The sequence below is a fragment of the Sus scrofa genome, chromosome 13 (genome assembly GCF_054392235.1).
Source record: "Sus scrofa isolate SSC_HxYL_T2T_F1_AM1 chromosome 13, Sscrofa_HxYL_maternal_Yorkshire_Landrace_v2.0, whole genome shotgun sequence".
NCBI lineage: Eukaryota > Metazoa > Chordata > Mammalia > Artiodactyla > Suidae > Sus > Sus scrofa.
The window spans coordinates 45594131-45652025 of record NC_139395.1 but is presented as its reverse complement, the minus strand read 5'-3'; the positions used below and the strand labels follow the sequence as shown (position 1 = coordinate 45652025).

General features: G+C 45.4%; 1 protein-coding gene across 13 annotated transcripts; it reads left to right on the top strand.

The window, feature by feature from the left end:
- Nucleotides 1-8541: 8541 nt before the first annotated feature.
- Nucleotides 8542-50420, top strand: CDC25A (cell division cycle 25A). Of its 13 annotated transcripts, none has more exons than XR_014823106.1 (16): nucleotides 8542-9177; nucleotides 10159-10232; nucleotides 12000-12042; nucleotides 12646-12682; nucleotides 13166-13264; nucleotides 16409-16528; nucleotides 22176-22310; nucleotides 22818-22892; nucleotides 25261-25434; nucleotides 30690-30788; nucleotides 32725-32787; nucleotides 32883-32981; nucleotides 34017-34147; nucleotides 36810-36921; nucleotides 37149-38193; nucleotides 49149-50420. XR_014823106.1 is itself a non-coding variant. In XM_021081937.2 (15 exons), exons 1-15 carry the CDS (start codon nucleotides 9008-9010, stop codon nucleotides 37287-37289), a joined length of 1572 nt encoding a protein of 523 aa, XP_020937596.1. In that variant the 5' UTR covers nucleotides 8542-9007; the 3' UTR covers nucleotides 37290-39074. The 13 variants fall into 13 exon arrangements, 5 of the variants coding, with proteins under 5 accessions (XP_020937596.1, XP_020937595.1, XP_020937597.1 ...); XR_014823104.1 differs by having other exon boundaries at nucleotides 13163-13264; XR_014823105.1 differs by lacking the exon at nucleotides 49149-50420 and adding an exon at nucleotides 38956-39074.
- The last annotated feature ends 7475 nt before the right edge of the window (nucleotides 50421-57895 follow it).

Here is a 57895-nt window from a genome sequence, read left to right as displayed (position 1 = left end):
CAATGAGGTTTCAGGTTCAATCCCTGGCATTGCGCAGCAGGTTAAGGATCCAGCATTGCCGGAAGCTGTGGTGTAGGTTGCAGATGTGGCTCGGATCTGGCATTGCTACAGCTGTGGCATAGGCTGTAGCTCCAATTAGACCCCCCCTAGCCGGGGAACCTCCGTCAGCTGAGAGTGCAGCCAAAAAAGAAAAAAACAAAAAACTGAGCTCATTGAATTCCTAGAACAGGGTCTCCTATTGTTGAAAAGGCTACCCCCACCCAGGTGCTTAGGTCATTACCTAGGAATCATTCTAAGACTCCTCCCTTCTCTCCTTCAACTCTGTTATCAAAACCAAGAGTTTTTCTTCACCTTCTCCCAAAGTCACTCACTCCTTTACTCCCATTGCTGAGCCCCCCCAACCCCCTTCCTTCCTGGGTTTAGGATCTCGCAATTCCTCACCGGACTATGTGGAAAGCCTCCTCCTTTCTCCTCAGGTTCCTCACTCTCCCCCACAGACGCACCCAGCAGCAATTCTGATCCACCTTCCACACCCTCCACACCCTCCACTGTCCAGAGTGGCCAATCCCTTCAGCAAGTTCTATATCCTTCAAAAATTGTTCCCTTCCTCCCACTTGGGTCCTTATTACCCTTCCCACGTGCCCCTTCTTCCAGAGCAAGCAAAGTAGTTCCCAAAAAGCGCTATTCTAATCTTCTGGCTTCTGAAGGCTCTTTCTTCTCCTTAGAAAACACCCCACATCACCTCATCTCCAATGACCCTTTTCCAACAACCTACACATCCAAGCTTCAGTGGCTTTAACCTATTTTGGGAAATCTACCCCACCTCCATACCATGCCCAAGCCACAACAGCCACAGACAGCATCATTATCATGACAATGCTTTCATCACTGCAGGGATCCCTTTCTGAGAAGGTATTAGGCCCGTGTAAGCCTCCTGAGGGTAGGGATTGGGGCATTTTACTTCTACAAGAGTTTGTCCCAATACCTACTGAATAAACATTTGTTGAGCAAATGCATCCTAGAACAGGAATGTTGAGCCACATGACAAAAAAACTACACAAGGAGTTTCCATCGTGGCTCAGAGGAAACAAATCTGACTAGCAGACATGAGGACACAGGTTCGATACCTGGCCTCACTCAGTGGGTTAAAGATCTGGTGTTCCTGTGAGCTGTGGTGTAGGTCACAAACATGGCTCGGATCCTACATTGCTGTTGCTGTATTGTAGGCAGGCAGCTGTAGTTCTGATTTGACCCCTAGCCTGGGAACCTCCATATGCAGTGGGTGGGGCCCCAAAAAGACAGAAAAAAAAAAAAGCTGCACGAAATAAAATAAGGGGAGAGGAAGAAATTTTTCAGAGATTTAAGGAAAAAAAAATTTGAAATAGTGGACTGGTCAGGGAGTGCCAGTGCTGATCCCAGTGTTGATGTCGGAGTGCCTTCAGGAGGAAAAGGCGGCATAACTTTTTTTTTCTCACAGCTTTTGCGATGAAAGGAGGCCTGACAACATCCTTAGCAGTTTACTGAACTTGCCAGCCACTGCTTTTCAAATTGTATGTCATAGGTCAGCATAACACATTACTTTTAGGGACTCACAGCTAGGATTTTAAAAATTTTTTCATAGGTAAGATTTTTTTCTTTTTGGTCTTTTTAAGGCTGCACCCACAGCATATGGAGGTTCCCAGGCTAGGGGCTGAATTGGAGCTATAGCCGCCAGCCTATGCCACAGCCACAGCAACACCAGCTCAAGGCCACACCGGATCCTTAACCCATTGAGCAAGGCCAGGGATCAAACCTGCGTCCTCATGGATGAGTCAGATTCATTTCCACTGAGGCACAATGGAAATTCCCTTATACCTAAGTGACATAAAATAGAAAAGAAAATAGCTCATTACAAGTAGTATTGAGTAAATGATATACTGAAAATTTTTTGATTTGTGTGTTCCAGGTCACAGATCCAAAATATATGGGACCCCCTGCATTAAGCAATTGGGGGTGGGGTTACAGGAAGTGCTTCAAAAAGAGGGTGAGAGGAGGAGATCAGATTTGCATTTAGAAAGCATTTAGAGGTCAAGAGATTGGGAGTCTGGCCTGATCCAGTCTGCAGTAGCGGGGTGGGGGGGCGGAAAGGACCTGCAGGCAAAGGTGTAGTTTCCTGCCAAGGGCACTAGGAGGTCCAAGAGTTCAGTTAGGAAAGAGAGGAGGTGGACTTGAGGCAATTGAGGCAAGTAGAGTTCGAGTTGCTGGACGGGCCATTCTAGGTGAATTCAGATGAGGGCCTGGAATTCAGGAAGAATACTGCTATCAGTAACAGGGATTTGAGAGTTCTCTGTGATAAGACAGGAGGCTGAAGAAGTACTGGGGGTGTGGGGGGACTGTTCAGGAAGCACCTGTGAAAGAATGGGGGTGGGGGCAGTTCTGCTAGGAAACTGTCATCCCAGAACATTTAGCCATCAGACAGGACTTAGCTTGTGCTCAGAAGACCATCTTACAGAGCTTGTTACCCAGCACAAGCCAATATAAATACAAATAATGCATTAGAATAACATGTGTGGGAATTCCCATGTGGTGCAGTGGGTTTAGGACCCGGCATTGTCACTGCAGCAGCTCAGTCCACTGCTGTGGCTTGGGTTTGATACCTGGCTGGAAATTTCCACATGCTGCAGGCAGGGCCAAAAAAAAAAAAAGAGTTCCTGTCGGGACTCAGTAGTAATGGACTCGACTCACACCCATGAGGGTGCGCCTTACTCAGTGGGTTAAGGATCCCCAGCATTGCCATGAGCTATGGTGTAGGCAGGCATCAACAGCTCTAATTCGACCCCTAGCCTGGGAACTTCCATATGTCACAGGTGTGGCCCTAAAACAACAACAACAATAATAATAATAATGTGTGTGATCTTTAAAATTCAATGACCTTCAAAATCATTCGGTTAAGTGGTTGCCAAACATGGCCGTGCTCCAGAGCACCTCTCATAGCATTTTTCAGATTCCAGGCAGGGTGCCACACTAAGCCTATGAAGTCAAAATATCCAAGGGAGACTAGAAGATCTGTATTTTCAAACAAGTTCCACAAACTGGTAATCATTAAAAAATAAATAAATAAATAAAAAATAAAGAGGTACTTTATTTGCTGATATTGAACGAACTCCAAGGTACATGAGGTGAAAAAAACTAAGATTCAGGACAGTTTTTGTTTATTTTTTTATTTTTAGGGCTGTTCCCATGGCATATGGAGATTCCCAGGCTAGGAGTCAAATCAAAGCTGCAGCTGCCAGCCGAGCTACAGTCACAGCAACCTCAGATCCTAGCCGCATCTGTGATCTATGCCATAGCTCTTGCCAACACTGGATCTTTAAATCCACTGATGGAGGCCAAGGATTGAACCCACGTTCTCATCAATACCAGTCTGGATTCTTAACCCACTGAGCAACAGTGGGAACTCCAGAACAGCGTTTGTAACATGTTATTGCTATCTGAAAAAAAAAGGTATTTGTGGGAGAATATGTACATTCACTTGTTGTCCACAGACACAGACTCTAGGAGATATAAAAAGAACTGGCCACGGTGGTGACCAACAAGGAGGAAAACAGGGTGGCTGGGGACAGGGATGGGAGCAAGATTTACTCTAGGCCTTTTTTGGTATCCTTTGAAGTTACACCATGTAAATGAATTACCAATTCAATAAATACATACATACATACATACATACATACATAAATGTCAAAGCCCTACAGATAATTATAATGTAGCACTAAGGTTTAGGGACCCTTGATCTAGTTAGGTACTCCTCACCCCCACAGCATCTGCGACACAGGTTATACAAGCCTCCTGGCCTGCTCATTCCATCTTAGAAAGCTCCGTTAGTTCTGACTTCCCTTTTTATTTTTATTTTGTTCCTTTATCTTATTTATTTATTTATTGTCTTTTGTCTTTTGTCTTTTTGTTGTTGCTATTTCTTGGGCCGCTCCTGCGGCACATGGAGGTTCCCAGGCTAGGGGTGGAATCGGAGCTGTAGCCACCCGCCTACGCCAGAGCCACAGCAACGCGGGATCCGAGCCATGTCTGCAACCTACACCACAGCTCACGGCAACGCCAGATCGTTAACCCACTGAGCAAGGGCAGGGACCGAACCCGCAACCTCATGGTTCCTGGTCGGATTCGTTAACCACTGCGCCACGACAGGAACTCCTTATTTATTTATTTATCGGTCTTTTTAGGGCCACCCCCGTGGCATATGGAAGTTCCCAGGCTAGGGGTCAAATTGGAGCTGCAGCTGCTGGCCTACACCACAGAAACATCAGATCCAAGCTACATCTGCAACCTACACCGCAGCTCACAGCAAAACCAGATCCTTAACCCACTAAGTGAGGCCAGGGATGGATCCCATGTTCTCATAGATACTAGATGGGTTTGTTACTGCTGAGCCACAACAGGAACTCTTGACTTGCCTTTTTCTTTTTTTTTTTTTTTTTTCCATCGTTTTGCCTTTTCTAGGGCCACTCGTGGCATATGGAGGTTCCCAGGCTAGAGGTCGAATCGGAGCTGTAGCCACCGGCCTACACCAGAGCCACAGCAACATGGGATCCGAGCCGGGTCTGCAACCTACACCACAGCTCACGGCAACGCCGGATCCTTAACCCACTGAGCAAGGCCAGGGACCCAACCCGCAACCTCACGGTTCCTAGTCGAATTCATTAACCACTGAGTCACGATGGGAACTCCTTGACTTCCCATTTTAAACTGAAACCTCGTCACCTTCAGGGAGGCTGATGCTGCCTCAGGTAAATCAAGCAGAATAAATCCAATCTGGCTACCAGCACAGCTGGGTGAAAAGAGAACCAGGCACAAGTAAAACATTAAATCAGCCAGGGTTATCTTTTCCAAATATAAATCTAAACCTTTCAATTATTTCCTATTGCCCTTGAGATAAAGTTGCAGAATGTGGTCTACAAGCCCCTGCAGAGTCTGGGCCCCTCCCAACCTCCCCTCCCAGGTCTTCTCTGCCACACACAGGGAGGGGACTCCTTCCAGCCTCAGAGCCTTTGCTTAGAGTCTGTCCCTCCACCCAGAACATGCTCTCTTCCACCTCCTAAAGACTTACCCTCCCCGACACTTCCTCAGGAATCCCCTAACAAGCCAGGCCACATTGATCCCTTCTTAAACACTCTCAAAACAGTCACACTTTTTCTTCGCAGCATGTATTCAATCTATGAGTACTAAGGGGTTTTCTGAATCAGGCACTGGGATGGTACTATGGCAGGGAAAAGGAAAGGTGGGGATCTCTACTTTTCTGAGTTTGTAATGATTTGGGGGATGGGATGGGGGAGATGCATCCTGATTAAATTATCACAGAAACAAATATAAACTGGTGGTGCCTGCAAGGTGGGTGGCAACAGAGGAATGCATCAGTAAGGGTATCTGAGGATAGAGCATTCCTGAAAGGGTGGGTGTTCGCCAGGTGAAGTGGGTAAAGGGGTGAGAAGGTATTCCAAGCAAATTTCCAAGGAGATATTAACCCTGTCTGTTAGAATCTAGCAAATTTCTTAGTCAAGACTGAATGAATGAGTGAACAAAAATCAACTTGTCCCAAAGCAGAGCTGGATTTGTACTCAGGACTCTCAATTGACAGGAAGGGCTCTTCCCTTCCCCCAGTGCTGCTCCAGGACTTTGGAGAGCATGGCTGAGGCAGAAAAGGTTTGGTTAAATTATTCTTTTCCTTATGCTTTCGTTTCTCAATCCATGGCCCCAAACAAAGAAAAAAAATCATCCTCAACACTTCATCAGTTTTTTGTTTGTTTTTTTGCTTTTCTAAGGCCACTCCTGCAGCATATGGAAGTTCCCAGGCTAGGAGTCCAATTGGAACTACAGCCGTCAGCCTGCACCGAAGCTCATGGCAATGCCGGATCCTTAACCCACTGAGTAAGGCTGGGGATCAACCCCCATCCTCATGGATACTAGTCAGATTCATTTCCACTGCGCCACAATGGGAATTCCGACCACCGTTTCTTTTAAGATGGTAGAATTAAGAATGATTGTTTAAATTATAACTATATTTTCTAAGGATGTAATTATTTTGCATTATTTGCATAATACAAAACTTTGAAAACAAAAGCTTTTTTTTTTTTTTTTTTGGGCAGCACTTGCAGCATATGCAGGTTCCCAGGCTAGGGATGGAATTGGAGCTACAGCCGCTGATCTACACCACAGCCACAGCAACATGGGATCGGAGCCGAATCTGTGACCTCCACCATAGCGCATGGCAACGCCAGTTCCCCAACCCACCAAGTGAGGCCTGGGATCAAACACGCATCCTCATGGATCCTAGTCAGATTTAACCCCTGAGCCATGAAGGAAAGTCCTAAAAGCAAAAGATTTTTAAAGAAACATTTAATGAATTTAATGGTAGCCTCTAAGCAGAGGTAGTGGTCCAAATCTCCACCAGACCCTTAAAATAAATATACAATCTAAATAAGCAGAGTGTTTGCTCTAAACAATCTATCTAAAGATCTCTGGGAAGTTCCCTTGTGGCTCAGCAGGTTAAGGATCTGGTGTTGCTGCAGCTGTGACGCAAGCTGCAATGGAGGTGCAGGTTCAGTCCTTAGTCCAGGAACTTCCACATGCCGCAGGCCCTGCCAAAAAAAATAATAATTAAAAAATAAAATAAGTGTTCTCATTGTGGCTCATAGTGACCATGTTGTTTAATCCCTGGCCTCACTCAGTGGTTAAGGATCCAGCATTGCCACAAGCTGTAGTGTTGTTTGCAGATGTGGCTTAGATCTGGTGTTGTTGTGGCTATGGCACAGGCCTGCAGCTGTGGCTCTGATTCGACCCCTAGCCCAGGAATTTCCATACACCATGGGTACGGCAGTAAAAAGACAAAAGGAAAAAAAGAAAGTAAGAATTAAAAAATAAAATAAAGGTGTTCCCGTCATGGCGCAGTGGTTAACGAACCCAACTAAGAACCACGAGGTTGTGGGTTCGATCCCTGGCCTTGCTCAGTGGGTTAAGGATCCGGCATTGCCATGAGCTGTGGTGTAGGTTGCAGAGGAGGCTCAGATCCTGCATGACCCCTAGCCTGGGAACCTCCAATACGCCGCGGATGCAGCCCTAGAAAAGACAAAAATGAACAAATAAATAAGTAAATAAATAAGACAAGACCTCTTTTTTTTTTTTTTTTTTGTCTTTTTCTAGGACCGAACTCTCGGCATATGGAGGTTCCCAGGTTAGGGGTCTAATTGAAGCTGTAGCTGCAGGCCTATGCTAGAGCCACAGCAATGCTGGATCCAAGCTGCGTCTGTGACTTATAACACAGATAATGGCAAGGCCAGATCCTTAACCCACTGAGCAAGGCCAGGGATCCAACCCGCAAACTCGTGGTTCCTAGTCGGATTCGTGAACCACTGAGTCATGACGAGAACTCTTTTTTTCTAATTTTATTTATTTATTTATTTATTTTTTGGACAAGACCTCTTAAGGACTTATTGCTGTACCTCTGCCTCTCTCATAAAATCATTCATTCTTGGAGTTGCCACTGGTGCAGGGGATATAGCAACAAATATGGTCATCTATGGAGTTTCTGTAGTGGCACAGTGGAAACGAATCCGACTAGGAACCATGAGATTGTGGGTTCCATCCCTGGCCTTGCTCAGTGGATTTAAGGATCTGGCCTTGTGGTGAGCTGCCGTGTAGGTCATAGACATGGCTCCGATCTGGCATTGCTGTGGCTGTGGTGCAGCTGTAGCTCTGATTAGACCCCTAGCCTGGGAACCTCCATATGCCGCGGGTGTGGCTCAAGAAAAGGCAAAAAGACAAAAAACAAAAAAAGCATTAGCTATTATTATATTTATGGTATTGTTATCTAGGAGCTCCTAAAGAAGTAAGAAAGGGTGGGAGAGAAGGAAATGATCCTAACAAAATATTTAAGAGCTAAAATGAAAGTGAGCAAAGAACACCAAGGCCCACAGCCGAAGCAGTCGGGTTAAATCTTGTGGTCAGTGGCTCATGGCCAAGACAGCCAGCTATACCATAGTCTTAGGCTCTGGAATTGGGCCCTGGTTTTCAGGAGGCAGAGCCCAGGCCTTGGATCATTCAGTTCCCTCTTTTCTTATAAAATTTGGGCCTGGCGGCCCGGGGCCGAAAAGAGGCCCGGAAGTCCTTCTCCACTCTCCACCGAGAGCCGATACAGCTTTCGCCTAACGGGTTAAGAGATGACTGGAGGCAGCGCTCCGGGAACTACGCTTCCCAGCATGCAACGGGCCAATAGAGGCCTTCCGGTCTCGTCTGGCCTCCTCGCAGGTTTCGCTGGGAGTTTGTATTGACCTCTACACCCCTCTCATTCGAAGGGGCTCTTGTCCCCTGTAGGCCCCTCCCCTTTCTGAGGAAGGGGGGGGTGACCTCGCAGAGTCCCGCGAGCTGTTCCCTTCTTCCCTTCTCATTGGCTCAGCCTGGCTGCCATTCCTAAGCGAGGAAGAGAAGTTGATTACTGATTGGCGGATTCCGTTTGGCGCCAACTTGGACAGGGGGGCGGGGCGGCAGCAGGCCCCTGTGAGCAGCTATTACCGCGAAAAGCCACCTCGGCAGCGACAGCTTGGGAGATAGGTGAAAGCCAGCTTGGTTCTCTGCGTCCTCGGACTGGGCAAGAGAGTGAGAAAAAAGCGAAGAGCTTGTGAGCCCGGGCCGTTGCCTCGCAGCTCTGGCCGCTCTCCCTCCCCGACCCCCCACCCCGTTCGTTTGGATTTAATCTTCAGGTTGCCGGCGCCCGCCCGCCCTCCCGCCGGCCTCGCGGAGTGAGGGGAAACACCCGTGCCAGAAGCTGGCGCCTGCAGAGTCCGAACACCCGCCCGTCCGCGCAGCTTGCCCGAGACAGTCGCGTCCCTGAAACTCGGGGTCGTGTTTGTGTTTGACCCGCGGGCGCTGACGGCGAGGCGCGCGGCCGAGGCCAGTGCCGGCGGGGCGGGGAGGGCGCGGCGGAGGAAGAGGGAGCGGGATCCCTGGGAGGCCGGGCGCCGCCATGGAACTGGGCCCCGAGCCCCCGCACCGCCGCCGCCTGCTCTTTGCCTGCAGCCCCCCTCCCGTGCCGCAACCTGTCGTGAAGGCGCTGTTCGGTACGCCAGCCGCCGGGGGCCTGTCGCCTGTCACCAACCTGACGGTCACCATGGATCAGCTGCAGGGACTGGGCAGGTGAGAAGGGACCGGCGAGCGGTGCCGCAGGCCGCTGGCCTCCCAGATGGCTCTCGGGAGAACGGACCCGGAGAAGAGCGAGACTTGGTCCCTTAGGGGGCGGCCCCGCCGGCGGGGCCCGCCATGTGCACCCTCCCCCCAGCCCCCAGACCGAATGTTGAGCGGGAGAGTCTGTTCGGACCTCTCCAGGGCCGCCCTCAGCCCCGAGCCAGGCCCGGTAGCGGGTGGGGACTGCTATGGTTTCCCACCTTCGCCATCCCTTTCATTTTCCCTGTCCCCTTCTTCTGTTCCTATCCCAGGAACTTTTTTGAAATCTACCTCCACGGAGGGAAAGCAAGTCCTCCTCACTTCCACCCTATGCTGAACCATCTCTCAGGACCTTAGTTGCCTGTGAGCTTTGTTTCCTTCTCAACAAAGCGACATTTGCTGAGAAGGAAACGTCTCTTTGCCCCGGTTTCTTTCCTGGTGTTTGCAAAATTATCTCAGTCCCTCGCCCCATGCTCATTTCCTATGTGCATCCTATGTTTTCCTACGGCCAGATCTTTTTACTCGATTTTCCACACTCAGAAGCTCCCTGAATTTTCTTAATTGCAAAAAATGCATCGCATCGTTTTTCTGGTGAAGCTGCTTTCTCTTCAATCTTAGATATCCCATTTTCTAAATAAGCACGTCTTCCATCCTCTGAAAAGCAGGAACTTGTCCTACTCATTCCTGCTTCTAGCTGGGTACCTAGAACACATGCTCTCCTTCCGGGAAGTACTCCAGTAATTGATCATAGTCATCCTGTGCCAGGCCATGCCAACCCACTTATTTCTCATTTCCTTTTATGCTTAAGTCCTGAGTGGCCAAGTGTTCTGTGATGTGGCCTAGAAGTAATGATGGTTGGTGGCAGCATGGCTACTTGCTAACCTCATGGCCTTCCTCCTGTTTTAACCTTAATTATGTCCTAGAGCTATAGACAGTTATTTCTCTTGTTTTCAGTGAGTATGAACAAACACTGGAGGTGAGGAACAGCAGTCTGCAGAGAATGGGCTCCTCCGAATCAACTGATTCAGGTATTGGTTTAAGACATTTGTCATGTGTCTGCTGGGTGCGGAGCAATACCTAGAATTTGCTGAAATGTGCTTTCACCTAGAAACTTAGTTTGGTGAGTAGTTGAGATAGTAAACAGAAGCATGACTTTGAGTGACAGATACCCTTAAGATACAAAGGAGGCCCTGTGGTACTTTATGTCAAGTGGTCCCAAGGAAGTGTGTGCTTGGTCTTTTTTTTTTTTTTTTTTGTCTTTTTGCCTTTTCTAGGGCCACTCCTGCGGCATATGGAGGTTCCCAGGCTAGGGGTCTAATCGGAGCTGTAGCTGCAGGCCTATGCCATGGCCACAGCAACTCAGGATCTGAGCTGTGTCTGCGACCTACACCACAGTTCACAGCCACGCCAATTCTTAACCCACTGAGCAAGGCCAGGAATCAAACCCACAACCTCATGGTTCCTAGTCGGGTTCGTTAACCACTGTGCCACAACGTGAACTCGTGTGCTTGGTCCTGAGGGTGAGTAGTAGAGTAAAATTTAAACCACTATGAGTGGCATTCAGAAATTTTACTGGTTAAATGCTGGGTCAAATTATTGGCAGTATAATGAAATTATTTCAGTGACCCTGGAGAAAATGTGCCAGAGCATTTTATTCTAACCCATAAGTTCATGCTTTATTTATTTGCATAGATGCTTTAGGTTAGGGAACTACAAGTGAAAAGTCTTAAGATGTAGGCTCCTTAAGAACCACAGATAACGATTCTTATTTATGTCATTGTGGCAAGGGAGAATGTCAGTCAGGAGTAGCAACAAGTTACTTACTGTGTGGGTATCTAGGCATCATGGAGGAAAGGTTGTGGGCTAGGCAACCTTAAGGAGTCTGGACCATGCTGAGCAATGTTTCCTATTGTGCTACCTTGCACTTGACTTGACTTGGTGTTATTCTGTTGAAGGCAATACTTGCCTTGCTTGTCGGATGACAACTGTATTTCCCAAACCCCTGATAAGATACTTGAAATCAAAACTATTCAGAAAATGGGTACTTAATTCTTTCCATGGTTGGAACTCACAGAAAGTTAGCTTGGGTCATCCCTATCTGAATAACCAAGCAGTCGTGAAGTTTGGCCTAAGAAGTTTTAAATTTTTTTGCCCATGCTTGCAGCATGTGGAAGTTCCCAGGCCACTGTCTGGTGTACAGCAGAGTGATTCAGTTATATGCATATATATTCTTTTTCATATTCTCTTCCCTTATAAGTTATTACAAGATATTGAATATAGCTTCCCATGCTATATAGTAGGACCTTGTTAATATCTATTGTATATGTGTAGTGTGTATATGCTAATCCCAACCTCCTAATTTATGCCTTTCTCCTCCCCCTTTCCCCTTTGGTAACCGTAAATTTGTTCCCTTTTTTTTTTTTTTTTTTTTTTTTTGGTCTTTTTGCCTTTTCTAGGGCCACACCTGCAGCATATGGAGGTTCCCAGGCTAGGGGTCTAATTGGAGCTGTAGCTGCTGGCCTAAACCACAGCCTTAGCAACTCAAGATCTGAGCCTCATCTGCTTGTAAATAAGTCATGGGGTTTGGTTTAATTCACTCTCCTCGAATCCTATTTTCTGTGATAATATTTGCAAGTAGGAAAGGATGAATTGATGTGCAAATTGGGGATTTAATACCCCTATGAATTGGGGATCCTAGAGCCTCAACGTCAATTCTGCCGAAAATCTAAGCCATGAGTCTTTATTGACTGCCTTAAAGAAACAGTACTAGTACTATTATTTTTAACTTCCCACAGGCTTCTGTCTGGATTCTCCTGGGCCCTTGGACAGTAAAGAAAAGTATGTATTCACTGCTTTTAAATGTCTGTGCTTAGAAGAAACCTAATTTTTTTTTTCCTGTCTGCTACATGCAGTGACTTGATGTGGGATTCAGTTCCCAGACCAGGGATAGAACCCAGGCTGCAGTGGTGAAAGTCCTAACCTAGGCCACTAGGAACTTCCAAAACTGAATATTTTTTAATGAAATTCCTCATGCTCTGGACTGGAGCTCTGGATTTAGCTACCCCTAGTAAGATTCCTGTATCCTATAAATAGTCTTGTTATCTTTTGAAAATGAGTAGTTTGTATCAGCAGTTTTCAGAACTTTCCTTCCTTTATTTTGGCTGTAATTTTGGTGTTCTGATCCAGTCTCACCCTAACCTTTGTTCTGCCTTCTGATATCATAGTCTTAAGCATGTGTATTTTTTTTTAAGAAAAGTCCAGTGGTAGGGATGCTTGTGAGAGCAGGACAGCTTCAGAAATCTGTTCTTCCATCTTGCCTAAAATGGGAATATGTTTGACTCTTCCCCTACCCCACCAAACTGTAGGTTAGACACTGTGCATCTGCTAATGTGAATATTTCTTTACTTTATTCTCATTATTTACTTTTTGAACTCATTGCAGCCGTGAAAATCCCATGAGGAGAATAAATTCCCTACCTGTAAGTTCTCTTGTTTATTTTGAGCTGATACTTATTCTCTGCCCCTTAGCTACCAGTGTGACCTTGAAAGCAGACCTTAATTTAGACCCAAAGCCTGCTTTTCCTTACTTAGTCTCACTAGCATTCAAAACACTACCTAAAGCCACTTCAGTATTGGCTACTTCTTGGGCTTTTTCCTCCATTTCTAACTATTCAGCTTTATCAAGCCAAGAAGGCTTATTTTTATGCAAATGGTGTTTGATACCTGAGTCCCTCCTAAAAGGGCTGTAGACCTTGTGAAGTTGGTGTAAAGCCATGTTAGTGAGACCCTCTATCCTGTGTTCTCACAAGGTGGAGCCCTAGCCGCATTTACTGGTTACTTAGTACAGTGTGTGAGGAGCTAAGCCTCCCTATCCCACCACTAGCATTTTTTTTCTTTTAGAATTGAATTTCCATTGAGTTTTCATTTATGTACCCTAATTCCTTTTTCCACTTTGATAGCAGAAGCTCTTGGGGTGTAGTCCAGCTCTGAAGAGGAGCCATTCTGATTCTCTTGACCATGATGTCTTTCAGCTGATTGACCAGGACGAAAACAAGGAAAACGTGAGTGTGGCATTAACGTACTAACCTAGGGCAGAGGTCAAACCCACTTGTGTCCAGTTATGGAGAAGTAGCTGGGCTGCTTCCTGGGAGACGAAACCATCACCGAAGTCATGATAGTCTTTGGAGTCCGAGAAACCGGATTGGAATCCTACTGATTGCTATCTGTGATCTTGACTATTTTTAGGCTTTATTTCTTTGTGAAATAGGAGTAGCAGTTAGTCCCTTGTAGTGCTGTTGTGGGAATTACTAAGATAATGCCGATAAAGCATCTCAAATGGTTCCTGGCAGGTAAGAGTTGAACACTTTGTCTGGAAGGGTCTGGCCAGGTCTTTTTTGTGCTGACCCTAGGATGAGTTGGAAGTTTAGGAAAAGGCCTTTTTTTAAATTTTATGATAAGTTTTTTAAAAATAAATAAAATAAAATTTTATGGCTGCACAATGGATTATGGAAGTTCCTGAGCCATAGCTATAGCCTATGCCACAGCTGTGGCAATGGCAGATCTTTTAACCTGCCAGGTCAGGGATTGAACCCACACCTCCACAGTGACCCAAGTCACTGCAGTCAGATTCTTACCCACTGCACCATAGCAGGAACTCCAGGAAAAGGCTTCTTGAAAGAACAGAACCAATAAGTCCCAGGGAATCTCAGAGTAACTGAAATGGCAGCTTAGAGGGTGCATCCAAAAGTCCAAAAACAATGGAGTTCCCGTCGTGGCACAGTGGTTAACAAATCTGACTAGGAACGATGAGGTTACGGGTTTGATCCCTGGCCTCGTTCATTGGGTTAAGGATCCGGCTTTGCCGTGAGCTGTGGTGTAGGTTGCAGACAAGGCTCAGATCCCGAGTTGCTGTGGCTCTGGCATAGGCCTGTGACTACAGCTCCAATTAGACCCCCAGCCTGGGAACTTCCATATGCCGTGGGTGCAGCCCTAGAAAAGACCAAAAAAAAAAAAAAAAAAAAAAGTCCAAAAACAAGACAAAGACAAATATCATATGATATCACATATATGTGGAATCTAATAAAAATGATACAGAATAACTTATAAAACAAACTCAGATTTCAAAATCAAACTTATGGTAACCATAGAAGAAACTACTGGGAGGGAATATATTAGGAGGATGGGAATAACATATACATACTACTGCATATGAAATAGGTAATTAACAAGGACCTACTGTATAGCATGGGAAGATCTACTCAATAATCTGTTATAACCTATATGGGAAAAAAGAAAGGATGTATATATGTATAACTTACTCATTTTTTGCTATACCCCTGAGGCTAATACCACATTGTAAGTCAACTATATATACTCCAATAAAACAAAATTTTTTAAAAAGTCCAGGAACACCCTGGTGGGGTGCCTTACATAGGGTAGACACCAAGACTTCAGTGAATCAGCTGTTTCCAGTCTTCTTTCTCACTGTATTTCTGTATCTGTTTTCTCTCCTTCCTCATCTGCTGCTAAAATGCCACATTTTATACTCCTTATAAACATCTGAACTTACTACTTCTGGAACCTACGGCCTCCATGAACTCTCCTAATGATTTCTTTAGCAATTTGTAAGATGTCTTGAGAGAGAATACAGAAATGAGTTTGTTCTGCCTTGAATGCTGGGAACACTGTCAGCCTCCTTGTAGGGCTTTTTATGGAACAGGTCAAAGCTATTGTACTGATGTCTGGTTCTCCCTGCAAGCTTGGCTTCTGGACTTGCCTGATTGGAGCTTCATTCATTCTAGAGGGGAAACAGCGTAAGTTAGAGAGCTCTTGCTCTGGAGTTGTCCAGTCTGGCTATGAAGCCAAATCTTTGACACATCACTTAATCTGTAAGGCCTAGTTTTCTCATCTGTAAAATGAAAATAATTGGGTTGTGGTTGATAGGTAAATGAGCTAATGCACGAAAGTACTTAGCACTCTGTTGACATGTAAATACTCTGTGATATTAGCTATGCTTAGCAACAAGTTCTTTTCTTGGTCTTTTTGTCACTTTAGGGCTAGCACCAGTGGCATATGGAGGTTCCCAGGCTAGGGGAATTGGAGCTCAAGCTGCCAGTCTACACCAGAGCCACAGCAATGCGGGATCCTAGCCGTGTCTGTGACCTATACCACAGTTCATGTCAGTGCTGCATCCTTAATCCACTGAACAAGGCCAAGAATCGAACATGCATCCTCATGGATGCTAGTTGGGTTTGCTAACCACTGAGCCTCAGCGGGAACTCCCTAATTTATTTTTAATTGAAATACAGTTGTTGCTTTAGTTTTTGTTTTGTTCTTGTTTTTAATTTTGATTTAGGTGATTTGTTTAGTTTTGTCTTTTGGGGCTGCACCTGTGACATACGGAGGTTCCCAGGCTAGGGGTCTAATTGGAGCTGTTGCTGCTTGCCTACGCCAGAGCCATGGCAACGCCAGATCCTTAACCCACTAAGTGAAGCCAGGGATCAAACCTGGTACCTTATGGTTCCTAGTCAGATTCATTTCCACTGCGCCACAACAAGAATTCCAATTTTGATTTAGTTTTTGACTACTGGTAATTTGTGTACCTAGCAAGATGTCTTGAGGAAGAATACAGAAATGAGTTTCTCCTGCCTTGAGTTCTGAGAACACTGTCAGCCTCCATGTAGGGGCTGACTACAAATATTCATGTGTTTTTAGGAAGTAAAGCGTAAGAGAGAAAAAGTATTGTATTACAAGTTAGCTTTTGAAGTTCCCCTGTGGTGCAGCAGGTTAAGGATCCAGCATTTGTCACTGCAGTGGTTTGGGTGGCTGCTATGGTGTAGGTTTAATCCTGGGTCCAGGAATTTCCACATGCTGCAGGCATGGCACCTCCCAAAATTTGTATTTTTAAATAAATAAATTAGGAGGGCAGAGCTTCCTTGCCTGCCTGCTTGCATCTCTCACAAGTGTCCTATGTTAATAAATCTATTTCTTGCCTATCAAAATAAATAAATAAATTAGAAATTAGCTTTTGATCATCCTTGAAATTCTTAGTTACACAGATCCAGCATTAGAATTAGGTCAGAAGAGGCAGTTATGAAGGTGATTGGTACCCACTCCCTTGTCTGTCTCCCCCTCAAGCTATAGCTGAGATCCCAGAGTTGGTTTTCATAGACAGTGGATGAAGTCTCGACTCTGCTGTCTTGCAGGAAGCTTTTGAGTTTAAGAAGCCAATAAGACCTGCATCTCGTGGCTGCCTGCACACTCATGGACTGGAAGAGGGTAAAGATCTCTTCACACAGAGGCAGAACTCTGCCCCAGCTCGGATGGTATGTGCCATGGCTTTCTTAGGGAGAGGATTAAAGCACTCTCTGGAGTTAAATCTGGAGTTGAGGACACTGTGGCAGCTCTTGCTGTCTTTACCTTGACTTTGTTTTTTGAAATTCGATTCATATTTTTAGTCAAGAGCAGATGGACAAAAGCAGAGTGAGAGGTGGTATGTTTGAAATATTGGACTTGAGCAGGGAATATTTGACCTTGTCAATTTTGGAAAAATAATCTGCATGTCATGACATGCAATGTCATGTATGGTGGCATTTTGTATGTCTTTTACAGTGTATCCTGAGTGCTGAGAAGTACTTCCCAGAGTGATTTTGTTTGGAGTGAGCATGAGTTCTTCCCAAACTTGGTTTATTAAGAAGTATTGGAGTTCCCATTGTGACTCAGAGGTTAATGAATCCAACTAGGAACCATGAGGTTGTGGCTTTGATCCCTGACCTTGCTCAGTGGGTTAAGGATCTGTCCTTGCTGTGAGCTGTGGTGTAGGTTGCAGACACAGCTTGGATCTCGTGTGGCTGTGGCCCTGGTGTAGGCTGGTGGCTACAGCTCCGATTAGACCCCTAGCCTGGAAACCTCCATATGCCGTGGTAGCAGCCCTAGAAATGGCAAAAAGATTAAAAAAAAGAACTATTACAGAATACAATAAACCCATTGCCTATAAGGCTACTTGAAAGTATGTGGAGCCACATGCCCCAGGGTAATTTCTTTGCCAGAGAACGTCACTACCTCCAGAGTTTCCTCCTGGTCATCTGGTAGATAGTTATGCACTAGAGAGGGCCAACTTGAGCAAAATGACTACATTCGGTTTCCAAGTTTTCCTGGGAACTGGTGTCTGAAAAATGCAGCTTTCTGAATTTCCCTAGAGCACAGCAGGTTAAGAATGCATTGTTGTCACTGCAGTGGCTCAGGTCTCTGCCGTGGTGTGGCTTTGATCCCTGGTCCAGGAACCTCCACATGCCATGAGGGAGGTTTTATCCCCAGCCCTAAACAGTATGTTCAAGTATCTGGTGTTGCTGCAGCTGTGGCGTTAAGTTGCAACTGCGGCTCAGATCTCATCTCTGGCCAGGGAACTCCATATGCTGAGGGGTGGCCAAAAATTTTAAAGAGAGAATGAAACACCTTTGCAGTCTGACTTATGGTCTGAGGTTTAGCTTCAGCCAGTATCTCTGTTTGAGATGTACTGTATGAACCAATATATGTTCTGTCTAGCATTCGCACAAAGCACTTTAATGTTTTCTTGTCTTTAATCTTCATGAGCTTATGTAGTAGCTGGAATTACTCCACTTTACAAATTAGGAAAGTGTGTCCAGGGAGATTGAGTGACTTGCCAAAGGGTATGAATATAGAGAAGACCAGAGCTAAACAATCTGATTCAGAAATACATGTATTCTCAAGTACAAGTACATGAGAGCTGTGTATCTAAAACCAAATGCCTCTAGTGTGCACTTGAAGATCACAGCCCCCAGGGTTTCCCGTGATCACTTGGCCATCCATAATTTAGGTGCTGAGGATACAAACTGAAAGAAAGCCAGTGCTAATCTCAGTGGTTTGGCTTTTGATCATGTCAGAGGGTATTTCTTTTGTATCCTTGCTTTTAGTCTCTAGGTACCATCTGTCTTTCCTCTTGATGGCTTCTTGGTGTAGGAATCATGGTAGGTCCTATCCAGAGATTTGTCTGTCATTTTCTTTCTTTCTTTCTTTCTTTTTTTTTTCATCTTTTATCTTTTTAGGGCCACACCGGCAGCATATGGAGGTTCCCAGGCTAGGGGTCTAATCAGAGCTGTAGCCGCCAGCCTACTCCACAGCCACAGCCACTCAGGAGCCAAGCCAGGTCTGCAACCTACACCACAGCTCATGGCAACACCGGATCCTTAACCCACTGAGCGAGGCCAGGGGTCGAACCTGCAACTTCATGGTTCCTAGTTGGATTCATTAATCCCTGAGCCACGACGGGAACTCCTGTCATTTTCTATGGCACATCAGCACCTGGGGATTCCCAGAACCTGGGTTACAAAAATTGGTATCATACTATAATGTGAGCCTTTAGTGGGTGCTACCCTATGATACAAATTACCTGCTCCTAGGCTCTGCTGGCTGAACAACTGCCAATATGCCCATGACTTGCTCAAGTGCACTAGTGGAGGATCAGAGACAGCCCAGAACTTGTTTTATACAGTGTGGCGCAGCTAGTAAGGCCAGAGTAGGTCAGCTGCACAGAGGACCCTAGGTGAGGTATCTTCCTAGAAAGCCAGAGGGCCACTTGAGGATTAATGCATTCATACTTCAGAAATATTGGAACCTTTTTTTAAGTTTTAAAATTTTTATTGAAAAACAATTTACCATGACATTCCTATACCACAAACATAACTCAGGACTCTAAATAACCAACAGAAGTATACAAAGCCTATCCTTAAAATATCTTTGGAGCTCTTAAACATATAGGCCCACGAGGATAGAGTTGAGTAACTTAAAAATGTTAGTCCTTGGTCACACAGACTATATGGTAATTAATAAAGAGGTGCCTTTTAGCATTAGACTGCTAACTGGGAGGGGGAGGTAAAGGTGGGCCAGTGTACTCTTTTCAAAATGAAAAAGAATTTAATTTGAGGATTAAACCCAGGTTTCAAAATCACATAGCTATCTATAATCTTAGGGTCTGGATTTGCTTCATCTCTTTAGGTAACTCCCCTAGTCAGTCCCCCTCCCCAGGGACTTAAAAACACTGGCACAAGACAGTAAATACCAGATTTAAATGAGGTTGTATTTGGGAGGTTAAAAAAGTGTTTAAAATCAAATTTATCTGAAATTTCCAATTACATTTTCTGTATTCAAATGTGGTGGACGGATTCGATTTTTCCCCCTCCCACCCCAATGTGCCAAACCAAAATTTGGCACACATTCATTCATCCACAGACTACTCCAAGCATCAGCCAGGAGCAACATTTCTAACAGTCAAATCATGAACCCCTGAAAATAGGGGGGAAAACCCTGATTCTTAACAATAGAGGCACCAAATAGGCCACTATAATAAGAATTGAGGTAACAGTAAAAGACCTTTTTTGTTTCACAGACTGCTACATGTCACAACTTCTCAAATTGGCATTTTCTCTCAATATTAAATAACCTGACTGGGAGTTCCCGTCGTGGCGCAGTGGTTAACGAATCCGACTAGGAACCATGAGGTTGTGGGTTCGGTCCCTGCCCTTGCTCAGTGGGTTAACGATCCGGCGTTGCCATGAGCTGTGGTGTAGGTTGCAGACGCGGCTCAGATCCCGCGTTGCTGTGGCTCTGGCATAGGCCGGTGGCTACAGCTCCGATTCAACCCCTAGCCTGGGAACCTCCATATGCCGCGGGAACGGCCCAAGAACCAAGAAATAGCAACAACAACAACAAAAAAGACAAAAGACAAAAATAAATAAATAAATAAATACTCTAAAAGAAAAATAAAATAAATAAATAAATAAATAAATAACCTGACTGGCTTAAAAAAAAGAAATAACTCAATAAACACAAGTTAGTGAAACAGATATATCATTAGGGGAATCTTCCATTTGACTCTTGAATTTCAAGTAAAATGACATCGTTGCACAATTATTTACCATAAACATGAAGGATTTCTAAGAAGATGTGCTTATTTTTGGGAATTCATTTTTTCATTAGTCCCCATAAACTACAGTAACCTAAAATTTTGACCTAGACATGAGCTGTTTAATGACTCTTAGCCAGTAGCACGTGCTAGTTGTGTTGATTATTAAGGTAACATTTAAAATGAAGGGGCTGGAGTTCCCGTCGTGGCGCAGTGGTTAACAAATCCGACTAGGAACCATGAGGTTGCGGGTTCGGTCCCTGCCCTTGCTCAGTGGGTTAACGATCCAGTGTTGCCGTGAGCTGTGGTGTAGGTTGCAGACGCATCTCGGATCCCGAGTTGCTGTGGCTCTGGCGTAGGCCGGTGGCTACAGCTCCGATTCAACCCCTAGCCTGGGAATCTCCATATGCCGTGGGAGCGGCCCAAGAAATAGCAACAACAACAACAACAAAAAGACAAAAAATAAATAAATAAATAAAATAAAATGAAGGGGCTGGCTGCAGCAGGTATTTATAGACTTGCTTATGCCATCTTGCATTGCCATCTGTGTACCTTGACTAAAGATATGCCACTAATTGCCAGATTTCCCTAGTTTGGTGTCTATAACATGAATATAATTTTTGCATTGTAAGGTTTTTTTGAGTTTTTTTTTTTTTTTTTTTTTTTTTTTTTTTTGCCTTTTCTAGGGCCGCTCCCGCGAGGCACGGAGGCTCCCAGGCTAGGGGTCTAATTGGAGCTGTAGCCACTGGCCTACGCCAAGGCCACAGCAACTCGGGATCCAAGCCATGTCTGCAACCTGTACCACAGCTCATGGCAACGCCGGATCCTTAACCCACTGAGCAAGGCCAGGGAGCGAACCCACAACCTCATCGTTCCTAGTGAGATTCATTAACCACTGAGCCATGACGGGAACTCCCTGCAATGTCAGTTTTTGTGATACATCTAAATGAAATCATCCTACTTAAGGATTTTGTTTGTGAAACTTACATTGGGACCACCTGTTGCTGTGGGAGAAAAAAAAAATCTTTGAACTTTTTTCCTGCCTTTAGAAAGTAAAAATAGCATTGCCTAATGAGACATATTCTACTTTTACTCTCTAGGGAGAGCATAGTGGGAAGAAAAACTTGGACTTTGTAGTCAAACAAATGAGCTCTGTGATCTTGGAGATCTCTTTTTTTTTTTTTGGCTTTTTAGGTCCGCACCCACAGCATATGGAGGTTCCCAGGCTAGGGGTTGAATCGAAGCTACACCTGCCAGCCACAGCCACAGCAATGCAGCATCGAAGATGTCTCTTCGACCTATACCACAGCTCACAGCAATGCCAAATTCTTAACCCACTGAGCGACGCCAGGAGTCGAACCTGCAACCTCATGGTTCCTAGCCAGATTAGTTTCCTCAGTGCCACAACTGGAACTCCTTTGGTAACCTTTCTTAAGCATGGATTGCCTGATTTGTTAAATAAAAAGGAAAGAATTAACTACCCTTAGTCTGTTGTGAGGCTTAAATTGGATTATACTATAAGGATTATATCATAGTGTGTGGCACGATAATTCCTCAGTAAAAACAGAGCAGCTGTCATTTAAATTCCAGGGCCAAAGAACTAGGATGAACTTTCTAGAACCAAGTCTCCCTTTATCTCCTTCTGTCAGAACTGGTGTTACAGAAGCATTCTCCGGTCCATTTTATTGTCTCCACAGAGTCTTGGTATCATCACCGTTCTTCATTTCAAATTATCACAACCCTCATATTGATCCATGTTCACTAGTTATAATCCTCAGACAAAACCAACCTTGCCCTTCATGAGAGGTAGCCCCAGATTCCACTGTAAGATGAATTGCTTCTGAGAAGAATTTTATGAAGAGGGCTACTTAGCCTAACTGAACTGGGTGGACATCAAATCACTTACAATCTTAGGTTTCTTTCTTTTTTGTTTTAAAGTTGCTAAAACTTACTACAACAAATATAGTATGTTTTCCTCTTAAAAACTAGTGACCTATCCAAGGAAATCAGAGTTGACCATTTATTAACAAGCCATGAATTCTGCTTTGTAGCTTTCCTCAAATGAAAGAGATGGCGGTGAACCAGGGAATTTCATTCCTTTTTTTATGCCCCAGTCACCTGTGACTGCCACTTTGTCTGATGAGGATGATGGCTTCATGGATCTTCTGGATGGAGAGAATCTGAAGGTAATCTGTGTGTGTGTCTTCCTATGCATTTTATTAACTATGTCCTGGAGAGAAGTCATCTGAAAAAGAACAGTGGTTCCCCAGGACTTGAGTTGGCTGATAATTTTGTTCATTTGGTGGGAATTTATTGAGACTTTGCTTCTTGTCTGATTAAATCTTACGGAGGACTTCAAAAGAAGACACCCATGTGATCCTTTTTACCTTGAAGGAGCTGCTAATCATGCAAGAGACATGAAAGAACAGTGGGAGAATAGCTGCCACAGGGTATAAGCTGAGGAGACAGGTTGCCTCCTTACTCCCCTCAGGGGCATGCCTTAGCTCTGTTCAGATATCATCGGAACTGTTAAGTGTTACTCTCTTCTGACCTTAAAATGCTGGGCAGAGGGGAAGAGGGTGAACACTAGATGCTCCCTATCCAGGCTTTAATGGTATTCCTCAGGCAGAATTCTAAAGTAAACTAATGTTGGTCTCTACTGGACCTTTGTGACACAGTTTTTCTTTGTTTAGAATGATGAAGAAACCCCATCCTGCATGGCGAGCCTCTGGACAGCCCCCCTTGTCATGAGAAGAACTACAAACCTGGTAGGTTCTGGTGTGTCATAGGGAGCCATAGGAATCAAAATTGTTTCATTTGAGAGTCTGTCTTTGGGTCTATGGCCTCTCCCTTGACTGGTGTTTTCAGGTGTTAATGCACACTGTTTTTTCAAGGTTTTTGGTGTTCATTGGTACATGTGGAAGTCTGGGTAATGTACATGGATGCAGCTCTTGTTTTTATGATTTCTAGCTCATCCCAGTGATTCTTGGTCAGTTAATGTCTTTTCTATACAACTGTGATGTTTCCATTAACTTCTGGTTAAGATTACCAGGTAATATCTGGGAAATACCTGCCAAATTGAACTTAAGAGGCTCATTTATTCTCTTAAACTCTGTCAGCTGTGTCATTTTAGATCTTAATTGACAGTTTACTAGTGAGCAGTTTGTAGCTAACAAGGAATTTGATCTGAGGCAGCAGAAAGAGACAGACTTTTGTTGCAGGCACTATCCATACCCACTCAGCCCCCGCCACCATGGCCCTGCAGCAGACAGCACCACCCTCCTTAGGAGTATTGACTGCAAAACTCTGGCCCAGAGCAGAAAAGGGCGATGCCAGCCCTGGCCTGTTCTGATTAGGAAGGAGAGAACACTCTGGACTGCCATATTTTTTTACTTTGCACTGCTCAGAGAATGGGGAGTGGCTGGAGCACATTCAGAGAACACTCAGTAGAATGAGGAGACTCAGACTGTGATAGCTATTATGGACAGAAAGGGTTCTTTTGAAGAGGAATTAATTAGTCGTAAATGAAGAAAAAAGAACAACCAGGTTTGGATTAAAGAACTTTAGCAGAGCTATGTGGTGGCCACTGTAGGAGCAGGCTAGGTTCCTGCAGCTGTTCCTTTTTGAGCCAATAAGATACGGCAAGAAAAGAAAGGCTGGGTGGTCTTCCAGTAAGGGAGGTTGTGAAAGTTAAACCAGTTAGGGGTTTGAGATTCCACACAGTGACAGCTATTGAGGGTTCCTGACATTCCCACCTGTGGATGCAGGTATGGATGGCCTGGGGCTGTGGCCCTGAATGAGGCAGAGTTAATAGGCCAGACCTTGGTTAGCGTCAAGACACACCTCCCAGAATTCCCATTGTGGCTAGCAGAAACAAATCAACTAGTATCCATGAGGATGCCGGTTCCATCCCTGGCCTCGCCCAGTGGGTCAGAGATCCAGCGTTGCTAGCCTGGCAACCTCCATATACCACAGGTGCGGCTCTAAAAAGAAAAAAAGAAAAAAAAAGGGAAAATCCTTGGTCTCTGCACAAGCCAATGAGAAAGTGACATACCCACTGGAGACTATCAGGATCCTTTCAAAAAAGAGGCAACATTGAAAATTTAGGGTCAGCTTGAAAAGGGGTCTGAAAGGACATTCTTCCCAAAAGGAAGGGCTGGACCAGTGCACACTGAGTTGTGAATGGACTGAGATGAGTTTAGAGAGCTGAAGTCAGACTGTCTCTTCCACTAGTCAGGTTGGCTGCCCTCACACTCTGAGAAATTAGTCTTTAAAAGGCCAAGTGGGGTTTCCCTGGTGGCCTAGCAGTTAAGGATTCTTTGTTGCCACTGCTGTGGCTTGTGTTCAGTCCCTGGGCCAGAAATTTCCACATGTCGCAGGTGCAGCCAAAACAAAACTAAAAAAAATTACTGTGGTACATCTTGTATTTCCTTTGGCTTTGTAAATCTTTTATTGATTGACTGATTGTTTGATTGTGGGTTTTTTTTTTTTTTAAGGACCGTACCCACGCATGTGGCGATTCCCAGGCTGGGGTCGAATCGGAGCTGTGTCTGCTGGCCTACACCGGAGCCACAACAATGCCAGATCCTTAACCTACTGAGTGAGGCCAGGGATCAAACCCGAAATTTCATGGTTCCTAGTTGGATTCATTTCTGCTGCACCACAATGGGAACTCTGAGAAGGACTTTTGAACACAGTTTTGGAGGCACTCCTGCCCACTGTAAACTTAAGACTTTTTTTGTCACTTTAACTGGCTCTAATTTATAGTATAATCCAGCTACCTCACACCTTTTCTGGATTTAGGTAGAGTGTTAAACTATCAAGCTGCTCTAGCAAGGTGCAAGTAATAAACTAGAGGGGAAGAAGAAGCCAAAAATGTGTTCCTGGCTAAAAGGTAACAGTTGTTTGACTCTTAGGACCTCGTGCAGACATTAAGTCTTTTGAGGGTATGGATAGTCTTTCTCATTTCCATAGGATGTCAGATTTAGAACATGTTCATCGAGCACCAGTGGACAGTGTCTGTTTCCTAATTTGGGATGGATTAATCTAAAGCATCCCTGGAAGCCTTTGGTCTATTTTCTACCATTCAAGAGAGTGGATTTTAATGAAAGATGGGTCTCTCTTGTTACACCTAAGGGCAGTCGATGCAAGCTGTTTGACTCCCCGTCCATGTGTAACTCCACCATCCGGTCAATGTTGAAAAGACCAGATCGATCACAGGAGGAGTCCCCATGTGGAAACAGGAAGCGGAGGAAGAGCGTGGCTGGGGCCAGTCCAGAAGAGGCAGCTAGTCCAGAGAAGCCTCAGGAGGTTAGTTCTGCAGATTCCTTTTTGTTCAAAGACTATGATATTATATCTTTCAGTTCTGAAATTCTCATTTGGTTCTTCTTTTTCTTTGCTGAGACTTGATGGTTTTCTCATTTGTTTCAGCCATACTTCTAATTGCCTGTTGAAGCAGTTTTTGATGGTTACTTTAAAAATCCTATCAGAGGGAGTTCTGTTGTATCTCAGTGGTAACAAACCCAACTGGTATCCATGAGGACACAGGTTCCATCCCTGGCCCTGCTCAGTGGGTTAAGGATCTGGTGTTGCCGTGTCTGTGATGTAAGCTGGTAGCTCTGATTCGATTCGAAGAACTTCCATATGCCAAGGGCGTGGCCCTAAAAAGAATAAAATAAAGTCCTGTCAGATAATTCCAGTATCTGTGTATTGGTTGTGAGTTTCCGTTGATTGTCTTTTCTTATTCAAGCTTTAATTTTCCTGGTTCTTGGTATGACAAGTGATTTCTCAAGTCTTATCTGTATACTCTGGGTGTTGAGACTATGTAAAACTTGTTTTAGTAGTCCTCTCGTACTGCGGGGGGGTGGTGGTGGAAGTTTAGGTTCCCCAGCACAACCTCCCTTGGTACACCACTTAGGGTGAGAGCAGGCTTCATGACTGCTGGGCAAGAGTGGGAGTTGATTTTTTTTTGTCTTTTTGCCATTTTCTTGGGCCGCTCCCACGGCATATGGAGTTCCCAGGCTAGGGGTCTAATCGGAGGCGTAGCCACCAGCCTACACCAGAGCCACAGCAACGTGGGATCCAAGCCGCATCTGCGATCTACACCACCGCTCACGGCAACGCCGGATCCTTAACTCACTGAGCAAGGCCAGGGACCGAACCCGCAACCTCAAGGTTCCTAGTCAGTCGGATTCGTTAACCACTGAGCCACGACGGGAACTCCAAGAGTGGGAGTTTTGACTCCCTACTAGGCCTCCATCACCATGCTAGTAGAGATTGGGACCCTTTTTTTTTTTTTGTCTTTTTAGGGCCGCACCACCCACAGCATATGGAGGTTCCCAGGCTAGGGCTCTAATCGGAGCTGTTGCTGCCAGCCTATGCCACAGCCATAGCAATGCCAGATCTGAGCCATGTCTGCGACCTACACCACAGCTCATGGCAATGCTGGAACCTTAACCCACTGAATGAGGCCAGGGATCGAACCTGCAACCTCATGGTTCCTAGACAGATTTGTTTCTGCTCTGGCATGATGGGAACTCCAAGACTGGCACCCTTAATTACAGCCTGGCAAAGGTGGAAGTCTAAGCTCCCCCCTTGTTTATGGGCCGTGGAGTAGGGCTATAAATTTTTTTCATTGGTGTTTATTTTTAATTTTTCTTGTGTCCTAATCTATGTAGATCTATAAATTTTTAGGTTTGTCTCACAACTTTGTAGTGTTTTTCATTGTCAGTTAGCTCTGGGTATTTTAGCTATTTTATTTCCTTATGTGTACATTTTGACCACCTTTATACAGGCCCCCTCCCCTACTGCCTGCCTCTGGTAACTACAAATCTGATCTCTTGTTCTATGAATTTGATATTTGTGTTGGTGGTTGTGGTGGTGATTTGTATTGTGAGAAAGGTTTTTTTATTTTGTTTTTTTCTTTTTCATTTGTACCTGCAGCATATGGAAGTTCCCAGGGCAAGGATCAAATCTGAACTGCAGCTACGACCTATCCACAACTGTGGCAATGTCAGATCCTTAAACCATTGTGCCATGAGGGCGCTCCTGTATTGTATTATTTAAGCTTTTAAGTGATGTCATACAGCATTTGTCCTTTTCTGACTTGTTTCTCTTAGCATAATGCCCTCAAGGTCCATCCATGTTGTTGCAAATGGCAGGATGTCCTTTTTTTTATAGCTGAATGATAATCTATTATGTATGTATCACAACTTCATTATCCATTCATCTGTGGTTGAATACTTAGGTTACTTCCATGTCTTTAGCTCTTACAAAAAAGGTGTTCTAAACATGTGGGAGCAGGTATCTTTTTTAGGACCCCACCCTCGGCATATGGAAGTTTCCAGGCTAGGGGTTGAATCTTTGAGCTACAAGCTGCTGGCCTACATCACAGCTCATGGCAATACCAGATCCTTAACCCACTGAGCTAGGCCAGGGATCGAACACACATCCTCTTGGATACTAGTTGGGTTTGTTACCACTGAGCCACAACAGGAACTCCCAGATGTCTTTTTGACGTATTGTTTTCACTTCCTTTACATATTGCCCCAGAAGTGGAATTGCTGGATCATGTTAGTTCTATTTTTGATTTTTTAAGGAGTGTCCATACTGTTTTCCATAATGGTCACACCACTTGACAATCCCAGCAATATTGTACAAGGGTCCCCTTTTCTTCACATCCTTGTCAACACTTGTTTCTTCTCTTTTTTGATGGTGTTTTTTTGTTTGTTTTTTTTGTTTTGTTTTTTTGGCTGCTCCCGTAGCATGTGGAAGATCCCAGGACAGGGACTGAACATGCATCACAGCAGTAACCAGAGCCACTGCAGTGACAACCCACAGCACATGCTTAATGCATTGCTCCTTGTGAGTGTAATGTGATAGCTCATTGTAGTTGGATTGAATCCGCATCTTCATGGATATTAGTCAGGCTCTTAACCTGCTGAGCCACAACAGGAACTCCCAATCATTTGTCTTAATGAACAGAAGCTTTTCAGTTTGATTTTCTTGCTATACTTTAGGTATCAAATCCAAAAAAATCATTGCAAGACCCATGTCAGGGAACTTTTTTCCTGTGTATTCTCCTAGGAGTTTTTCGGTTTTCAGTCTCCTTTAATCCATTTTGAGTTCCTTTTATGAGTAAGTTAGGGATCTAGTTTCATTCTTTCACATGCGAATATTCCATTTCCCCAGCCCTATTTATTAAAAAGATTTATCTTCTCTTCATAGAGTATCCTTGGCTCCCTTGTCAAATACTAGTTAATGATATTTGTACAATTTTGGGAGGGTAAACATGCACTTTCATTTCTTGTGGAATTGTTGGGTCATAGGCTAAGCATGTTGCTTATTAGCTTTAGTAGACACTGCCATATAGTTTTCCAAAGTGGTTTTCCAGTCAGCCCTCCATATCTGGAGGTTCTAGATCCAGATTCAAACAACTTTGGAACCCAAGGTCATTGAGCACTGACTCTACCACACACTATTTTATGTAAGCATTCTTTTTTTTTTTTTTTTTTTTTTTTTTTTTGCCTTTTCTAGGGCCGCACCCGCACGGCACATGGAAGTTCCCAGGCTAGGAGTCTAATCGGAGATGTAGCCGCCGGCCTACGCCAGAGCCACAGCAACGTGGGATCCAAGCCTCACCTGCGACCCACACCAAAGCTCACGGCAACACTGGATCCTTAACCCACTGAGCAAGGCCAGGGATCCAACCCGAAACCTCATGGTTCCTAGTCGGATTCGTTAAACACTGAGCCATGATGGGAACTCCTATTTTATGTAAGCATTCTTGAGGGTCTTAAAGCCAGTCTTTCATGGATACCAAGGGACACCTGTACTCACAACAGTGTGTGAGAGTTCCAGTTCTTCCCTGTCCTTACCAATATCTGGTGTTGGTCATCCCTTTAATTTTAGCCATTCTGGTGAGTGCCTGGTGTCTGATTTTAATCTGCATTTCCTTGATAGTCATTTTTCTTGGTCCTAGATTTTCCTCTAGGTGTCACTAACCATGTTTCTAGCCCATATTTCTATTAGGTTGCCTCTTACTTCTAGGAATACTTTTTATAATCACAGACGAATCTTTCATTGAAATGAATGTACATCTGCCCACTCTGGCTTACCTGTTCTTGTTCTTTTTTTATTTTTATTTTTTGTCTTTTGTCTTTTTAGGGCCGCATCCGCGGCATATGAAGGTTCCCAGGCTAGGGGTCGAATGGGAACTGTAGCTGCCAGCCCACGCCAGAGCCAGTGCAACACCAGATCAGAATCTCGTCTGCAGCCTACACCACAGCTCACGGCAACACCCGATCCTTAACCCACTGAGCAAGGCCAGGGATCGAACCCGCAACCTCATGGTTCATAGTTGGATAACCACTGTGCCACAACGGGAACTCCATGTTCTTGTTCTTTTGATCAACAGAATTTCTTTTGCCCTTTTTTTTGCCTTTTCTAGGGCCGCTCCTGCAGCATATGGAGGTTCCCAGGCTACGGGTTGAATTGGAGCTGTAGCCACCAGCCTACACCAGAACCACAGCAACTTGGGATCCGAGCCGCCTCTGCAACCTACACCACAGCTCATGGCAATGCCGGATCCGTAACCCACTGAGCAAGGCCAGGGACCGAACCCACAACCTCATGGTTCCTAGTCAGATTCGCTAACCACTGCGCCACGACGGGAACTCCAGAATTTCTTAACTTTTTAACATGTTTCTGTTTATCAAGCACTTTTTGTGCACCAGGTAAGAAATCCTTACCTTGCATGATTAGCTCTTTTGATATGCCTTTTGAAATATGAGTGCTTCCTTGCTATTGTGACAGGGTGTTCCAGGGTTACCTTGTGCATTTCTTGTCCCAACCTAGAGTCAATCAGTTCTTCAAAAAGCCCTGGTTTCCTTTAGTGGAAAATACAGTTGACCCTTGAACAACATTGGTATAACTATAGTACTGCACAGTCCATGGTTGGTTGGATCCAGGGGTGCAAGATGGTGGTCCTGACTAACCCTGTGTTGTTGAACGGTCAGCCATCATATTTAGAGAGAACAGTGACCTAGGGGAGCTCACTGCACCCCTATAGCTTCTCAATGGATAGACCATATTCTTTCTTTCCTTTTTTTTTTTTTTAGGGCCACATTTGTGGCATGTGGAAGTTCCCAGGCTGCGGGTTGAATCCGAGCTGCAGCTGCCAGCCTGTGCCACCGCCACAGCCATGCAGGATCTGAGCCATGTCTGCGACCTATAGCAGTTAATGAAGCTGACTAGTATCCGTGAGGATGTGGGCTCGATCAGTGGGTTAAGGATCTGGTGTTGCCTGCCATGAGCTGTGGTTTAGGTTGCCAATGCAGCTCTGATCTGACGTTGCTGTGGCTATAGTATAGGCCGATTCAGCCTCTAGTCTGGGAACATCCATATGCTAAATGTGTGGCCCTTAAAGAAAAAAAGACAAAACTGCTTTATTTGCTTAATATAGATGTTACCATTTCAGTCTCCTCCTTTTGATGTGTTCTGGGTAAATGTTTTCATAACTTCTGTTCAGAAGCCTGGCCTCATTCTCCACCTTTGGCTTGTTACAGATTTTACATCAGTCTTTATCCCTGGCATCTTCTCCGAAAGGGACCATTGAGAACATTTTGGATAATGACCCAAGGGACCTTATAGGAGACTTCTCCAAGGTAATTGCAAGAAGAACTACTCTGTGATGCAGGATTGGAGGGTTACCTAGAAACTCTCCCTCAGGCTTCTTCCCTCCCTCTTTTAGGTGGCCCCTCAGCTATTCCCCCCTGCCCAGGGACACAGTTTGAAATTTCTTTAAGATAAGGAAACAAACTTGTAATCAGGTGTATCTTGGTCTCTGTGGGACTGTAGACCTTACTGGTACTGATCAGAGGTTTCTAGTAAGGAGCCATCCACCAGCCACCTTGACCTCAACCCAAAGACCAGGCTCTCTGGGAACTGTGTTTGTGATTATGAAAGTAGTGATGCAGATAAGTATAAAGAAACAGAAATAGACCTCTAGCCTCACTGTATATAAGTCTTTATATCAGAAGGTCACCTTAGAAGGTCCAGGATTGAGACTAAATCTCTCCATTTTTCAGAGGAGCAGGGCCCCCAGGGAGGTATAGAGGAAAGCCTGCTGACAGCTGGTATGGGTTGGCTGCCTTTGAGCTGTGGTGAAATAGAGGGAGGGACAGGGAAAGATGTCATTAGCTTGTTTAGCTGCATATGACTTGAAGGTTCCCAGACCAGACTCCTCTGCACTAACATTGCTAACACTTATTGAAGCATGTATTATGTGTAAGGCAAAGATTCCAAAAATGAGGCAGTTCCTTCCCACAAAACACTGAACATGTGGTCAGTAAGACATGTCAGGTGGCCATGAACCACATGTATCACAAGGTAACTTGAAGTAAACATTAGTGTAACACAAGCAGCAGACTGAAGAATGAGAGGAGGGGTTGTCTCAGCCCAGCAACTGGGGGAGGTTTCAATCCGGGCTAGATATTTCAGCCAGGTGGGAGAGATAAGTGAGTTAAAAATAGAAGACAGATGCAGTCTGAAGGGAAGAGCAAACAAAGACTTGGGTGTGGTATGTCCTTGTTGGTAGAAGCTTGCACTTGACCTAAAGCTGTTGGTTATGTTTGTCATAATGATCTTGCACACGGCCACAGGGATGGGTGAGCCTTGAGTGCACCAGTCACCCTAATGAGTAATGCTGAGGTGCTTGTCTTCCCCTTCAAGGCTGGGTTGGGTCTCACTCCTTCTACCTCAGTGTCTAGCACTGTGTTGGACATGGCAAATGCTCAGTAAACCAGGGAAGTTATTCTTGGCTGTGTCCTTTAAGTGCTGAGGTGAGGGTTCCTGACAAAAGCAGGAGAAAAAGGAAATCACCTGAGGTTTCTGTATTGCAGGCTGGCCTATTAGCTGGCTAACCTTGAACAAAGTGTCTGGCTTTGACATCTGGAAATGGGGATAATGTGCCTTAAAGGTCTGCGAAAGTTCAGTCAGGATGTTAATGAAGCACCTACACAAATAACCAACATGTACTATTAGATTATTTTTTTTTTGTTTATTTGTTCGTTTTCTTTCTTGTCTACCCCATGGTATATGGAGTTCCCAGGCCAGGGATCAGATCCAAGCCACAGTTATGACCTGAGCCACAGCTGTGGCAATGAATGGTGGAGCTTTAACCCACTGTGCCAGGCTGGGGACTGAACTGTGTCCCAGCACTGCAGAGATACCACCAATCCCATTGCACCACAGCGGGAATTCCAGTATTACCTTTTTTTTTTTTTTTTGGTCTTTTTGTCCTTTTAGGGCCGCACCTATGGCATATGGAGGTTCCCAGACTAGGGGTCCAATCAGAGCTGTAGCTGCTGGCCTACACCAGAGCCACAGCAATGCCAGATCCGAGCCCCGTCTTTGACTACACCACAGCTCGTGGCAACACCAGATCCTTAACCCACTGAGCGAGGCCAGGGATCAAACCCGCAACCTCATGGTTCCTAGTCGGATTCATTTCCGCTGTGCCATGACGGGAACTCCTCCAGTATTGCATTTTTAAGCTTTCAGATTTACTAAGTGTTTCTCTTCTCTCTCTCTTTTTTTAAGGGTTATCTCTTTCATACAGTTGCTGGGAAGCATCAGGATTTAAAATACATCTCTCCAGAAATTGTAAGCCATCCTTTTGGAACCTGCCACACATGGGGTATTGAAATCTCATTGTTCTTAGCAGCCAGGGTTAATTCTCCTCGGTTCTCTTTCCACAGATAGCATCTGTTTTGAACGGCAAGTTTGCCAACCTCATTAAAGAGTTCGTTATCATTGACTGCCGATACCCATATGAATATGAGGGCGGCCACATCAAGGTATGGATTCCTAAAACTTGCCAGTGAGTCCTCTTGTCATGGGAGCTATGGCAGCATTTCTGTGGGTGTTTTGTTTTTTAAAGGGGGAGGTAATGTTTGGCTGCTTATAAAGCTTATATGCTGGTTATCATAAGTGTACAGAGAGGCAGTGGTGGGAGTTCCCATTGTGGCACAGCAGAAACGAATCCAACTAGTATCAGTGAGGATGCAGGTGTGAGTGTGCAGCCCTAAAAAAGTAAAACATATGAAAAGAGGCAGTGGGCATGAAAGGCATCTGAGTCCTGGTACACAGAAAGAATGCTCCCTTGTCTGTACTAATCCCTACCACATGGCATAGCAAATGCTCCCTGTTTTGTCCCTTACGCCATCACCATCAGGGGCATTTCCAAATAGTGCCCACTAATTTCATGACTGAACATGAAGCCAGAGGAGAAGCCAGTCTTTGGCAACATGTCCCCATTTGTGCCACACCTAGTGATGCCTCATAAGTTTTAGAGTTAAGTTAAGTTGCCTGGTTAGGCCAGTGTTGGAACGCTTTTCCAGAAAGAAGATAATTGATTGTGCCATTTTAATCTTTTTTTTTTTTTTTTTTTTTTTTTTTGGGTCTCTTTAGCCTTTTCTAGGGCCGCTCCCACAGCATATGGAGATTTCCAGGCTAGGGGTTCAATCAGAGCTACAGCTGCTGGCCTACACCACAGCTCATGGCAACGCTGGATCCTCAACCCACTGAGCAAGGCCAGGGATCGAACCCGTAACCTCATGGTTCCTAGACAGATTTGTTAACCACTGCGCCACGATGGGAACTCCTGTGCCATTTTAATCTTTTAACCACTAAAATAGTGTTGAAATATGGTAAGGAGGTACTTTAATCACAGCGTTAATGTTTGCCACTGTCTTATGGCTGTGAAAGCCCCACATTTACCCCCCACATTTACAAATACCACTCCTAAAGCACATGTGGTCACAACGGAATTTGAGGTGCCCATTTGAATCATTACTGTAAATATGAGGTGAGAGTCTCTGGTGCCTTCACAGGGTGCAGTGAACTTGCATATGGAAGAAGAGGTTGAAGACTTCCTACTCAAGAAGCCCATCGTACCTACAGATGGCAAGCGTGTCATCGTGGTGTTCCACTGCGAGTTCTCTTCTGAGCGAGGCCCTCGCATGTGAGTGGGCTCTGGGACTTGGAGCACATCACAGGTCATTTACATGCCTTAGCCTATGCACATGGTGTGTAAATACATGGGGTTTTGTAAAGTATCAATTCATGTGTAGCAGATGTTCTCTCAAATTCTTACCTATTTAGCAGTCAGTTGATTTCATGAATAGCTTCCTGGAGTATAGTTCATAGGCTTAACCTAACAGTTTCTGTTGTGAAGGCTTTTCTGGTTTCCCCAGGGCAGCCTGTAATCCTGATATCTTGCCCATACAATATCTTTCATAGATCTGGGCTCTGCTTCATCACTCCCACTTCTGAGTTAGTCGTGGCTCACTGTTCAACCTTTCTTTATATTAAACTCTGGCTCTTCCAATTTCCCCTATTGTCTTTAGCTGTTCTCAGGCCACTGTTTTCAGGTGATATCCTTCAAGTACAATGTGGTTACTCTATGCAAATGCCAGAAAAGTGTGACATCCTCACAGTAAAACTTGATGTGACACTTTCAAACATTTGTGAAATCCATGTTTGCAAAGGAGTGGGTTATATTACCTTCACATTACTGCTACATTAGGGGTGAAAAAGAAATGCCACCACACACACACTCCCTCTCTCGCTCTCTGTCTCTCTCTCTCTCTTTTTTTTTTTTTTTTTTGGCCATTTGTTGGGCTGCTCCCGTGGCATATGGAGGTTCCCAGGCTAGGGGTCTAATCAGAGCTGTAGCCGCCAGCCTACACCAGAGCCACAGCAACGCCAGATCTGAGCCGTGTCTGCAACCTATAGCATAGCTCATGGCAACGCCGGATCCTTAACCCACTGAGCAAGGCCAGGGATCAAACCCACAACTTCATGGTTCCTAGTCGGATTCACTAAAACCACTGAGCCACGATGGGAACTCCTCTCTCTCTTTTATTAACAAGAATTTCTATTAGGGCTTTGGTGTGAAAGGCCCTGTTTTTGGGAAGGGTACATTTTATACCAAGATAAATGAAAATATAACTACAGTAAAACAACATTCACTTAAGATCCGAAATAATCATCTGGTACTCTTAATAGCATCCTTCCACATTCTCACTAATAGTAACTGGACTGGTGCCAAAAATATGGTGAGCAGTGAGTGATAGTTATGAAAAGTGGTGGTGGTGGGGGGGCAAACAGCCACCCATCCATTGTCCAGGTCCCTTCAGAAAGGACTGCCACACTGGACATGTCAGGGGCTATTGAAGCAATGAAGGTACAGCAGTGAGGGGACCTGCCCCCGGGGAAATCACAGTGGAGACGGAAGGTGGTAGTGACAGGTGCTGAGCAAATGGGGATAGAGGCGCAGGGAGCAATTCAGCTTCTCTAGGGAGGTCAGAGAGACTTCTCATTGGGCCAGATTCAAGGTTTTTTTTTTTTTTTTTTTTTTTTTGCTTTTTAGGCCCATACCTGCGGTATATGGAAGCTCCCAGGATAGGGGTCAAATCCGAGCTATAGCTGCCAGCCTGTGCTAGCACAGTGTGTCACAGCCACAGTAACTCAGGATCCTACACCACAGCTCATGGTAATGCTGGATCCCTGGTCCACTGAGCAAGGCCAGGGATTGAACCCTCATCCTCATGGATACTAGTTGGATTCGTTTCCACTGAGCCACAGCGAGAACTCCCAGGTTTAATTTCTTGTGCCATCTTTTTTTTGGAAGTAGTTGAAGCGCAGAAGGAACACATGCTTCCCCTGAATTCATCAAATTTCAATATTTTGCTAAATTTGCACACATATAACTCATAAAAATGTTTACAATACACTTGCATATGCACAACTACAAGAACTTGGTGTGTGTGACCATCTCTCCAAGTCCTTCAGCACCTATCTCCTAGAGATAAGGACTTTGCCCCACATTAGTCCAAAACCATAAATACATGAAGAGGTGGGCTTTCAGCGAGACCTAATGTTTATTCACAAGTGGAATTATTCACTTTGCACACTATTACTTCACATGTGCCAGGTACTGGGGAGAGTAGCAGTGGACAAAACAGACAAAACCCACTGTCTTCTAGGAGCTTACATTTCATCTTATCTGGGCAGGATATGTAAACTTGTGACATGTTAGAAGGTGCTAAGACCAGAGATGAACAGCAAGGGGACCACAGTGGCTGAGGCATCAGGGAAGCGGGGGATGACACATTGTAGGCACTGTGAGGACTCTAGCTTTTGTACTAAGAGTTGAAAAGGAAGGGGGCACCAGTGGATGAGGATATCTGTATTTAGTCCAGGTATAGGATACAAATAGTACCCTGAGGCAAGAGTCAAGTTTAGCCCATTTAAAAAAGCCACAGGAAGAAAAATGCCTTCCTAGGAGGTGAGGGAGAGACACTGGTTGAGGAGAAGGTGGAGAATGCAGTGAGAAGCATGCTGAGAGGCTGTCTCTGCTGATGGGGTGCTGGGTAGAAATCAGATGCTAGGGCTGCTCAACTTGGAAACTGGAAAGAGGCCCTCTACCTTCCAATACAAGGCTGTGAACACTTCCTAAAGATCACAGGTAGCCAGGAAATCCCAACTCGGCACTGTTTCGAAGAATGAACATAAGGTTGCAGAGACATGTGTAAGGAGCACTTAAACCACAAACAACCCACAAGTGCTGTTTTCTGAAACTGTAGAGCTAACCGTGCTCTGGCTTTCCGTCCCCTCTGTAGGTGCCGATACGTGAGAGAAAGAGATCGTCTTGGGAACGAGTACCCCAGACTCCATTACCCAGAGCTGTATGTCCTGAAGGGTGGATACAAGGAGTTCTTCCTGAAATGCCAGGTAAGATGGGCTCTCTGGAGGATGTGGCCCTCCCTCCCCTTGCCTAGGTTGGACAGTTAGACCTGGCTGGTGGTTACAGCTGTTTCTTCCCAGGGATTTGGGGATTTGCCCTGCACGTAGAAGGGCCCTAGAACCACTGACCAGAGCCTTGCAGCCCCTGGCAGGGAGGGAGCAGGAGAGTGCCTGTGAGGCAGATAAGCCCTGACCTCATCTTGTCTGCCCACCAGTCTCACTGCGAGCCCCCCAGCTACCGGCCCATGCACCACGAGGATTTTAAAGAAGACCTGAAGAAGTTCCGCACCAAGAGCCGGACCTGGGCTGGGGAAAAGAGCAAAAGGGAGATGTACAGCCGTCTGAAGAAGCTCTGAGGGTGTTGGTGCCAGACTGCAGCAGCCTGAGCCTCCCTCCCTCCCCCTCTTTCCCCCTTAGAGAAAAGGGGCCAGCTGTGTGACGTTTGGAGAGAAGGCCTGGGGCTTCCATGCCCTAAACCTACCTCCCACACTCCCAGGGTTGGAGCCCAGAGCATCGTGCAGGTTCTTCTGTCCCTGTCAGTCTTCCCTCCTACAGCGGGATGGTCTGCCACAGCCGTCACGTACCACAGCACAGTTCCAAGCACCAAGTCAAGACGTTCTGCCTCCTCATCCTCCACAGTTGGATGGCCACCTGGGGCCTCCCTGGGCATTGGCCTTCTCTCCTGAGGGGGTGGGGTAGGAGAGTCAGAGTGGAGAAGAGTAACACAAACGGAAATGCTGCTGGCCAAATACCAAAGAGGCCTGGGACAGAAAGGTCTTTGTGGGACAACCCATATCATTAATTTATTCAGTTTCATCAATCACTTTCTTTTCTTTTTTTTTTAAATTAACTCCCGGAGACTTATTTAACTGCTTCTATAAGTTACAATACTGCCATTCTAGGTAGGGTTTTATCATCCCAGGGACTACCTCTGCCTTTAATTTAAAAAAAGAAAAGACAAAAGGAGGGGGAAGAAGAGTGACATGAATTGTGAGACAGAACTAGAGGCTCTGTCACCCCCAGGAGGCACTGCAGTACTGGGACTGCTGCTATTTACAGCCAAGGACTGAGATACTGATGGGAGCAAGCACCAGACTTGGCTACAGGACATAAGCTAATCCTCCCAGACCTACCTCGAAGGCCCCTGAGATCTGAGAGGGTGACCCTGCTCTTCCTCACCCCACTTCCCTGTGATGTTGCCTGGTATAGGGATCACATTCGGGAAAGCACTTCAGGCAGCTGCCATTGCACCACCTCCAGGTCAGTGTTGGAACAAGGTAGAGTAGATACCCCAGTGTAAGGGGGGCAGGGATGGGGGCACTCTGGGGGCTAAGGGAAGAAAGTATATGTTGAGTGTCTTCCTTCTATTACTCTGATACTCTTTGATAACTTCTATTTTAATTTTTTAAAAATAGTCAATTTATGAGTCAAAGAGTATCAAATCAATGTTGGCTGGGCCACCAAGGGTGGGGAGAGGAGCTGGAAGCTCCGGGCATTAGAAAGGGATGGTTGCTGGCAGAGATCTCAACTATAGAATGTGTTTTTCAGGAGGCAGCAAGGTCATTTTGAAGGTAAAACTTTGAGTTTATCATGTTTTAATTTGAGGGACAGGGAGAAATGGATCATCACCAGTTGCCCCTCATCTAACGCCACAGAAGTGGAGTCTCAAAGGAACACCTCCTGAGGAGCTGGGGCTGAGTTAATTGTAGACAGGCCTGTTTGGTTCCTGCTTATCCCCACCCTGAGGCACCAGCTTCCTCACCATCTCTGCTCCATTGGGGTGTAGTCCAGTTTTTCTTACATATGTAAGAGTCAAGTCTACCCTCTTGCCTCCTGTTCTGGGAGTGGAGAGGAAATCAGTGATACTGGAGGTGACTGGTTGCTATGTCATGGGTTTGAGTTGCATTTGGCTGTAACACAATCTTGTTAGAAAAAGTATGTGGGGAGAGGCAGAGAGGGAGAAGGCCTCTCCCCACACACACAGTGAGACACATCTTAATTGGTCTCTAATCTTGTTTGTAGGGATTCTGTTGGTTGAATGCCTGAAGAGGGAGGTGGGATGGCCTTCAGATTGTACCAGCTCAGCTAGCATTGCTAACCAACTGTTGCAGGCTCTGAAAATAAAAACAATCTTGAACCCATGCTTTCTGCCTACTTGATGGATTTAAAGGTAATTTTGAGTCTCTTTAAAGTTCTGGGACCACATTTGACTAAAACCAGTAGCTGGAACTGCCACATTTCCTCAAGCCAAAGGGTCATCATGTGGCCTGGCTTCAGGAATGGCATAAGACCTCCAGTAATTACCCTGAGTCCAAAAACAAACTTGTGATTCAGGTTGCTTTGCAAGATGAAATAGGGACATCAAAAGCCTACTCAATAGCAAGGTCCTGTAAAGGAGATTTTTTTAAACAGGAGTTCCCACTGTGGCTCAGTGGTTAACGAATCTGACTAGGAACCATGAGGTTGTGTGTTCAATCCCTGGCCTTGCTCAGTGGGTTAAGGATCCGGTGTTGCCGTGAGCTGTGGTGTAGGTCGCAGATGCGGCTCGGATGCCATGTTGCTGTGGCTCTGGCGTAGGCTGGCGGCTACAGTTCCGATTTGGCCCCTTGCCTGGGAACCTCCATGTGCCACAGGTGTGGCCCAGGAAAATGGCACAAAAAAAAAAACTAAAAAATAAATAAAAAATTTTAAACAGCCTGCCTGGACCACTGACAAGATGTATTAATTCATAGGATTAAGCAACAGGCCAAAAGAGGGACCACCTTAAAGGAAATGAGAGTTTCACTTTTGTTCTGAAGGAGCTAGAGAGGATACTGCAGAATGAAATCAGGCAGATGGTGAGTCATGGTTCTGCTCACATGGTCCCACCTCAAGTATCCCTTCTGATTTGCATCTCTAGTAGATGCATTATGGAAGAAATTATAATACTGTGAAGAAGGAAAGTCCAAGAGTGTGTGTATGGGGAGCTCCTGTCGTGGCACAAGGATTAATGAATCCAACTAGGAACCATGAGATTGTAGGTTCAGTCCCTGGCCTTGCTCTGTGGGTTAAGGATCCAGCATTGCCATGAGCTGTGTAGGTCACAGACGAGGGTTGGATCTTGAGTTGCTAAGGCTGTGGTGTAAGCCAGTGGCTACAGCTCCAATTCAACCTCCAGCCTGGGAATCTCCATATGCCACAGGTGCAGCACTAAAAAGAAAAAAAGCTTTACATAAATATCTACATTTTGTGCACATTCTTCTGTAACTACTACTCTGCTTCTCATGCTGGACCACAAAAGGCACTTGGCTCCAGGACAGTCAAAAAGCGAGCCAGTGGTGACTCACTGGGCCAACTTCTCCAGGAGAGGTACCTGCAAGCAAGCCACTTCTTCCTCTCTGGGGTCTTTTCTCACGGATAACAAAGGACATTTGTAAGCAGATGTCCTGTAGCCACCTCTGTCCCAGCAGTCTGTGGCTCAGGTATTTGGATGGCCCTTGGGACATGCCAGTACCCACTTTAGGTCTGCTGGGAAGAAGGGCCTCTGCAGAAGAAGAGCTGGTTTTTTATGTGCTCATTCAGCAGACGTTTTCAGGCTTTCCCTCAAGGAGCTCACCCACTAGTGAGAAATAGTCACTAAAAGATCAGGAGTCCTTAATTGAATCACTTTGCTGTACAGCAGAAATTGTTAAAACATTGTAAATCAACTACATTTCAATCGAAATTTTTTAAAATGAAAAAAAAAAAAGGAGTCCTTGGGGGTAACACTTGCATGTAACAGAAGCTGGGACAGACACATATCCATAGGAAGTAGCAGGCACTCAAGAGTGGCGGGAAGCATACCACAGAGGTGACCTTTAAGCCTAATCTTGAGAAGAAATCTCAGGAGAGGGCATTCCAGGGAGAAGGAATAAGTGGTACAAAGGTGAAATGGCACACATTCATGCATATAGGTGTGGGAGTGAAGCTTGGGGGTCTGGGTTGTGGAGAAGGACACTCCTTCATGTGGAGCCAAGGGATCTCTGAGAGCAGCACTTCTCACACCTAGCAGATGTAAAGATGGGACCTGAGATTCTGCATTTATAAAAAACTCCTAATGCTGAAGGTCCTTGGACCACACTTGGAAATGCAAGCTGTGTGGAACAGTGCAGTCATTGAAGGCAGGGTGGAGGACAGCTAGCTGGTGAGGAGTGATGAGGTCATGGAAAAGAAGGGCCTTGGGCATAAGGACCTGGTGAGGACTGGATGGGAGGGTGGCTCCCAGGGCAACTAACATCCAGGCTCCTAACCTGAAGAACTGGGTAGATCTTGGCACTTAGAGAAAAATGTGCAGGAGGAAAGAAAGTATCTTAGTTGAAGAACTTTATGGAATTACTGGCCTGTATTCTTTTTTTTTTTTGTCTTTTGAGGGCCACACCCATGGCATATGGAAGTTCCCAGGCTAGGGGTCAGGTCAAATCGGAGCTGAGCTACAGCTGCCGGCCTATGCCAGAGCCACAGCAACACCAGATCCGAGCCCGGCCTGCAAACTACACCACAGCTCACGGCAACACTGGATCCTTAACCCACTGAACGAGGCCAGGGATCAAACCCACAACCTCATGGTTCCTATTTGGATTCATTTCTGCTGTGCCACAATGGCAACTCCCCTGGCCATGACATGGACATTCTTCATAAATGTCCATGTCACATGCAACAGAAAGGCTTAGGAACTGTTTAGATTAAGGAAATTCAAGAGACATGAAAAGTACATGAAATATGTGGGATCTGGGACCAAGCCAAAAATTAAAATTGCTAGATAGCACATTTTGGGGACAATTGACAAAGCTGAAATATAAACTATTGATTAAGTTAAAATATGGCCTTTTGTTAAATCTCCTGAATTTGATAATTACATGAGGATATTCTTATTTTCAGGAAATGATACACTGAAGTTAAGGCTAAAGACTATGATGTAACCTATCTCCAAATGGTTCAGTAGAAGAATGTGTGTGTGTGTGTGTGTGTGTGTAATAGAGACAAAGAAGAATAAGGAGAGAAGAAAGCAAATGTGGCAAATGTCAAAAAAAATGATTTGGGGAGTTCCTGTCGTGGCGCAGTGGTTAACAAATCTGACTAGGAACCATGAGGTTGCGGGTTCGATTCCTGCCCTTGCTCAGTGGGTTAAAGATCTGGCGTTGCCGTGAGCTGTGGTGTAGGTTGCAGACGCAGCTCGGATCCCACGTTGCTGTGGCTCTGATGTAGGCCGGCAGCTACAGCTCCGATTAGACCCCTAGCCTGGGAACCTCCATATGCCATGGGAGCAGCCCAAGAAATGGCAAAAAGACAAAAAAAAAAAAAAAAAAAAAGGCTTGGTAAAGGGTGGAAGGGAGTACCTTGTCCTATTCTTGCAACTTTTCTGTAAGTATATTATTTCAAAAGAAAACATTTTAGAAGTAGGGGAGGGCAGTGCTGAGCTCCCTCTATGTGGACCTGTCGGGTTTGAAGAGTGAACTGTCCAGATGCCCAGATGGTCAGGGGATAAAAGTGAAGGGATTGCCAGTGAAATATCCAGGCTGATGATAGCAATTTGTCCCAGGCATGCAAATAGCAGTTGAAGGGACAGGTTGTAGAAGAGAGGTCCCAGTGGGGGCAGGGGACCATAGGGAAGCAGAGCTGGAGTGGGAAGAGAGGTTTCCTCAAGGGACCAGAGGTGGGGGAGGAGGAGGGAGAGGGCATGGAGCCTCAGGCCAAGTACTCCAGGGAGGGTTAGAAAGATAAGGGAAACTCTACAGCCTGTGGCTGGAATGTGGCTGAGACCTTTTTAAACAAAGCCTGCCCATTCTTGGGGCGGGGGTGGAGGAGCCTCAAGGAGGGAGGCAGCGGCAGCTTTTGGTTAGCTGGGTGATCTTGGGCAGTTCTCAGCCTCTCGTACCTGTGACCTGGTGGCAGGGGGGGTGGAGTGGGGATTACCTTGATTCTAAGATCTTTGTCCTTTCTGGAGTTCCCGTTGTGGCTCAGTGGAAATGAATTTGACTAGCATCCATGAGGACGCAGGCTCAATCCCTGGCCTCCTTCATTGGGTTAAGGATCTGGTGTGAGCTGTGGAGTAGGTCGCAGATGCTGCTCAGATCTGGTGTTACTGTGGCTGTGGTGTAGTCCAGCGGCTACAGCACCAGTTCAGACCCCCTAGCTTGGGAACCTCCATATGCCACCGGTGCGGCCCTAAAATGTTAAAAAACAAAAACAAACTTTGGCCTTTTTTATTTCTAAGGGATGAAACCTGGAGGTCCTTTATAGGACTTCCTGCTTGCATACTCCCAGGACAGCCCTTCTGGAAATAGAGTGGGTCATCTCTTCTCCCGACAAAGTCAAATCGCCTGGAGCCTCTACCCACACTTCCTTTGTTCTTTCATTTTGCCCCTCTGGGCTTGCTGGCTGCAACCGCTGCCAGAATTGGGGTATGCCACCAGGTGGCGACGGTGCCCCAAAGTTAGCTTCCTCAAGCGCTGGCCTTCCAGCCTCTCCTCCCCAGAATGGGCAACTGGGAGGAGCTGGGGGTCTGTGGGAGCCCCTGACCAAGGCCTGGCTTCCAGCTGCATTCAAGGACACCCTGCCTGCACTGAGTGTAAGCAAAGCTGTGGCTGTTCCTCATTCAGGCTATGGTTCCTGAGCCTAGGACCTATAGTTCCTTAGTCCTAGTCTGAGCCTAGGACCACAAAGCAGAGGCACCAAAAAGGAAAACAAAGAGAGGAGGACACAGGTGGATTATCAGTGTATATTTTTAAGAAATACGTCCAGGTAGTCATCATGGAAAAACATCAGATCTTTGTTGGGTTTTCCATACTTCATTCATGGTTTATTTTGGATAACAAAGGGTGGAATCCATCCCAGTCTTTTCAGTGTCTAATCCCTTCCCTCTTGAACGGTGCTTACCAATTGCTAGACTCTAATCAAGAAATAAGGAGTTCCGGGAGTTCCCATTGTGGTGCAGTGGAAAGAATCCGACTAGGAACCATGAGGTTGTGGTTCTATCCCTGGCCTCGCTCAGTGGGTTAAGGATCTGGCGTCGCCATGAGCTGTGGTGTAGGTTGCAGTCGCGGCTCGGATCTGTCATTGCTGTGGCTCTGGCGTAGGCCAGCAGCAACAGCTCTGATTAGACCCCTAGCCTGGGAACGTCCATATGCCATGAGTGCGGTCTTCAAAAAGAAAAAAAAAAAAAAAAAGAAAAGAAAAGAAAGAAAGAAAGGAAAGAAGTAAGGAGTTCCGGCTGTGGCGCATGGGGATTGGTGGCGCCTCTGCAGCACTAAGACACAGGTTCATCCGCAGTCTGGCACAATGGGTTAAAAGATCCAGAAGATCAGTATGTAGCAACTGCGCTGGAGATCTGATCCCTATGCAGCAGGGTGGCCAAAAATTGGGAGGAATGCAGGGGAGAGGAAGGAAAAAACAAAAAAGAAATAAGGACTGCATTCCAATTCTGGCCCCGTCCCTAACTAGCTGTGTGACTCTGAGCAAAACATGTCTCTGGAATTCGGAGTTCTCATCGGTAAGGGCTGGGCTTGGGCAACTCCCCCATCCCTCTGATCCCAGGACTGCTCTTCCATTCTTACACACAGCTACTCCTTTGCTGACACCTCTGGGGAATGCCCTTCTTTTAGCAAGGGGACTCATTTTTCTTGTAAAAGTAAATATATAATTGTTGAAATTCAAAACTCAATTGATAGGTTAAACTACAGATTAAACCCAACTGAAGAGACAATGCACAGGAGAAATATGTTAGGAAATTATTTAGAATGTAATTAAGACAGGTACTTATACGATCAGGAGAGTAGGAAATAAATGGAAAGAGAGAAGAAACAGAACATAATGAGAAGTTCTCACTACACCCAATTTGAGTTCCAGAAGGAAAGAATAGAGAAAATATAGAAGAGATAATTTGTAAAGAAAGAATGCCTGATAAAAAAAAAACTTGAATCCACAAACAATAAGTGCTAGAGAGGGTGTGGAGGAAAAGGAACCCTAGTACACTGTTGGTGGGATTGTAAATTGGTACAACCACTGTGGAAAGCAGTATGGAGATTCCTCATAAAACTCAAAATAGAACTATCATTTGATCCAGCAATCCCACTCCTGGGCATCTATCCAGAGAAAACCGTGACTCGAAAAGATGCATGTACTCCAATGTTCATTGCAGCACTATTTACAATAGCCAAAACATGGAAACAACCTAAATGTCCACCGACAGAGGAGTGGATCAAGAAGATGTGGTACATATACACAATGGAATATTACTCAGCCATTAAAAAGAATGAAATACCGGCATTTTTAGCAACATGGATGGATCTAGAAACTATCATGCTAAGTGAAGTCAGCCATACAATGAGACACCAACATCAAATGCTTTCACTGACATGTGGAATCTGAAAAAAGGACAGACTGAACTTCTCTGCAGAACAGATGCTGACTCACAGACATTGAAAAACTTATGGTCTCCAGAGGAGACAGTTTGGGAGGTGGGGGGATGTGTTTGGGCTGTGGGATGGAAATCCTGTGAAATCAGATTGTTATGATCATTATACAGTTACAGATGTGATAAATTCATTTGAGTAATAAAAAAAAAAGCTAAAAAAAAAAAAAACCTTGAATCCACAAAAATCAAGAAAACCTAAGAATCCTAAGCAGAGTAAATAAGAAATCCACAGCTGGACACGTACCATAGGCAGAATACCAAAGACAGAGGATCTTAAGCACACGTGGAACTGAAGGCCAGAAGAATTAACAAAAGGTCAACTTGGCAGCTGCTCACCAGCAATAATGGGAGACTGAAGACAGTGGGGGTCTAAAATGTAGAAAGTCAACTTAGAATGGTGTAACTGGCAAAGCCACCTTGCAAGAGTGAGAGTGAAACAGATAAAACTGCAAGTTCCCATCAAGAGAACTGAACTATGTGAACTTCTAAAGGATAACACTTTGAAACATGAGAAAGAATCCCAGAAGGTCAGTAATGCAAAGGGGCAGGGAATAAGCATAGTGGTAAGTGTGGGAACAGGGTAGGTGCGCTTCCCCTGCTCACATGGCCCCTATAGATCATGTGCTCCAGAGACCAGGGACTATGAACTAATAGCAGACAAACTGATGCTGATGGTGACCCATAGCATCACAGTACTTCCATTCAAAATCCACCCAGGAGTTCCCACTGTGGTGCAGTGGGTTAATGATCTGCTTGTCTTTGTGGAGGCACTGGTTTGATTCCCAACCCAGGGCAGTGGGTTAAGGATCCCACATTGCTGCAGCTGTGGGGTAGGTTGGAGCTCTGGCTAGGATTTGATTCCTAGCCCGGGAAACTGACCTTCCATATGCTGTGGGGATGGCTGATAAAGAAAAAAATAAAATAAAATAAAAACTAAAAGTTAGAATTATAAAAATGATAATAATAATATATTTTTTAAAATCTGCCCTAGAATCTGTACCACTCTATTCATTGGAGGTCATTACTAGAGTTATTTCCAAAGAGGGGACCGGTCAGATAAACAAAGGTAGCTCTGATATCTTTCTTTCAGGATTTTTTTTTTTTTTTTTTTTTTTTTTTTTTGCATTTTAGGGCTGCATCCAGAGCATATAGAAGTTCCCAGGCTAGGGGTCAAATCAGAGCTACAGCTGTGAGCCTACACCACAGCCACAGCGATGCAGGATCCCAGCCATATATGCAACCCACACCACAGCTCATAGCAACGCCAAATCCTTAAACTAAGCCAGGCCAGGGATCAAACCTGCATCCTCATGGATACTAGTTGGGTTCATTACCACTGAGCTACAACAGGAACTCCCAAGATTTTTTTTTTTTTTTTTTTTTTTTTTTGTCTTTTTGCCATTTCTTGGGCCGCTTCCTGCAGCATATGGAGGTTCCCAGGCTAGGGGTCGAATCGGAGCTATAGCCACTGGCCTACACCAGAGCCACAGCAACGCAGGATCCGAGCTGCGTCTGCAACCTACACCACAGCTCACGGCAACGCCGGATCGTTAACCCACTGAGCAAGGGCAGGGACCGAACCCGAAACCTCAAGGTTCCTAGTCGGATTCGTTAACCACTGCGCCATGACAGGAACTCCTCAAGATGTTTTTTAAGTGGTGTGTTATATGCTATTGTGATCTTCAATATTTTTTAAGTACCATCAAGCAAGAATAAAAAGTGATTTTATTTAGAAACCGAAAGCAATGAACCTGAGAATCCAATAGACATATGGTGCTTATATTCATAACAAACACCCATGGCTTCAGGTTGCAAAAGACAAAGGCTTTGAGTTGACTACAAAAGAAAATCCATCCTCCTCATCCTAGTTTTAGTGATTTTTTTTCTACCAGTTAAAAAGTTTTTCAGGAGTCCCTGTTGTGGCTCAGTGGTAACGAACCCAACTAGTATCCTTGAAGACTTGGGTTGGATCCCTGGTCCCATTCAGTGAGTTAAAGATTCGTGTTGTCATGAGCTGAGGTGTAGGTCATTGACTTGGCTCGGATCTGGCATTGCTGTGGCTGTGGTATGGGCCAGGATTTGAAGTTCCAATTAGACCCCTAGCCTGGGAACTTCCATGTGCTGTAGGGGCAGCCCTAAAAAAACTGTAAATAAATAAATAAATAAATAAATAAATAACATCTTTTTTTGGAGTTCCTGTCATGGCTCAGCGGAAATGAATCTGACTAGCATCCATGAGGACAAAGGTTCAATCACTGGCCTTGCTTAGTGGGTTAAAGATCCTGCATTGCTGTGGCTGTGGTGTAGGCCAGTGGCTACAGCTCCAATTGGACCCCTAGCTTGGGAACCTCCATGTGCTGCAGATGCAGCCCTAAAAAGCAAAAAAAAAAAAAAAAAAAAAAAGAATTGGCCTCAGAAACAGCCATAAAAAGACATCTTTTTCAAAATTTCAAAAGTCATGTACACTGTAAAAAATAAAAACAGCAGAGAAATGATGGCCAGTTTCATTGTCCTTCCCACCCTTCTTCCTAACCCCACATCCCTCTGAAGAAATAGCCCCCCTGTTAATTTTGTTGTGTCCCTTTCTGGACACTTTTCTATGTATTTATAATATATAATATGTAGTACATATGGATGTGGATGTATGGCACTTCTATTTATATATACACACACACACCCTTGTATAAATATATGTATATATGCATATTTACATATATGTATGTTACATATATATTACATATGTGTTAAAGATTGTGCAAATATTACACATATTACATATGTGTTATATTTTATACAAATACATGTAGATATATGTATATATCATGCATCTCTATATATTTATTGCTCACTCATTTATATTTAAGGTGTGTATTATATATGTACACACACACAAAGCTTAATTTTTTTTTTGTCTTTTTGTCATTTTTTGGCTGCACTGGGCATATGGAAGTTCCCAGGCTAGGGATCCAATCAGAGCTGTAGCTGCCAGTCTACACCATAGCCCCAGCAATGCCGGATCCGAGCCATGTCTTCAACCTAAACAGCAGCTCATGGCAATGCCAGATCCTTAACCCACTGAGTGAGGCCAGGGATCAAACCCACATGCTCAGGGACAACAGGAACTCCGACATTCTTGTACCTATATTAAGTACAAGTACTTAAGTAGGATGAGTTCCTAGAAGTGAAGTTGCCAGATCAATTGGTAGTTTTTTGTTTTATTTTTTGTCTTTGTCTTTTTAGGGCCGTGCCCAAGGCATATGGAGGTTCCCAGGCTAGGGCTTGAATCAGAGCTACAGCTGCCGGCCTATGCCACAGCCACGGCAACACGGGATCCCAGCTGTGTCTGTGAACTACACCACAGCTCATGGCAACACTTGATCCTTAACCCACTGAGCAAGGCCAGGGATCGAACCCACAACCTCATGGTTACTAGTCGGGTTCGTTTGTTCAGAGTTTACTAGCCACGACAGGAACTCTGATCAATTGGTAGTTCTAACCAGTGTAGTCAAACTGCCTTCAATGTGGTCATGTCCATGTCTACCTCCACCCACAGTGTAGGAGCATGCTCAGGGCTCACCTGGTTTCCAACCTGGTTTCCAGATTTCTTTCTCCTTAGTTGAAACCTCTCTCCCACAAAAGTGGATTATTTGCCATCCAAACACCATGGCCACCTAATGTTTGCATAAAGGGCACTCAGAGCACCACTTCCCAGAACACTTTTTTCCTGGGCCAGGTTTGGAAAAACACTGTACTAAACAATTTCCACCTGCTTTCCTTATTGCAGGCCTTCTCCAAATCCTTCACCTGCCAGCACACGTTTCAAGAGAGGAGAGAGTTCCAAACCTATTTGTCCCCAGGAAACTTTTTACAGAGAGCTGAGTTCCTAAGGACTGACTTTGCAGATATTGGTTTCTCTCCTGTGTGGCCATTCTCGAGCAGTGGGGTTACCTCCATTTCAGGGATGAGAATACTCATGCTTAAGGATGGGTGAGTCATTTTTTCTTATTCGGCTACCAAACAACAGAGGTGGAAGAAGACCTTGCCTCTTCAGGTTCCAAATCCAAGTCTCTTTCCTGACTTTCTCCTCCCACGTCCAAGCCACCTTCCTAAGACCTTCAGTTCTGAATTTGGGCTTCAGCTTCTTGGGCTCAGCAGCCACCTCTGGCTGAATGCAACATTGCTGAATTCCGGAGAGACTTAATTTCCTAACTTACGCTGGGAAGCCAGGCTTTCTCTCTCTTTCCTGGGCTTGTGATGAATCCTGAACAAATGGTTCAGAATAAGGGGAGAAGTTGGGACCACTTGATTTAGGTTTGAAGGTGGAGGTAAATTGTGCCAAAGGACAGCTCCCAGCTACTCATGTTCCAAGGATGCCAGGGCTCTCTCTGGATCCAGCTAGACACGCACAGGAGTTTTGGTCCCCCCACCCCCCAGAGCCCCAGTTCTAGATGAGTTCATGCTGTGATTCAGCCGCAGTTAAGTCTCAGCAGTTCTGAGCCTGGGAGACACCCTGTCTCTCCCCTACTCCCTGCCCTACGCCTACACTGCACCTCAAGGGAGAGAGCAGCTGGGCCAGCAGAAGCTGCAGCTCCTCACCTGGCTGGCATCTGCCAGCACCCAGACGAATGGGTGGCGGGGGAAGCATGACAAGCCTTGGCAGCTGCCGAGCTACCCAGGCAGTTGGGGAAGGAGGACAGACAGGGCTGAAACAGGGTGTGGCAACAGGTCTGGGAGCCACAGGTCCTGCCCAGACACCTGGCTGGCTCTGGAGGCTGGGTGTGCTGACAAGTGTGGGCTGACCCAAAGCCCAGGCCACTGGGCACCTGGCAAGCAATGCTGGGTGAGGGAATGGGCGGATGAAAACCTCACATTCATTATCTGCAAAATGCAGATAATAGCAGGGTGGTTTGAGAATGAAATGACAATGCATGAAGGAACTTAGAGCAGTTCCAGTAAGTACTCAAAAATGCTAGGTCTGACTGGTATGAGTCCAACACAAAGGGTACAGCCAGGTTCAGGGTTTGGTTCATCTCTTATTGTCTGCATAACTCAAAAACAACAGAGAAAATCAAAAGAGCAACAAAAATCACTTTACACTGAGTCCTTAGGAGACCACTTTTTTTTTTTTTTTAATTTGCCGCACCCGCTGCATGTGTAAGTTCCAGGTCAGGGATCAAACCCACGCCACAGGAGTTCTCATTGTGGCTCTACATGCTAAGAACCCAACTAGCATCCATGAGGATGCCGGTTCGATCCCTGGCCTTATTCGGTGGGTTAAGGATCTGGTTGTCACAAGCTGCAGCTTCGATCCGGTGTTGCTGTGGTCGTGGTGTAGGTGGAAGCTGCAGCTCCAATTCTACCCCTAGCCTGGGAATTTCCATATGCTGCAGGTATGGCTGTCAAAAAACAAACAAACATACAAAAAACAAACAAACAAAAAAACCCACCATGCCATAGGAGTGACTCAGGCCACTGCAGTAACATCTCTGGGTCCAAAACCAACTGTGCCACCAGGGAACTCCAAGAACCCCCATTACTGAGCCCATTTTATAGATGAGTAAACCGGCCTGGAGGAGCTGGGACTCACCACAAATAACAGCTGAGGTTGGCACATAGCAAAAGGACCTGAACCATACCTGGCTCAGGTAGAGCTGGTTCTTTCCCTCCCTCCACACTCTCCTGACTCCTACCAGCTGAGGGAAGCCAGCTGAGGCAGGCAGAGGAAGCTGCCTTTCACAGAAACGGGACCCTGAGAGGTGGGGTAGCGCTGACATTCCTTCCCCTAAGGGGCCTCTCCAGGTGGCTTATACTAGAGTGTCCTCACTCCTAAGCCCACCTCCCACCACCCCCTCCACTTCTGCCCTCCCTGGTGGGCCTCTCTTACTCTGGAGAGTCTTCCCCCTACCCCCAACTCAGCTGCCCGGGGAGCTCTGGCAGCACTCTGGTGCTGGGCAGCACCATGGAAACGGAGGGAGCCCCATCCTCTTCCACGTGACTTTGGTGAACCAGGGAGACTGGGAGTTACTTCCTGAGGTGTTGGTCAAAGCCCGGGGACAACCGGAAGAATTCTTTACAGAAAGCTTCATCCAACAGCTACGTCACTGAGCACCGAGGCACATGGGCCCTGACACTGAGAAGCCTCAGTCCGGGGGTTCCTTGATGGTGGCTCATTCAAGGTGTTAGGCACGTTGGCTTAGGATGGCATTATGGTGGCCCAGAGCAGGGTCCTAGATTTCAGATCTTCAGATCAGAAGAGTGAACTCGAAGTTCCCTTTGTGGCTCAGTGGTAATGAATCCGACTGGTATGCATGAGGATGCAGGCTCAATCCCTGGCCTTGCTCAGTGGGTTAAGGATCCAATGTCGCAGTGAACTGTGGTGTAGGTCACAGACATGGCTCCGATCCCAAGTTGCTATGGCTGTGGCAGTTGCAGTTCCGATTCGACCTGTAGCCTGGGAACTTCCATATGCCGTGGGTGTGACCCTAAAAAGCAAAAAAAAAAAAAAAGAGGCAGAAGAGGGAACTCTTTAATAAACTCCAACTTGCTTCCCTTCATGTAAAGGGGTCCTTACCCTTAAGGAGCTGGGCTGGCTCTGTTACAGTCCCATGGTCCCTTCTGCCCTGCTCCCTCCTTGCTCAGGGCTAGTACCCTAAGAAAACCATGGCTCTGTGTCATGCCCGCACCCATAGAACAGGCTGCATGATGTGGAGAAAATGCATGTAAGCCTCTGGGCAGAGTGAGCACTCCATACACAGCTTGATTTCTCAGCACAAATGTTCATTTTCCTTTCAAATGCAAAATGGCTCAAATTCCCAAGCAGTTTGGTCTCTGTCTGAAGGTCACAAAAAGGCCTCATGTTCTGGTTGGCCCTGCTGGCCTTTCCTGCCTGCTTCCTGCCTCCCCTCCACCCTCTGGTCCCACCAAATTTCTCAGTGATCCTCAATGATTGACCTCTTCATAGCACTGTGTCCCTGAACACGCTATTCCTACATGTGAAACACCTTTCCTTCCCCTGCTTTTCACAGAGTTCTGTCATCTTCCCAATAGTCTCAAGCTCCTGGGGCAGCATTAATCACCTCTTCCTCTGCTTTCCCAGGGGCTTGTCAGTGTCATTCTTTCATGTTTGTCTTAGCTGCCATTTATCTTATCTCTTCATGTTTTTCTGGCTCTTTCTATTCTCAACAGAGTTGGCCTTAGAGAAACTGAGCTGGGTAGAGGAGTTGTGTACTAGTTAAGGTATTAGAATGTGGGGAACAGGATTGTCTCTGAAACCCATAGCTCAGCTGGGTGTTGTTTGCTGGAATGCTTGGTGTCAGACTCCATGACTCCTCCCAAAGCTGATGTCCAGGCAGGAGCTGCATTGGACCTCTCAGTGTTGAGGCTCCCACCTTGCCTGGGGCAGCTGAATGCCAGTGAGTCCTGCTCGTGCACCCGGGTTTGGCAAGGCCAGGAGACCATGTGTCTCCGTGCCTATGCCAGGTAAGGCCTTCTGGCCAGGAATCCATCTGAACATTTTTGTCTGTCAAAATTCTATTTTTTTCTTTTTTTTTTTTTCTTTTTGGGCTGCATCTGTGGCATGTGAAAGTTCTAGGGCCAGGGAGCAAACCCGTGCCATAGCAACACCAGATCCTTAACCCACTGAGCCACTAGGGAACTCCCTTGAGTTTATTTTTGTGTATAGTGTGAGGGAGTGTTCTCATTTCATTGATTTATATGCGGCTGTCCAACTTTCCCAATACCACTTGCTGAAGAGACTGTATTTTCCCCATTGTATGTTTCTCTTCCTTTGTCAAAGATTAACTGATCTTAGCTAAGTGTATGAGTTTATTTCTGGGTTCTCTATTCTGTTCCATTGATCTATAGGTCTGTTTTCATGCCCAAACCATACTGTTTTGATTTCTGTTAGCTTTGTAGTATTGTCTGAAGTCTGTAAGGGTTATGCTTCCTGCTTTGTTCTTTTTCTTCAGGAGTACTTTGGCAATTCTGGGTCTTTTATGGTTCCATATACATTTTAGAATTTCTATTTCTAGTTCTATGAAAAATGTCATGGGTAATTTGATAGGGATCACATTAAATCTATAAGTTGCCTTGTATAGTATAGTCATTTTGACAATATTAATTCTTCCAGCCCAAGACCATGGGATGTCTTTCTAATTTTTTGAATCATCTTCAATTTTAGTTATTAATATTTTGTAGTTCTCAGCATGTAAGTCTTTCACCTCCTTGGTAAGGTTTATTCCAAAGTACTTTAATTAATTAATTAATTTATTATTATTATTATTATTTTTTGTCTTTTTGTCTTTTGTTGTTGTTGTTGTTGTTGTTGTTGCTATTTCTTGGGCCGCTCCCGCGGCATATGGAGGTTCCCAGGCTAGGGGTTGAATCGGAGCTGTAGCCACCAGCCTATGCCAGAGCCACAGCAACGCGGGATCCGAGCCGCGTCTGCGACCTACACCACAGCTCACGGCAACGCCGGATCGTTAACCCACTGAGCAAGGGCAGGGACTGAACCCGCAACCTCATGGTTCCTAGTCAGATTCATTAACCACTGCGCCACGACAGGAACTCCTAATTTATTTTTGATGCAAGTTTAAAAGGGATTCTTTATTTACATTCTCTTTCTAATATTTTATAGTTAGCGTAAAGAAATGGAATATATTTCTGTATGTTAATCTTGTGTCCTCCTACCTTGCTGAATTCACTTTTTAGTTCTAGCAGGGTTGTTTTTTTGTTTGTTTTTTGTTTTTTGTTTTTTCCACACCTGCAGCATATGGAAGTTTCCCAGACCAGGGATCAAACCCACACCATGCAGTGACCCAAGCCACTGCAGTGACAATACCAGGTCCTTAACCCACTGTGCCACAAGAGAACTCCAGTTCTAGCAGTTTTAGTGTGGGATTCCTTACTCTTTAATTAAGCTAAATGTATATAGGTCTCCCCACCAGCCCAGGTTCAGATTCAGGCCAGGACTCAGCACATGTGGCATTCTCTCTGGCTTCCCAGAAACTTCAAATGCTCTCCTGTGCTGTAGACTCCTCCACTCTAAGTCCTCTAGGCCCTGGCAGCTGAGAACCCAGATGGACTCCAGTATCATCCAGATGCCATATGGTGTTTTGAGTAGGTTCCCCAAATACAGAGATGAATCAGAACTGGTAACTCTTAACAGGACCTGGGGCAAGACTACAATGAGGGGAGGTGGCCTGTTCTGGTGGCATCAACCATGGAGACTAGTAGGGCGGGGCCCTGTCTTACTCATTTATTAATGACCCTGTCCTTCTGGCAGTGAGGTGTCCTATAAACTGGATTGAATGTCTGAACACCTAAGTTGGAGGCTGTTGTGCCACTTCTGAATTGGTATATTTGGCAAATCACCACATTCTCAGAGCCTCTGTTCTCTTATCCTGACCCTGAAGGTCATGGGAAGGCAAAACAAGGCAATTCATGTAAAAGAGTTTTGAAAACAGTCAAGTACTGTATAAATCTTCACTTTATTATTTTTTTTAGTGCATTTTATGGATTCTGGCACACTGTTGGTACTTGAAGGTTTTTTTTGAATGAAGAAATCAATGGACGATCGAATGGATAGCAGGAACTCGAGAAACGCTTTATTATTTTTTTTTCTTTTTAGGGCTGCACCTGCAGCATATGGAAATTCCCGGGCTAGGGGTCAAATCAGAGCTGTAAATGCTGACCTACACCACAGCCACAGCAATACCTGATCAGAGCCACAGCTTGAGGCAACACCAAATTCTTAACCCACATAGTGAGTCCAGGGATTGAATTCGCATCTTGATGGACACTATGTCTGGTTCTTAGCCCACTGAACCACAAAAGGAACCCCAGGAAATGCTTTATTAAAAATAAAACAATGGAGGAGTTTCCGTCGTGGCTCAGTGGTTAAGGAATTGGACTAGGAACCATGAGGTTGCAGGTTCGATCCCTGGCCTTGCTCAGTGGGTTAAGGATCTGGCATTGCTGTGGCTGTGGTGTAGGCCGGTGGCTACAGCTCCAATTAGACCCCTAGCCTGGGAACCTCCATATGCCACAGGAGTGGCCCTAGAAAAGGCAAAAAGACCAAAAAAATTAAAATAAATAAAAATAAAAATAAAACAATGGAGTTCCTGTTATGGCACAGCAGAAACAAATCTAACTAGGAACCATGAGGTTGCAGGTTGGATCCCTGGCCTCGCTCATTGGATTGAGTATCCGGCATTGCTGTGAGCTGTGGTGTAGGTTGCAGACGTGGCTTGGATCTGGCGTTACTGTGGTTCTGGCGTAGGCCGGCAGCTATAGCCCCAATTGGACCCCTAGCCTGGGACACTCCATATGCCGCAGGTGCGGCCCTGAAAAGACAAAATAAAATAAAATAAAAAATAAAAATAAAACAAGGAGTTCCCTGGTGGCCTGGTGGCTAAAGGATCCAGCATTATCATTGCAGCAGCTCAGGTTGCTGCTGTGGTGTGAATTCGATTCATGCTGTGGGTGCAGCCAGAAATTTTTAAAAATAAATAAATAAAAATAAAACAAAAAATAAAACATAAACTATAAAATTGCCATTTTTGGCATACTTTAACTATCAGCTAATGAGCTAAGAACTTCACCTACATTCTGTCACTTAATTTTCATAGTAACCTTATACGATGATTACTCCCATTTTATGGATGAGGAAACCAAGGTCTAGAGATGTTAAGTAATTTGCCTAGGGTCACACAGCTTGTAGGTGACAGGGCTAGGATTCATCCTCCAGGCCTTCATTCTCAGTCACTTCTTAAATCCTGTTTGCCTTATATGCATGAGCATTTACCAACAGTTTTGGCCTAAGTCATCCAACCTCTCATTACTACATAAAAACACAATTATAATCCACTGCTTTGATGCACTTTTTTTTTTTTTTTTTTTTTTTTTTTTTGTCTTTTTGCCTTTTCTAGGGCCGCTCCCACAGCACATGGAGGTTCCCAGGCTAGGGGTCCAATCAGAGCTGTAGCCATCGGCCTACGCCAGAGCCAGAGCAACGCAGGATTTGAGCCTCCTCTGCAACCTACACCACAGCTCACAGCAAGTCCAGATCCTTAAACCACTGAGCAAGGCCGGGGATTGAACCCACAACCTAATGGTTCCTAGTTGGATTCGTTAACCACTGAGCCACGATGGGAACTCCTGATGCATTTCTTTAACTCCTGGCAGAGCCACTGTTTGACTTGCCAAATCTGGAGAGAAGTCAAGGATGGCAGTTCCTGAGAGACTATTTCCCTGAAAGGGTTCTTGTTTCTATCCTCCCTGGTGCCAGGAGTGAAGTTTTTTTCACTCTCTGAATTCCTTTGACCTGGGATATATGCATCCCCCACAGGTTTTCCAAGCTGTGCACCCAACCAATTTCTTCTTGTTATCTCATCTGTACCTGGTGGCTGGTGGGATGGAAAACATCATCCTCATTGTAAGTAAAGAGCCTGGAGTCACTGCTGCCACAAGTCCACATAAGAATGCAAACTCAGATCTTTGTGAGGTTTTTTGTTTTTTTTAGGGTTTTTTTTTTTTTTTTTTTTTTTTTTGTCTTTTTGTCTTTTCAGGGTCGCACCTGTGACGTATGGAGGTTCCAGGCTAGGAGTCTAATTGGAGCTGTAACCACTGTCCTAGGCCACAGCCACAGCAACACCAGATCCAAGCCATGTCTGCAACCTACACCACATATCACAGCAACACTGGATCCTTAACCCACTGAGCGAGGCCAGGGATTGAACCTCATGGTTCCTAGTCAGATTCTTTTCTGCTGCGTCACGACAGGAACTCTGTAGACTCAGATCTTTGAACTCTGAGTCCAGAACCTTCTCTACCCAATGGCATGGCTTAAGATTTGAGCATGGGGAGTTCCCTTTGTGGCTCAGCAGTTAACAAATCCGACTAACATCCACGAGGACATGGGTTCGATCCCTGGCCTCCCTAAGTGGGTTAAGGATCTGGACTTGCTGTGAGCTGTGGTGTAGGTTGCAGATGCAGCTTGGATCCTGCATTGCTGTGGCTCTGGCATAGGCCAGCAGCTACAGCTCTGATTGGACCCCTAGCCTGCGAACCTCCATATGCCGCGGGTACGACCCTAAAAAGACAAAAAAGAAGAAAAAAAAAAAGATTTGAGCGTGGAAACTGCCTGGACCTGGTATAGGTTTAGTGGAACTGGAGAGGGGAACTGGCTTAGAACAAAGAGTCTTGGACAGTCAGCCTTTGCTCTATCGATCCCTCTGGAGCCCTTACAAAGGACAGTGTAAGTGTCCAGGATAACAGCTTTGGTGTCCCCCTTGTGTGGCAGATGAAAGGGCTTAGAAGTGGAGCAGGAATAATACTTTCCTATACACCACTTGGGATGTCCCTGAGAAAGAAGGAACAGAATCTAGGTGTTTCAGACATGAAGTCAGCCATGACAGGGAAGCTGAATAGCAGCAAGAGTCAGGGGCATTGGGTAGAAGGCCAGTGTTTATGTCCTCAGTTTGCTCTGACTGCTGTGCATCTAGAGAGGATGCTACTTTTGGACTAAATAGT

What these genes read in the sequence shown, in the direction of transcription:
- CDC25A (XM_021081936.2), top strand. Translation starts at nt 9,008, where the DNA reads ATGGAACTGGGCCCCGAGCCCCCGCACCGCCGCCGCCTGCTCTTTGCC. An exon ending in CAGCTGCAGGGACTGGGCAG is followed by an intron (nt 9,178 to 10,158) that starts GTGAGAAGGGAC and finishes TCTTGTTTTCAG; the next exon opens with TGAGTATGAACAAACACTGG. An exon ending in ACTCTGCCCCAGCTCGGATG is followed by an intron (nt 16,529 to 22,175) that starts GTATGTGCCATG and finishes TCTGCTTTGTAG; the next exon opens with CTTTCCTCAAATGAAAGAGA.